Source organism: Bactrocera neohumeralis, unplaced genomic scaffold (genome assembly GCF_024586455.1).
Source record: "Bactrocera neohumeralis isolate Rockhampton unplaced genomic scaffold, APGP_CSIRO_Bneo_wtdbg2-racon-allhic-juicebox.fasta_v2 ctg2051, whole genome shotgun sequence".
NCBI lineage: Eukaryota > Metazoa > Arthropoda > Insecta > Diptera > Tephritidae > Bactrocera > Bactrocera neohumeralis.
In genome coordinates, this window is record NW_026089950.1 from 1 (window position 1) to 62,179 (window position 62,179).

General features: G+C 53.2%; 5 protein-coding genes across 5 annotated transcripts; all 5 read left to right on the plus strand.

Moving 5' to 3' along the window:
- Positions 1-6,902: 6,902 nt before the first annotated feature.
- On the plus strand, positions 6,903-7,538 carry LOC126766665 (puromycin-sensitive aminopeptidase-like protein). The gene has a single exon (XM_050484408.1). The coding sequence runs from the start codon at positions 6,903-6,905 to the stop codon at positions 7,536-7,538; it is 636 nt and encodes a 211-aa protein (XP_050340365.1).
- Positions 7,539-12,021: 4,483 nt separating this feature from the next.
- Positions 12,022-13,968, plus strand: LOC126766666 (uncharacterized). Its single transcript, XM_050484409.1, has 2 exons — positions 12,022-12,452; positions 12,984-13,968. The coding sequence occupies exons 1-2, from the start codon at positions 12,022-12,024 to the stop codon at positions 13,966-13,968; spliced, it is 1,416 nt and encodes a 471-aa protein (XP_050340366.1).
- A 19,752-nt stretch (positions 13,969-33,720) lies between these two features.
- LOC126766667 (uncharacterized) lies at positions 33,721-34,161 on the plus strand. Its single transcript, XM_050484410.1, has one exon. It carries the CDS (start codon positions 33,721-33,723, stop codon positions 34,159-34,161), a length of 441 nt encoding a protein of 146 aa, XP_050340367.1.
- A 1,390-nt stretch (positions 34,162-35,551) lies between these two features.
- Positions 35,552-36,322, plus strand: LOC126766669 (serine/threonine-protein kinase RIO2-like). Its single transcript, XM_050484411.1, has one exon. It carries the CDS (start codon positions 35,552-35,554, stop codon positions 36,320-36,322), a length of 771 nt encoding a protein of 256 aa, XP_050340368.1.
- Positions 36,323-60,614: 24,292 nt separating this feature from the next.
- Positions 60,615-61,598, plus strand: LOC126766670 (succinate-acetate/proton symporter SatP-like; the record flags this gene model as incomplete). Its single annotated transcript, XM_050484412.1, has 1 exon — positions 60,615-61,598. A coding segment is annotated over exon 1 (984 nt), but the record flags the coding sequence as incomplete, so codon positions are not given.
- Positions 61,599-62,179: the final 581 nt, after the last annotated feature.

A 62,179-nucleotide genomic window follows, 5' to 3' on the forward strand; every position in this document is an offset into this window, starting at 1 on the left:
GTTGTCTTTTTCTTTGTTGTTGTTTGTCGGTTTTCCATAGGACGTTGAAGATGCTGCGACGGAGTTTTTTGTTGCTTTGCAGCCGCCCGCCTGGTCGAATATGCTTCTTGACGGATGTAGAAGGCGACATGCAATACTTCCAGCGCTTCGTCGCCATGTCAGCGTGTCTGCAATGGGTACGGGCCGAGAAAGACAGCATAAATCGCGATGGAGGCGTAGCGGATGTCGTGGAGATGGGGGATGCCCTCCTTGGACCGGAAAACGGTGACAATGCGGAGGATTTATTAGCCAGTACGACATCGAAACGGGTGGTGTTCATCTGGACTTCAAGGACGATTACACGCACTTTGTATATGGCGGTGACGCCTTTGACCACGGCGCGGATCTGTCCTTCGGGTCTGCCCTCCTCGACTTCAAGCGCCGTTTCCCTGACCGCGTTCACTTTATTCTGGGCAACCGTGACATTAACAAAATGGTGATGGTCCCTGCGATGCAGGAGGTCGAGGCGCTGGCTCCGGCAGAGGCGGAACGGCTCATTTTTCCACACCACCGCGAGGCCAGTAGTTTGTGCCCTGCGCAGCTGCACTATGCGGAGTTCTTGGAAAAGGAAGGGCTCCCCCGCGATGTGAAGTCCACGCGGGTGACCTTCTTGAAGTGGGCCCTGACGAGTAAAATGGGTAGCCCGAATGCATTTGAGAATCGACGGAGAGAACTCAGCTTCCTCCTTCGACAACGCCAGAGCAAGGACGAGGAGGAGAGGAAGACGAAAAGGGCGATAGCCAAGGCTGAGAGTGGTGGGCAACTCGGCGAAGAGCAACGCACACGAACGAAGAGTGAGGCGGTGCCTGATATGACCGACGAGGAAGTGGCGGAGAGCTTCTTCGACGCCGCACGGCCGGGCGGTGTGTACTACGAGTACATTCGCCAGGGCGTGCTGGCCCTGCCGCTAGGCGGAATCCTTTTTGTCCACGGCGGCGTCAACGCAAGCAACGTCGGCTTCGTTCCAGACGGGACCGTTCTCGACTTTGCAGAGCAGGAGACAAAAGGTCGACGCTTTTTAGACGAAGGGAGAGACGCTCTGTCGTGGGATCAAGGCGCTGAACGAGTTTAAAGAAGCCAGTTTCCAAGAGTGGATCGCGGGTACGGGGAATCGAGGCGAGGTGGTGCGTCGCTACGTATTCCCCGCGACATTGTGCCGTACTCCGCCACCGTTGGCTCCTTTGTCAACGTCACCGGGCCACAGTGTGTACCCCTGGCCGTGACGGGGTATCTGCTGGAGAGTGGGCTCCACACGATCTGCGCGGGCCATCAACCAACCGGCGACTCCCCTACCATTGTGAGACAACCTGGTGGTTTCCTCATGATTGACGCCGATAACAGTTACTGCGGGAGGGGAAATGAGTTCTGCACTCCCCACAACCAGCGCGGCCTCGCCGTCCAGGAGCTGACCTTTCGCGTGGACGGTGGCGGGAACGCCAAAGACAAGGAAGTCACTGGTTCACCTGCGCCGCCGGACGAAGTGGTGCAGACCTGGGATGTCGGCTCCGTTGTGCTTTGCGGCCTGCAGGCCGATGGCCGGCCCTTTCATTTCAACCTCGACGAACACCCCCTCGTTGGTCGCTGCATCGGCGACGACTGGTGGGTGAAGCTGCCCCTCTACCGCTCGACCACCATCGTCGACGCCGAGGCCCCAGCAGGCGAGGCCGCGCGCTCGTGCCGGTGCAACCAGACGAAGGCACAGGGCAGGAAGCACCGTTTTATGAGTTGCACCGCACGCGGAACGGCTACCGGGGCGAAGAGGTAAAAGACGGTCACCACAGAAAAGCTCAAGCAGCTGCTGAGGAGTACCAGGCGCACCACCACATACCGCTGCCCGGGGACTTAAGGCAGCGTTTCACGAAGGAGGAGCTTGCGGAGGTGCACGTGCATCGAATCAAGACAAAAGTCCCTGCGGCTCCCGAAAGCTGCCGCGGACGACACACCATGATCACTGACCAATGACTGCAATCCCTCTCTTTATTTTTTTTTGCTTTGTCTCCTCATCTTTTAGTGCTTCCTGTTCTCATGTGACTCCTGCTTTCGGCTCAGCGGGTTCAATCACTCGTTTTCATGTGCGCACTTTGTTTTTTGTGTGTGTGTGTGTGTCTGTTTGCATCTTTCCACACTTTCCCTTTCTTCAGCAAGGGTGAAAGAACAAAAGAGAGAGAGAACAGAGACGACCGATGCTTTTGAAAACCGCGCCGTCCCGAAGAACTCGCGCGCTTTTTTCTCCACTTCGAGGAACATCGTGCAAACTCTCACTCGCGGTCTACCGAGGACTTGCGTTGGCCTCGTGACGTTCACGCTCAGAGTGTTCGTTGCCCCATTGCGTTTTTTTTTTTGCCTTTTTTTATTTTGCTTTTGTGATCATCGCTTCATCCTACCTACCCTCGTCAAACTCGTCCTCTTCCTTTCTGTCATTCTCCCCTCTATATACAAACGCTTTTCGTTTTTGTTGTCGTTGTGACTGTTTGGTTGTGAATGACCTAAAAGTGATTGGACTCAAAGGGAACAAAAAAGCCTGAACTGGCTACTCTGGTTTCTGTTTCGCTGACATGCCTCGCAATGTTGGCTCCGGCTCCTCGTGGCTGGAGGCCTTGCGAGTATTCTCAACATTTCGAAGGCAATTGCAGAACCCGCTGTCTGTCAGCGCCGCTTCCTCGGTAGCCGCGCCTTCCGTCGTTACCCTTACCCAGATGGCAAGAACCGCATGCAACTGTACGAGCTTGTTGCGCAGGCGCAGCTTTCGGCTCGCCTGGCTTCCGCGTGGGTGCGGAGAATCTGCGGGTCTTGCGGGCGGCGCGCTGGGAGTTAATGCAGATTGGTTCTCCCCCAGAACAAGTCGATTCTGTTGGAACGCATTCTGCAGCTGTACACGGAGGCCGCCAAGCTCTTTTTTACGATCCGGTGCCGTCGCAGGCGGAGCGGCAGTCACTCCTGCTAGAGCAGATGCAGTGTCTGGTGGAGGCGAGGGTTGCGGGAGTGCCGTTGACGGTGCGACACTACCGACACCCTTTGCAGGCTCCGCAGTTATCGGAGGTTGGCGGTGACCTCCCTCTTGTTCTTCTTCAAGAAGTTGAAAACGCTGAGCGGGCGAAGAAACAGCGGACGACGCCACGTGAGGCAAGCGGCAAGGGTCTTGCCCCTTCTGAGGAGCGCGAACTAGTCGCCGCTCGGCTGGATTGTGCGGTGGGTTTGGCCAGTTCCGGCTACGTGGACGCCGCCTTGCGTCTCTGCACGGCCGAAGGGTTTCCGTATGTTATTCGGCAAGTGGCGCAGATGAGGCGCGGTGGCTGGAAGCAGGCATGGGCGCTCGCCGACGCCGTCCCGCTTGCTCTCTCACCTCCAGTCGACGGAGTGAGGCGGCACGAAAGGACAGCAAGGTGGGTGAGGCAGCGACACACCGAAGGGGCGAAGACAACGGCGGACGCGATGCACAGGAAGAACCCCCTGTCGAAAGCGCCGGCTGGTTGAACGGCACACTGGATGCGGCGGTTCGGCGCTACAAGGCTTCCAACGACCCTGCTGTGCATGATTGGGTCTGCTCCTTTATGCGAGTGTGGTCGGAAGGAAAGATGCAGGAAAGAAACAAGGAACTCGGCGAGCTCTTCGTTGCGGCCCCTCTGCCACTTCGCGTGATGGAGACGTATCTTGCGGTCTGTCCTGCTTCCGCATGGCGGAGGCGGTGGAATCGTGGGGTGTTACAACTCCACTGGCTTTCCTTTTCCAACGCCCGAGCACATCGCACCTCCCGGCGTGAAGCGAGGCGGCGGTGGCGCAGTCGTCGCCGAACGAGGCGCAGACGGCGGTAGTGGGTTTAGCAAGGTGGGCATCGGTCGGTTGATGGCGTTGTTGAACGTCGCCGAGCAGCCGCAGAGATTCTGAAGCTGTTTTACGGCAGCACTTCCAGTGTTGACGCACTGGCTAAGTGGAGCGAGGAGGAGGAAGTGAACCGCAGCTTTCGCGAGAAGGCAAACAAGGAGATGGAACAGCGCACTCTGCCGCCGAGGAAGGGGCAGAGGCCCTTTGGTGTGCTAGCGACGAGTTTTGTCTCCCACTGACATGCAATACCCCGCCACCTACAACCACGCGATGTTGGCGATGGCGAAACTTGGCTACTGGCGCGTGGCCATGGCATTTTACAAAAGCCTGCCGATGTCGCTGACAAACCGGTACACTCACTGGACGGCGGTGCGCATGTTCATTCACCCGTTTCCCTCCACCGGGAGCCCTTCCTCCGCTTCAGCTCTGTCGGCGGCGGCGACGAGTGAGGGCCCCGAGGTCCCGCCGGAGTTCATGCGTGAGAGCGGTGTCTACGAGTGTTGCGTTGAATGCGTACGACATGCGTGTGTGTGAACGAAGCCACACACACGGAAACGACCGACGCGCCGAGCAATGCACCGACCACGACCTCCTCTCTGGCGAACCTCTCGTTCCCCGATGTGGAGCCGGTGTTTGAGGGTCTTGCCCTGTGGGCGGTGGCGCGCGGGGACTGGCCCACGGCTGCGTGGCTGTCAAACCTTGCTCCACCCGGCTGCCGGTACATTAAACTGATCGCGCTGGCCGCACTATTGGGAAGCTATAAACCCCACGAGACCCTATCCACGGCTGCCGCAGCAGGCGAGCCGTCCCCTATCCCCTCCCAGATCCTTCAGCGCTTTCCTTCCTTCCGGCTCCGTCGGCGTTCACTGCTGAAGCAGCAGCAGCAGCAGCGTCCCCAAAGGGAGAACAGCGTCAGTGGCATCATCGACACGGCCAGCGCCGAGAGCCAGCAGCGACGGGACGACACCAGAGCGGTGGAGGTGGCGCGCCAACTGGACGCGCTCCTGTCAGCACACGACGCCTCCGTGAAGCAGGTGTGCCTGCTTCTCGCCTTTGTGGCGAACTCTGCCGCCGCTGTCCGGCTCCTTGCGTCGTGCCAGGCACTGGCGAGAATCCGAGAAATGAGTCGGAGACGTACGACGTGCTGCGTCCTGAGGTCGTCAATGGCTTTGTAAAGGTCCTTGGGCGTCATGTGAACGGATCCCAGGACGGTCTCGACCGTGCCATTGCCATTTTCATGGACGACTTTTTCAGCCTGCGTCAACGACAAGAGAGGGCAAAAGAATGGGAAGAACAGCGGGAAGATCTGCCGCCAGCACGCACGACGCCGAAGGTGAAGCGCTCTGTAGGGCCAGTACGCCGGGCGCCCACATCGTCTACCCTTCCTTGAAGCGGTCCAAGGTGCTGGCCGAGGTGCTACGTCTGGCTGAGAGCATTGAGGACAATGAAGGAGGGTTGGCGGGTGGCTTTACAGGTGCTGAGCAGTCTCGGCAACCACCAAGGCCTCTCCATCGCGCGGGCGGCGCCAGCAATGGTGTCTGCCGGCAAGGAAAGCAGAGATCGCCATCAAGTTTTTGGATTCTTGAGCTTTTTTCTATCCAAAAAGGGGAAAAAAAATGAAGACGTCACACTTTGTGAAAAGGGTGATACCAACGGCAAAACAAACAAAGCAGAGCTTTCGGCCGGTGAAATGAGAAGAGGGGCCTCATGGCTACTTGCACCTTCAAATCTTTTGCGGGAGGAGACCCTTTCTACTCACAGTTATACTTGCTTTTTTTGTTAAAGAATCGTTAAATACAAAACACATCTGCGATCGAGCGTGAACTTCCTCTCCTTCTCTCTCAGGAAGGAAACAACATCAGCTGCAGCACAGACAGAAAAAGAAAGTAGGTAAAACAAAAGAGCGTCAGGAAGGTGTCAGCCCAGTCAACCCCTTCACCTGCGCAATCAACAACGAAGAAGAGGAACACAAAACGGCATTGAAATCCACCTTCACGAGTGTTTCAACAGTTTGCATTGCGTGAGTGCGCGTTTGCGAAAGGCAGTTTGACATCCCTTCCCTTCTCCCTCCTTTCTCCACCTCTCCTTCATTTTTTTCTGGGGTTCGTGTTCTGTTCTTTCTTCGCTCACCATCTTCCAAACCTGCTTCCCTCGCGGTGTCCTCAGTTTTTCAACGCGACTGTTTTCTTTTTCTTTCTTTTTCCATTTTTTCTTTACTTTTAAGTTTGCATGCGTAAGCACTATTACCCCAACAGCTTTATACTTGCGTTCATCTTTGGACTCCTGCTTTGCCTTTTCCGATTTACTCCAGGCCGCTATTCCTTCCCTTTTGCGGTTACCACCACCAACCAACAACCGTTCTTCCCTTGAAGCGTTCTCCAGCATGGCCAGCACTGCAACCGCCGCTGCTCCCCGCCGCCGCAACATCTTGCCGACGTGCGTGACGCCGTCCGACTATCACTTGCACATTACACCAAACTTTCACAGATTTCAGCTTTGCCGGCTCTGTGCGCGTTGAGCTGAGGACCAGTGCGTGCAAAGGCTGAGGACCAGGATGCCCACAAGGATGTGTGCGCCTCCGCGGAGGAAATCAAGGCGATCAAGCTCAATTACAAGGATATGTTCCAAGGTCACCGTCAAGAACCTGTCCACGAAGCGACGAGGAGGTTGCCCCCAGCGCCGTGGTCTACGATGAAAAGAACATGACTGCCACGTTGCCCCTCGTGACGCCGCTGAAGCCTGAACAGCAGGTGGAGCTGGACATCAGTACACGGGCAGCATGAACGACAAGCTTGTGGGCTTCTACCGGAGCAAGTACAAGAACGCCAAGGGGAGGAGATCTACATGGGCACGACACAGTTCGAGTCCGTCGACGCCCGTCGCGCCTTTCCCTGCTGGGACGAGCCTTCTGTGAAGGCCGTATTTCACACCAAGATCACCGCGCCTGCACACATGACCGCGTTGTCGAACTCCAAAGTGGTTCACCAGGAGGCCGCTGCGGACAAGCAAACCATCACTTACACGTACGCCCGACGCCGAAGATGTCAACGTATCTTGTCGCGTGGGTGATTGGCGAGCTGGAGTCTATTCAGAAGACGGTGCGCCTGCCCTACTCGCCGGACCGCGAGACCGTTGTGTCTCTGTATGCTGCCCCCGGCCAGGCGTCCAAGGGGCAGTTCTCCCTTGACCTCGCCGTGCGCGTGCTCCCTCTTTACGAGAAGTTCTTTGAGTGCGGCTACATTGGTGATAAGATGGACCTCGTGGCCATCCCCGACTTTGCTGCCGGCGCGATGGAGAACGTCGCGTGCGTGACTTTCCGCGAGTCCGCCATTCTCATTGACGAGTCAACTACCACGATGGAGAAAAAGTACGTGGCACTCGTCGTTGCGCATGAGCTGGCACACATGTGGTTTGGCGATGCGGTCACGATGGTGTGGTGGAACGCACTCTTCCTGAACGAGGCCTTTGCCACGTACATGGAGTACTACGCCGTTGACAAGCTGATCCCGGAGTGGAACGTCTTCACAGAGATGCTGCAGCGGGAAGGAGGAGCGCTATGCAGCTTGACGCGATGGACAGCTCTCACCCTGTCGAGGTCGATGTTTGCAACGCACAGGAGATCGATGACATCTTCGACGCCATCAGTTACTCCAAAGGCTCCTGTCTCATCCGTATGATTGTCGAGTACATTGGCGAGGAGGCATTCCAAAAGGGCATGTCGCGGTACATTGCCAAGTTCATGTACGGCAACGCCGACGTGGAGACCTGTGGCACTACCTGGGGGAGGCTGCTGGCCAGGATGTTGCCGCGATTATGGCTGACTGGACGGGAAAGCAAGGATACCCCTACCTTGTCGTGGCACCCTCGACCGATGGCACTGGCCTTGCAGTGTCGCAGCACCATCTTCCTTGCGACCAAGCCGCAGGCGGTACGGAAGCCACGCACTGGAGCATTCCATTGCTCATCGGCACGCAAGGCGGCAAGGAGGCGGCGGTCGTGGTGAAAGGGGGTGACCACCAGGTGATCCCCGCGGTGAACCCCGCGAAGGAGGCCTGGAGTGAAAGTGAACAGCCGCCAGTGCGGCTTCTGCCATGTCATGTACAACGATGAAATGCTATCAAAGCTCAAGGTCGCGCTGCACAAGAAGGAGCTCAGCGAGCCTTGACCGCCTCGGCGTGATCAGCGACTACGCTGCCTTCGCCAGGGCGGCTACGCGTCAGTGTTGTGCTGCTGGAGCTCCTGCAGGCCCTGGCGGAGAATGAGGACAACCTCTCTGTCTGGACCGCTGCCATCGAAGCCGAGGACAGCATTCGACGCATTGTGGCGACCAAGGGCAGTGCCGCCGAGGAAAAGTTTAACGCCTTTTGTCAGAAGGTCTACCGGGCCGCCATGGACCGGCTGGGCTACGCCCCCAAGGCGGGTGAGTCCGAGAACGAGGATCAGCTGCAGCCTTTGCCGTTGGCCGACTCGTGGCCGCCAAGGACCCCGCGACGCTGGAGGCTGCCCGGGCTCTCTACGCCAATACGTCCCTGCCGATCCCACGGAAACTTATCCTCGGGCGGTCTTCTCTGTGCGGTGCGCGAAGGCGGGGCGGAGGCGCTGGCGGAGGCGAGGAGGCTTGCGGCGACCGTCAAGCAACTGAGCGACCCGCCACAAGTATCTCGCCTCCATTACCGCCCGCTTGCCCCGCCACTCCATCGGCGAAGTCTTCGACTACTGCTTCTCTGACAAAGGTGCGTCCGGGTGAAGTGATGTACATCCTCGTCGGTCTTGTGAGCAAGGCGGAGCTGCTGATGCCGTTCATGAAGGAAATGGAGAACCGCTGGAAACGGATTAACGAGGTGATGCCGCCGATGCTGGCGGGTCGCGTGCAAGCTTCTGGAGCAACGGCATGCCGACGCCGCCGTCGTGAAGGAGATGAAACGTTTTTACGGGACGCTCAGCGAGCAGGAGAAGATGGCAATGGGCCGCAGTTACCTGCAGGGCGTGGAGGCGCTCGAGACAAACGTCGGCTGGGCTGCTCGCGATGCGGACGCTATCGTCAACTGGCTTTAACGCGGACAGACACACACACACACACACACACATATGCAGCAAAGCGAAAAAAAAAACGGAAGAGAGAGAAAGAGAGTGCGGACAACAACGCAAAAAAAAAAAAAAGGAGGTGAGGAACTCTTCCCGTTTCTGCTCTCTCTCTCTCTCTCTCTCTCTTCTATTTTGTTTTCTTTATGTGTGTGCGTGTGTTTTCTCCTTTTTCTTTTTTGTATCGCTGACAAAGCCAAAAAAAAAAAAAAGAGTCGCATGTCGGCTGATTGGTTAGCGAAATAAGAGCTCTTGTCTCTTTCTTGGAGGGTGGTGCCTAGAAAGACGAAAAAAGGTTTCCTTTTGCCTGTTCATTTTTTCTTTTTTTTTTCACTGTTTTCTGATTCTTCATTTTTATATTTATTCTCAACTGCCCTTTTTTTTCTTTTTTTTTCTAATACTTGTGTGTTTCTTCTTTTTTTTTTTCTTTTTACCCCCCTCTCTTCTCTATCGCTCGTACTTTTCGCGCACCGGGCGCATGGCTGGCAGCAAGCTGGCTTGGATGCTATCATGCCTTTTCTTTCTCATGCGTATATATGTGTGTGTGTACGTGTTTTTCTCTTCTCGACTGGACAAACAAACAAACAAACAAAAAGAAAGAAAGCGCGTTTGCCGCTGTTGTGTTCGCGAGCATGGGGGGGACCGCTGCTGATTCTCTCGCAGACGGTACTTTTCCATCTTCTCTCAAATCGATAAAACAAACTCATTTGTCTTTTAGTTTGTTTTTTTGCTGTTTGTGACGGAATTGTCTGTCACGTCGGTCAAAGGACAAAAAACAAAAGAAAAAAATGCACACACACACAAAAAAAAAGAAAAAAGAAACAATCTACAACCTGCATGTGCTCCTTCTTTTTTTCCTGTTTCATCTTTTTTTTTTAAGCAACACACACACACACACACACAAAAAGGAGAAAGGAACGGATAGTTGTTAGAGACATCTACACACACACACACACACTCACAGAGAGAGAGAGAGAGAGACAGACACACGTAACCGATGCGCCGTAGTGTTGTTCGGTCTCGAAAGGAGTTTCTCGAGCGACGGCAGATGAACGCGTCCCGAGGCGATTGCCATTCGCAAAGAACAGTTCCGTGATGCGATTCGCACGGCCACGCCGCTGCCGGGCCATCTCCGAAAGGACTCTCTCGCCCTCAAGGCCCTCTGAACTCGACGATGACCAGACGAAAAGGCCGACCACCACTGTCGACGACGAATACGCCAAAGGCCGGTGTTGAGGATCCACGCGTTCTGGTGACAACCTCTCGCGGTGCTTCGCAGAAGTTGCTCGAGTTCGCGAAGGAGGTTCGGCTAATCATTCCCAACGCTGTCCGTCTCAATCGCGGTAACTTGAGCGTGCACCAGCTCATGGACGCCGCGCGGAAGGAAACTTTTCGGACGTGGTGGTGCTCCAGAGACACGCGGCGTGCCAGACAGCATGACCGGTCTCGCACCTCCCTCTAGGCCCCACCGTGGTGTTCACCATTCACAATCTCGTTGCGCGGCACGACATCGACGGAGTTGGGACCATGTCTGAGCAGTACCCCACTTGATCTTTGAGAACTTCTCGACCCGACTTGGTCGGCACATCCGCGACGTGTTGAAGTACCTCTTCCCTGTGCCGAAGGAAGAGGCCACCCGTGTCATGACCTTTGACAACGGGAACGACTTCATTAGTGTGCGCCATCACACATTTAAGGTGGAAGAAGCAAAAGCGGGTGGAGCTGACGGAGGTGGGGCCGCGGTTTGAGCTGACACCGTACCGGGTGACGCTGGGAACACTATGGAGATGGCCGACGCGGAGACTGAATGGGTGCTGCAGCCATACACATGAACACAGCAAAGAAGCGTCGGCTTCTGTAGTTCTCTCTATCTCGTTTTTCTTTCTTTTCTCTCTTTTTTTTTTTTTGAAGAGGAGCCTCTGAAGGAAGAAAAACTTGGTGACGAAGAAAAAACAACCACCACCACCACAACAAAAAAGCAGACGACGGATGCGTGTTCATTTCATGACGTTTTCGCCATCGGTTTTTTCTTTGCTTAATCGCTGTTCTGCATTTGTCTTTTTTTTTGCCTTTTCGCTTTTTGTAATTGCTTTGTGTTCTTTTCTGTTTTCTTCTGAAAAGACACAGAGAGCTTTAATTCCGTATAAGACACACACACACAGACACACACACACAGTATTACAGAAAAGCGAGAGGTGGAAACGAAAAATGTGCGATGCAGACATGCGCGCGAGCGGGAGCAGACATTCTGCGAGAGCTTGAAAGGAGACGGATGGTCGTCGTTTCAGATTGTGAAAGGAAAACTGCCCTCTGCGAGCAGGCTCTTCATTCTTCATTTTTCTCTTTTTTTTAATTATTATGATGATCTGGGGATCTCTCTGTCTTTCTCTCTCCTTTTGCGTGAGCAAACGACTTGATGCGTCACTGCGATTATCTTCCTTGCCTTCACTTTTGGCTGTCGTCCCTCTCTTTCCTCGTTTCTTTTTTCCCTTTCCCTTTAAAAGCGACCTGCCCTAGCAAAATCTCGCTTTTGCTTTGTGTTCTTTTTCTTTCTTCAGATTCACCCACTTAAACCATTTACGTTTGCCAATTGTACGCATACAAAGGGAAAAGACGACCTTATTGTTTTCTTCGGTGTCTTTGTTTTCTTCTCTTTCTTCCGTTTCTCCCATTCTCTCTTCACATTACTGGTAGCCAAACACTACATCATAGATTTTTCCTACCACCATCTTTACAGAATTCCTTTTTTTTCAGAAAAGAAAAAGCGAAACATGAAAAACAACAACAACAACGTCAACAGACCAATCACAATGTCCACGGATGTAGTTTCTTCAGAGAAAAGATGACGCGCTCAAGTTCACTGAACGAGTTTACCGCACTCCTCTCTTCGATTCCAGCAGACCTTCTCTTTCCTCCTCCAGCGCTGCATGCGAAGTGTGTGGAAGAAAACGGCGTGGTGGAGGCCGGCGCTTCAGAAAGAAGAGACGCGGCGGACAAAGGTGAAGCAGCGAAGGAGGAGCTTTCACCGGCATCACGGCGGTTCCGCAGCGCGGGCTGTGTACCTTGAACGCTTTCGGAATGCAGTCATTGTGGACCGCGGCTCCCGCGAAGCCAGCGGCCCCAGGAGCAACATGGACAGCCTCATCTCACGAAAAGCGGCAACGTCAATCGGTCTGCTCTAGCAAGGAGGAGGAAACAAATGCACGGATCCGTGGTTGTTTTTTGCAAGTGGTCAAGGAGACGGCGTTGTGCTTCCTGGTCCTTCAAGGGCAAGAAGAAACTCGCGAGAGAGTAGCCGCCGCCGCCGGCAGCGGCGGCAGCAGCAGCAGTGCCGATGGCACGGGTGTAACAGTAAGAAGTCAGCAAGAACTAGTGAAAGGAAAAGGCGTGCTGTCCTCCAGCACCGCAGCGGCATCGCTGACGGCGCGCCTGTTGCGCCAGGAGGCGGTTGTGTCATACACACAAGAGGTGCTGTCGGCGGCGTTGCGTCGGAACACACATTATGCGGGGTGCGATTTGCGCGCTCCGAGACGACGTCGCACTCACTTCCTCCGTCCTCGTTTGTGCCTTCTCACAGTTCCTCCCTTGCAGGCCCAGGCACTCAAGCTGTCTCATCGGCGGCGGTGATTGTGCAGATCCCCTCGATATCCTTTCACGCGTGGACGGGATGGCGACACCACTACGGCGGCTTTTTGACGGCCAGTGACAGCGTCGAGGCTTCTTCGCGCGGAGAGCAGCAGCTCCCGCCTGTCGCTATCGTTATGCTGCCTCGACCGGCTCTGCGACGACCGATCGCGGTCTCAAGTTTTTTCAACAGCCAGAGGATCTTGTGCAAGAGATGCGTAACTACTGGAAACTGCACGAGGAGGCCGCCGCCGCGCGCGACTCCGCGCGTTGCGATTCAAGGACGCGGACGCGTTGCAGAACACGTGAGCACTTTGAAGATCTCGGCCTTGCTGGGGATTATGGAGAAAACACATGACTTTATGATACGGATTGGCCAAAGGCTGAAGCGCAAGGCCGAGGACATCACGAAACAGGGAATGTGCGGGAGGACGGGGGCGGCGGCGTGGCACGTACCTGCTATTGCCGCCGGAAACGAATCGTTTTCACCTTTGGGAAGAGAGAGTTGACGTTGGACGTGAACCACGAGAAGGTGTGGCTGACATTCAGTCCAGCACGGAGTACCAGCGCTTCAAGGCCTACGTAGCCTCTGCCAAAGATGATTTCCGCCTCGTACACCAGGTCGATGTGTTTGTCGAACGCCAACCCACAGGGCTGCATGCGACGCTGCTGCCACACCAACTGGATGGCCTCCGCTTTCTCGTGTCCCTCCATGCCAACGGCATCAACGGCATCCTTGCGGACGAGATGGGTGTAGGCAAGACCATTCAGACGCTAGCGTTTCTCTTGTTTTTAAAGGAACGACGCATGGAGATGCCCTTGGCCTTTGCCGCGGCCACAGAAGCCACCGGCCTCACCTTGTCCTCGCTCCCTTGTCCGTGGTGCGGGAGTGGCGAAGCATGCGCGCAGTTTGTGCCGGACAGCCTGCGCGTCACGACGTACGACGAGCTTGAAGACCCCGTAGAGGACGCATCGCTCTACGATATCGTGCTCATGCCCATTCATTCGGTGCGCTCGCCGTCCGTGCTTGACACGGCCCCGCACATCTCCTGGGGATACCTTGTGGTGGATGAGGCGCACAAGGCGGTTTCTAATCTGCGCACTCTTACTGCGCAGGCAATCCTGCAACTCCCCTATGAACGCCGCCTTGTCTTGACTGGCACGCCGCTGAACAGCGACCTACAAGAGCTGTGGTCGCTGCTGTATTTTTTGAACTCGGAGGTGTTCACAGATGGCGACTCATTCGACGAGATCTTTCGCCGTCCGTTCGCCACCTATGAGGCCGCGGAAATGGAGCTGTCCTCGGAGGAGCGTGGCTTACTCGTTTTACGCCTCCACCAGATCCTGCGTCCGTTTATGTTAAGGCGCACCAAAAGGACGTGGACGCCAACTTGCGCATGACCTTCCACACCGTGCGCTGCCCCCGCTGTCAGCGGTTCAGGCTCGACTGCTGGACCTACTGCGAAACGACAAGCGGACGCCGACGACCATTGGCGAGGTCTCGAGCAGTGAAAGCGACGACGCTGATGACGAGACGGAGCAGGACGCGAGTGATTCAAACGTGCTCAGCCGCGCCGCGAGATGAGCACGCACGCCGGCTGACGGCCGCCGACGTTTTCTGAGTCGACGGCGCAGCTGTTGTGCAACCACGGGTTCTCCCTCCCGTTCTTTTCCCGTGTGCTTGCGCAACACCAGCTCCGTGAAACGACGCCCAGCTGCGAGCCAAATGGTGCCGCTGATGCCGTTCTCGCAAGCAGCGGCAAGTTCGCCACGCTGCATCTTCTTTCCTGTCGCGTCTGTCTTGCCATGCAAGGCGGTGGTGTTCCACCACTGGCTGGACTGTGTCGATCATACGAGCGAGTACATGGTGGAGCCGCGGATGGAAGGGCCACTGGGGTCGCAAATGGGGCGACAAGCGAAAGAAGACGCAAGCGAAACGTCAAGCGCTTTCGCGAAGACGAAAATTGTCTCTTCTTTGTCTTATCGATCAGGCAGGCGGTTGCGGCATCAACTTCTCCAATCAGCCGTTATAGCTATGGCAGTCGGGACTACACAACAACTAACGAAGATCAGGCCCTGCTGCGCGCGGGTATCGTATCGGGCAAGTGCACACCGTTCGTGCGGTGTATTTCTCGACCGATGACCCCGCAGAGTCGCATGCTTGGCGACGGGCAGCGCGGGAAACAGCCTCGGCAGGCGGTGGTGAAGCCCAGACTACCAGGTGGGGGGCGACAGGGACGAGAAGCAAAGTCGCGGCTTCCTGCTCGAGGACTCCGACAGCAGCAGTGGCGACGCGCCGACGCCGACGAATTCAGCCGCGGAGAAAAGGAGTCTGACCTGAGCAACACGGCAGATGGTTTGCAGATGCGGCCAAATGGCGTCCTTGTGGAACGCACTGCTCCGGCGTGCCGATGACTGCAAGGGGGAATCCGGGGGCCGCCCTAATGCATGAACCGTGCGCAATTCTTCGCTCTCTCGTTGCTTCATTTGATCAGTTGGTCCTAACGGGATCGGATGGCCCGGACAGCGAGGTGCGTGCACTTCTCTCCGCCAACCTCCCTGAGACACCACAACGGCGGCAAGGTGCGGATGTACCTGACAACGCAGAGGAGCTCCTCGAGGACGCGCAGCAGAATCACGCACGGAGCAGGTGCAGGATCACTTCATTGCAAGACCCAAAGAGGCCCGCGTCTCCTCAGAGGCACTCTCTGCTGCCATTGAGAACAGCGCAAACTGCGATCCAGAGGAGCAGCGCAAGAGACGTGAGCGTCGCGCACGCAGGCAAGCGCAGTCCTTCCAGCAACTCGTCGGGAACCCACCACCCAACTCATGGTTTATATCATGCGCTGGGAACAAGGCGTGAAGGGACTGGCAGGGAGATTCATGCAACTCTATGAGGCCATGAGCGACACGACGCAGAAACGGAAAAAAAAAGCGCGCAAAGGAGGCGTGACGCGAAGCGAGCCGAGAAACTCTGGCTCTGGAGAAGGAAAAAAAGATCGCATTTAAAGATGTCAAACAGGCGAAGAAGGATAAGGCCACCACACGAAAGCGAAGCCGCAGACCCGACAAACAAGTAACCGCAAGGTGAAACAGCCTTTGCCGGTGTGCAGCGAAAAAGCGAGGCAGGTGGCAGAAGATGAGATGAAGTCTACCGTCGCTGAGCCTCCACCACCATCGCAGGCCATCACAGAGCCTGTTCCAGAGGAGGATTCGAGTGCTTCCCCCGCCTCACAAGCGCCGCCGCTTCCATGTAACGCCTTCTTGCCTGCACCACGTTGACAGCACAGTCCACAAGCACGACGAAGTGGGCATCCTCACAAAAAGACCACGTGGTCGACCAAGAAAAGACAAGAAACAAGGCGAGGAGGGCAGTCTCATCGAAGGCGGCGGGAAGCGGCAAGCGATGGCTGTGTCGCCCCCGCCACGGTTGCGAACTGCCCAACTCCACCTCTGGTGAAACGAGCCGTGGACGACCTCGCCAATGCAATTATTGCTCCGATGCGTCCGCAACACCGACAGCAGCGGCGGGGGCTTGACGACAGCACGTCACCACTCTCGTGGGAAGAACATCCATGGGAGCACGTTGCCCCAACGGGCTGGCCGGCTACGGCGGCTTGCCAAAGAAAGCGCCGAGTTCGAGGACGCCGTCACGGGAAGTGGACCTGGGGGTGGCAGCCGTTCCAAGGCGTGGACGGGGACGTGCAGCCACGATGTCGCTGTCTGCCTGCTCCTGCGTCTGCTGCAACATCATCGGCGGGGATAAGAAGCGGAAAGCACTGCTCCATAAGGAAGGCGGGTGGTGACGGCACGCTGCACGCGCGAGGCACGTCACCAAAGAAGAAGAACGGAGCGCGGCAAGGTCATGGACACCAGAGAGACCGTCGGCGCGGCGGGCGACGGTGGAGAAGGTGGCTGCCGCACCTGCCGGAACGTTGCCTCTGGGTCCCCTGCGATTGAGGAGGAATGCGCACGAGCTGTTTTTGGCCACGTTCACCCAGCACGCACGCCCACAAGGGCACCCTGTTTTTCTCTTCTTTTTTTTTTTGCTTCTTGGTCCTGTTCCTAGGCCGCTGTTGATCTCAAAAGTGGCTTGATCGTGCAAGTACGCGTTCTGATTACCTCTTCATCATCTTCTCTGTTTGGTTTCGTGTGTTTCAGACATATTTCATCGAACAAACAAATGAAACACACACACACAAAAAAAAAAACGTGAGCGAAACAGTACTTTGTTTTTTTTTATCTCTGTCGGTGGAACGACGAGATTTGATGGTGTGATTCATCTGACATGCGCGATCGACCCACGCGCAACTGGCTATTTTTCTTTTCCTCTCTTGTCGGTGTTTTGTCGCCGTCTCCATCCATGCATGTTTTACCGCCGCTTTCTCTATTTTTCTCTTTCTAACACATCGTACGCCAGGACGTTTTGGCAGGCTTTGCTGTGATACTTCACACTGCACAGACACAACCGAAAGGTCAACCGCGCCCTCTCTCCACCCATGAAGAGTACGTGGAAGAAAGCCTTTGCGCGCAAGAATTGAATCTGTCCAGTGGCGAGCACGAGAAATAGAAAACTCTCCTCTATTCAAAAAAAAAAAAGAAGAAAACAAAAGACGCATTGTTGAGACACAAAAACAAATCATTGCTGACAACAAGCACAAATAATAATAATAATAAGAAAAAACAAAACAAAAGAGACACGCAATCATACAAATGGATGAAACACAAAAGCTGCCCGCTGATGATCTGTTTTTAGACGACAGCGGCGAGAGTCAAAAGGACCGCACGAGAGCAAGAACGAAGCGTCGACGCGAAGCACCCCTTCCCAACGCGTTTCTTGACATCTTAGGGGAAGATGACGAGGGAGACGAAACGAGCGTTGTCGGCGTAGTCTCGGAGAAGAACACCCCGAAAAAGATGCCCAGGATGGACCGCAAGACACTGACCTCGATTGTTGCGGGACAACCCCGCACGCTACGCCTGGACGGTGGTGGTGGCCTTGATGAGGAGTTGGAGGAGGGCAAAGACACAGAGGGAGACGGCAAAAGAGGACAGCAGTAGTGGCCAACCGCTCTTAGGGTTGGACAGCGAGAGTGGGAGAGTGGTGCCGTCAAGACAAGCGCGAACCTAAGGAAAATGAGAGTCGACGGCGAACAGAGGAGCTTTGATAGTCAACAAGAAAACGGCGGGCAGCGGCGTGTTCGGTCTCTCCACAGACCCTCACGACAACTTCCTCAACTCTGGGCAACCGAAACACAGCTTCGTCAGTGTCTGCAGCAAAAGGACAAAAGCTTGGCAAGCGGCTCGGTGCGCTAGCGGTGCCCGCGAAGGTGACGCAAGCGCCTTTGCCCGTTTCCTCGGCCAGCAAAGAAGGTGCAGCCACCGTTGGCGGCGGCTGGGCAGAAGCACTACGCGGCCGTCTCAGCACGAACCGTCGCAGGACCGACAACGCAAAACGGAGGGGTTCCCTCGCTTTCTCGTCGAACCGCGCCTCGGAGATGTCACGAGCAGACACTGGAACGAGCGTGGGTAAACGGGGAAAGACGCTTGTTCCCATGAGACCACAGAAATCTTCCTCGAAACGTTGCCGCAGATCGACGAAGAGTGCCCCTCCCCCGCACTCCGCAGAAAAGGCCTTTTGCGACCGTTAGCCCCTATAGACCATTCGCTAGACTCGCCCGTTCTGATACCACAGTCACGTCAACCGGTGGGCGTCAGCCCGGTACTCGTCACCGGCGTGGCGGGTTCGTTAACGGCGGCACGTCCTCACAGGGGTGAAGACGGTGGTGCTTCCGCTGAATCGCCCACCACGGGTCAGCAGCCCTTGGTTGGTGCCTCGCCGTTGTGCCCGCCGGACCCCACGGAGGAGCCCCTCTTCAGCGTTGAGCCGGTGAGAGGAAGCTCGCCGCTGACGTTTGAGGACGTGGCGCAAACCTTGGCCATCTATGATCTCTCATTGCGACCTAACAATAACAATGACGAGGAAGAGGAAAAGAGGGAGAAGAGGAAGAGGCTCTGCGCGACGCGAACGATGATAACCGCCGGCGCAACAGTCAAGACCAACGTGCGGCGTTCGGTGAGAGCAAAAGGGTGAACAAATCGACGGCGTTGGCGTCGTTCAAGCGGAGCGCTTCCCGAAACCCTTGACGACGGTTGCCACAAAGGAGCTGGAATCGGTGAGACAGAGGACGCGGAGGAGGAAGAGAGGCTCCCGAAGGCAACGTCCATGCCTCCTCCAAGGAAGATGGAGCGACGCCAGCGAATCAACCGGGAGTTTTGAACAGGCAGGGAAGCGGTACCCAACAGCATCGTGGAGGATGAAGAGACGCCGCTCTTTGCCCCAGAGCCGCCTCGATCTTCGCGTCAACCAGAGAAGGAACGCAACACCTCTGTTGGAAACCGCCGTGGCGAAGACGAAGACGACCTGCTGGGAAAGAAGTCGACGAAGAGGAAATGAACGTCAAAAACCCAAGATCCGACAGCACCCCTACGCCGGCGACGCGGCCACAGCAAAAGAGCAGAAAGAAAAACGAGCGTCTTCCACGACTCCCATGTGCAAGCGGCAACAGAACGGACAACTCTTCACGGTAGGCATGCGCGTTGAGGGGCGATGGGGTGGTCTCTGGTGCGACGCCGTTGTGGCGGAGGACGAAAAACACGGATACGTGCAGATTTGCTGGCAGGAGGATGGCTCCCTGATGCACTTAAAGGTCCGCGAAGTACGCCTGCCAAAGAATGCTGCTGCTGCTCCTCTCCTTTCCGCGGTGAAAGGAGGAGGAAACAAAAGTGCAAGACTCCCGAACCAGGGGAGAAAAGTAGCGAACTGCCAGTGACGCGCGGTGGACGACGCCCTGGCGAGAAAACGAGCAAAAAGGAAGAGAAGGGTCAGTAACGATCGCGAGGACAAACACGAGGGCAGGAGGCGATCAATGCACGGAGGGAGAAGAGACGATGGAAGATGACGTGCTCATGGCAGAACCGTGGCGTGTCGCGGCCATTGCGAAATCGGCAGCGCTGCAAAATGCACTGATGAACTCAGCAAAGCGCGGACTCTCAGTGGGGTCGGTGATTGGCGGTCCCGTGTTGGTGGAGCGAGCGGCGATAGAAGAGGAGGCCGAGGCATCGCTCGACACTTCACCATCACGTGCTGACCCAAAGGAAAACAAGGTGGAGGCAAAACAGACAGTCTTTGCTCCCGACAAGAAGAACCACGGAAAGGAGGATCCGTGGCTGCGTGTGTCCGGCAGCGGTGACGCTCATAACCACCGGCGGGAGGGCGAGAAAGGCCCAACAGACAGCCAAAAGCCTCTCTTTCAAGGCATGTCCCCCGAAAAGCAGCAGCTGTTTGTCGCGACCCAGAACCTCTTTGACAACAACCTTGACGAGGACGAGGACTTTGTCCGGCGCCCCATGTTTCTCTTTCCGTGGACGAAGGACACCGCTCCACCGTGGCAGAAGCAAGCAACAGCGATCCCTATAAGACCAACACAAGCTCCCCTGTCGCGGCGCACGTTTCGCCGTCGACTGGCGCAGTACGCCACCCCTTCCAAAACCCGTGCGGCGCCCCTCTCCTTTCAACGACCCCTCTACGCGCGGTCCCAAGCAGGTGAATGGTAGACGAGGAAGCCACCTCATTCCCGCAAACCATGTTCAAGGGCAGCCACAACAACCCGTGCCACTGTTGCTCAACTTTCCCCCCGTCTCTGAAGGCGAGGACTATTACTTTCGGCTCCCAGTCGACCCACGCTTGGCGCGACACCGCCCACCGGTGTCACCAGTGCTGCTTCTCGGTCGCGTGATGACGGTCGACGAAGACAGCGTGGCAGCCGCAAGCGGCGCCGCTAAGGGGTCACCTCCACCACGACGTCAGGTGCCGCATGTTACTTTGCAAGTCTATGAGGTCAGACATGTTACCATGCGGCAGAACCCCCGCACGGGGGCGGTGGAGCAGCAGACCACCGTCTTTTTAGGACCCCAGCAGGCGGTGGTGCCCGTGAGCGCCTTTGCTGTTTGATACTCCCGTATTTGTGCTTGGTGCGGCTGCGATGAAACATGTGTACTTGCTAGAGGATGACGAGGAGGGAGGCGCACGCGGACGAGAGGCCGCTTGTCGCTCGGGCGACGGCACGCGCCACCACACCCTGCGCAGCTGCTGCTGCTGCTGCTGGTGGGAGGAGGAGGAGGACGAAGGACGAGCTAGAAACGCCAGAGCTCGTCTCACCGGTGCACTCACTCACGCAAAACGATCATGTTAGCCGCCCCCTCTTCTTTTCCCATCGCGCGGACAGCCCCGCGCCGCGTCGTGCTTCACAAGATCTGCTGGAAGACAACAATGCGGGTGGGTGGGGGAACACCGAGGACAATCGCGACACGGAGAGCCCACGCGGCAGCCCCCAACGTCGCACTGCACTTCCGCCGCCGGTAGCCCAGTCCGCTCTCACATCCCTTTGCAGAAGCAGCAGATGATTTGCGATTCACCTTTTCCCTTTTAGCCCCACCCTGCTCCGCATGCGTCGGGGCCTCCCGCAGCCACACCTCTCTGCCACCCGCCCCGCATTCGGGTAGCGTGCTGGAGGAGATCGTTCTTGACGGCAACCGACGAGTACGCGAAGGGATGACTGTGACGTTTCGCCATCCTTACGCCTTTCACGCTGGCGTCGTGCTTGCTCGCTCGACTGTCTCCCGCCACCCCTCCTTCCTCCCCCAACCCTCTCAGCAACGGCAACCACAAACGGACAAAGACAACCGCCCAGGCGGCCACCGGAGCCTGGACGTGGGTGGGATGGAGGAAGGCCAGCATGCTGGCAACATCGCCGTGGACCGCAGCCGAATTGGCTCTTTAAGAAATCACGGTCATAGTGTCCACCGTGACAGCAGCGTCCACACAGAGGCGGGCGTGCTATGGGGCAAGGTGCAGATGCTTCGACGGGTGCACGAGAGCGCCGTGCTGGTCGTGCACTCCATGGCACATAACAGCGTCTTGGCAGCTCGAAAATGTACGTCATTACACCAGACATGGTTCTCGACGTCTTTTAGGCCGACGCCTTTTTTTTTCACTTTTTTTACTCTTTGTCTTTTAACGACCGATCTACACGCGCAGTGGACCTTTTTTTTTTCGTAGAAACGGACCACTGCGAGTTTTTCTTCCGTAAGGAAGGATGGAGAGAGAGAGGAGAGAGAGAGAGAGAAGGTGATGGCACGAGCAGCGGACGCAATGCACGGGCGTGATTCATGATCTCGAATGACCGGTGTGACATGCTTTTTTAAACATTTTTCCATTTTCTCAACGCTCGCGAACAAGAACAAAACACAACGAGCACACACACACAAAAAAAAAAAAACACCGACACATCTGCACAGCAACGTCACTCAGAGAGGAGAGAAAAAAGTGAAGGTTGTCTTACTAACTCGCTGGCTAAGGTGCGCACGCACAGACGTTCATTTTGCTCCGTCCTTCGCATTTGATTCCACAAGCTTTCTTCTCCCGCCTCTCAACCGCAACTCCCGCACACCGTAGGGGTGAACACCTTTTTTTCTACAAGAGTTCCATTTTGCAAACAAAGCTCGTTCTTTTTTTTTTTTTTTTTCCAGATCTTTTTTTTACTTTTTCATTTCATTTTTTTTTTTTTGTGTGTGTGTTTTTGCTCCCACTGATTGCATCCTTTAGAGAATCGCAGCAACGATTTCTGATTTTGCGCGCGCTCGTGAAGGAAAAAAGAAGCCGGCGAAAAAAAAAAGCAAAACGACTGTCCGGCTTCGACAGACACCACTAATCCTGCTTAACACCCCTTTACTTGTTCCTTTTTAAAGTATATATATATATATCTTGCACCAGCACCCCTCCAAACTCAACCGAATGTCGGAAAGGGGTATGCAGTTGGTGAAGGACCTGGCGCAGCGCCGCTCCGTCTACAACATCGGCCCTAACCTTCCGATCTCACAGGCGGAGTGCACAAGCTCATCTGTGATGCGGTGCGGCAGTGTCCCTCTGGCTTCAACGCGGAAGGCGCACGCGTCTGATCCTCTATGGAGAGGAACACAAGCGGCTGTGGGAGCTGCTGCGTGCTGCCTTTGCCAAGGTCGACATGCCGCCCGAGGCTCACGCGAAGAGCATCCATAAGCTAGAGCACAGTTTTTTGGCGGGCGCGGGCACGGTGGTTTTTTTTCAGGACGCTGACGTTGTCGCCGACTTGCAGAAGAGGCTCCCGCTCTACAAAGATGCATTTCCCAGGTTTGCGATGCACGAACACGGAATTGCTGTATACGCCGTCTGGTGCGTGCTGGCGGCCGCTGGCGTCGGCGCCAACCTCCAACACTACACCGAACTGATCGACGAGGCCGTGCACAAGGCCTTTAACGTTCGAAGAACTGGCGCATGATGGCGCAGATGCCATTTGGCGAAGTGGTGACCCCTGAAAAGGGGGAGGTGAAACGTCGCCCAGACAGCGAACTGTTCCGCGTGCTTGGGAAGCTTTGAAATGGGGAAAGACAGGGACATCGGAAAGAAGACAAAAGACTCCACACAGACAACCCACATTTCACAAAATGGACGTCTCTCTTTCTCTCTTTCTTCGTGGAATGGCTCCATAAGTGCTATTATGATTATTTTTTGTTGTTGTTTTGTTGCAATCATTTTCTCATTTTTCTCTCCATCTTATTTTTTTTTTTTCTGCTGTTCACAATTTTCCTTTGCTTTACCGTTTTGTTCAGGATCCGTTTTTGCACGCACGCCACACACCCACGGTCACGCATGCGTTCACACAGTGGAGACGCTGTTTCACGGCTCGTTACCTCCCTCCCCTTCCCTTATCGCTTTGTGTGCACTCTTCTTCTTCTTCTTTTTTTTTTTCTCCTTTTTCCTCTTTTCTCAACGATGAACACAGCTTAAGAAAACCGGTTACGTCTCACATTATATTGTTTTTTTCTAACAAACTTTTTTCGTTCTTTCTTTTTTTTTTTCTTCCTCACCTTTTTGAAAGGCAAGATCTTTTTTGTTTACGGGGCCACACAGGTCTTCTCACAGGAAAAATCTTATCGCGTGGGGCATTCTTTACTCGTTGATTGCCAGAAACACAACAAAGAAGAAGAGAAGAGGAAAAAAACAGGAAGAAAAAATATGGCTAGGGAAGAGATGAAGAGAGAGAGGAAAAAGGGAAACAAAAGCGATGCGAATTGTTTTTGCTGTCTGTCACTTCGCGAGAGAATCTCTCTTTTTGTTGCGGTTCATAATGAATGAGCTATTGCCTTTGCTCTTCAAACTTTTTTTCCCATTCTTCAGGCTACTGGCGAATCAACAGCAACGTCTGTTCTTTCTTTCTCTTTCGGAGTTTTTTCTTACCAATTCTTTTTTTTTTTAATATTTGTTTTGTGGCGTCTTTGCATTCTCAGCCGCACTACAGCAAGCCCCTATCTTCTTCTTCTTACCTAAAATAAAAGGAAAAGCTTCTTTTCTTTTCTTCTGTAGCTTGCCTCTTTTTCCCATTTCCGCCTCTCGCAATGTCTATGGAAAAAGGGAAAGGGCGGTGGCGATGCTTACCCAGCGTCGCTCTGCAAAGTGTTGGGTAGACGTCTACCGATCTCTGGTGCCGTGACGTACCACCGTCTGCTCGCCACGGTTCGAGGAGGCGGTCAAGTTTCTCCTACCTCCTTTCATTGCGAGGACACGCGCGTGCTGATGCTATTGGGCCGTGACCACGAGCGGTACTGGCGCCTTGTGCTTGCCCACCCGCAGACCACCGCGGAGGAGGCGGCCCGCATCGAGCAAGGTCTTTTGCCGGCGATGGGCACGCTGCTTTTTTTAGTGACAACGATGTTCTGACCGGATTTGTGTCGCCGACATCCAAGCATCGCGGTGGACTTTCCCGATTACGCTGCTCAGGGCGTCGCCATGGCGGTTCTCGCCGCGTGGACCGCGATCTCCTTCCTCGACCCGTCACTTGGTGCAATCGCAGGCGACTACGGCGACCCGTTGCCGCTTGCGAAGGAGGCAGAGGAGCAGAAGCAGAAGCAGCACCAGCACCAGGGGTTTCCGGCGGACATGAACGTCCCAGCGAACTGGCGGCTGCAATCGGAACTGGTTTTTGGCTCCGTGGAGAAGGAGGTGGCGACGGCGGCAGAGGTGAAGGACAGCCATCGCTTTTTGGTGTTTTCTGATTCGTACGTTAGTGTCCCGTTCCTCCGGCCTCTCGCGGGGGGCAAAGTCACACCCATCCCGCCGCCGCGTGAAAGAGAGAGAAGAAAAAAGCAAAGGAAAAAGGAGAAGCAAAGGCGTCTGTTCCTCCTTTTTCCAGACGGGGAGAGCGTAGTGCTCAAACTGCCTTTGGTGGCATCGCCTCTTGTTCATCACGTTGGTAATGTACTGTCACTCCACACGTACGGGGGTTCTATCAGGAACAGCTCACTGCGCATATCCTTTTTTTCTGATTCCATTTTTTTTTTTTTTTTACTTTTGCTTTCCTCCATCTTCTCTCTGCCCGAATCCTCGCACGGCGAAGCAGCGCTTTCTCGTTTCTTCTCCTGCAAAGAAGGAGCAGGGGAAGCGACTCATACAATTCTTTTTTTTTTTTTTTTGGAAACCGAATCTACCGCAACCCCGTTGAGAGGACGTACACCCATACACGCGCAGGCAGTGCCACCTCTACCCCCCCGCGCGAGGGACATAACAAATGGAACATTTTTCCTTTCCCCAACGTGCTGTTGCCTTCATTTTGTTTTTGTTTTCAATTTGTTCTTTTCCTCTTCTTATTTCTCTTTGAACTGAGTGTGTATTACAATTTCTACTCCTGTGTATCGCCCTCTCTTGTGTGGCACTGCAACAGCAAAAAAAGAGAGAGGGTATACACGTGTTTTGTTTCTCTTTCAGATTCCTGCCGGTCTATTGCTTTTTTTTTTTTTTAAGCGTCAGTGTGGGTCTGTGAGCAGAACAACTGTGACGATAAACTTAGTGCGTCTGATGTAGATGAGCGTCCCGTAGCATAAAGATGAGCGTGCTTTCCTGCAAGGTGTTCCTTCAGCAGTTCTTCCTTCCTCATGTTCTCCTCTTACCTTCTTCCTTTCCTATTCACTTCCTTTTTTTTATCCCTCTTTAGATTTGCGTTTACACAAAGAGGCCTGCATTGTTTGGCTTTCTCTTTTTCTTCTTTTTGCGCCCTCCGTCACAACTCTTCTCTCTCATCTTTTGTCTTTTTTTTTTAGCACACGCACACACACCAGCGGTCGACGTCAGAAGAGTTGTTGGCAGCGACGATGCAAGCGACTCCACTTCCTGCCAACACGGAACAATTTCTCGACATACTGAGAGATCGTCGCTCCATCTACGCGTTGAACAAAGATGTTCGCGTGCCAGAGGATGAACTCATTCAGCTGATCAAGGCAGCCGTGAAGACCGCCTCGTTCACCGATGAGGTCCCGACCACGCGCGTCGCCATTCTTTTTGGCACACACCACAACGCGTTTTGGAATCTGACAAAAGACGCCATCCGCGCCGTTGCCTCCTTCTCCTGAGCGCGCCGCCGCCGGCGTTCGCCGAATTGAGAGCTGCTTCCAGTCTGGCAGCGGCACTGTGCTCTTCTTTGAGGACGAGCGCGCGACGGAGCGTGTGAAAGAGGCGTGCGAACTGGAAAAGCGGGTGCCGGTCCCGCGACGATGTGGACTATCGGCGTCTGAGTCAGAAAAACAACGCGGCGGCGCAGCTGGCGGTGTGGATTGCACTTTCGCAGTGCGGCATCGGCGCCTCTCTGCAGCACTACCAGCGCCTTGTGCACGATCCGGTGCAGCGGGCGTTCCCCGTCCCGCCGTGGTGGCGATTGGAGGCGATGATGCCGTTTGGTGGAGTCGAGCAGCCGGCCGCGGAGAAGCGTTTTGCGGTCATCGAATCGAGGTTCATGCTAAAGGACGAGGATGGCCTGAGCAGCGACGGCAGCGGCAACCTCTCGCGGGAGAGCGGGAGCACCCAAAGGCATACTTGAAGAAAATGATGGATATGCAAAGAGTGTAATGAATGCACAAGTTCTCTTCCTACTCTTTTTTTCTTTTATGTTTCGGTGAGAGTCTTCTTTTTTTTTTTTGCAGTTACGTTTTCTTTTCTGTTTTTTGTTTGCTTGGCTTGCTTTTTTTTTATTGATTGTAACCCAGGGGAGAAAGGAATAGAGACGGAAACACATGTATCGGTGCCGCATTTAGCCACCCTTGCTTTCCTCTGTTTTCTTTGGGTATTGCGTCTTGTTGAGTTCACATCATCACTCGCTGTGACGCTTTTCGCTTATCCCCATCTCTTGTGAATACCTTTTTTTTTCTCTATATACTCTCCGCCTTAATCGATTGCCGTTCTCCTGTCTCCCTCTCTCTCATCTTTCTCTGCACCCCTTTTTTTTTTGTTGCTCTCTCGTTTTCTCTGCTTTTACTTACACTATGGAACCTACTTTTTTTTTCAACCGTCCACTTCCTCAGTGGTTTCTCTTTATCTTTTCTCTCACTGATATTGTGTCTCTTATTGCGTTAAATTGCCCTATTCCCAATTGTTCCCCCCTCCTTTTTTCCATTGCCTCATCCATGTTTTTAATTCTTCCTCTCTTTCCCCATTCCACTGCGATTTATGGGAAAGTGGGGAAAAACGCTACGAACGACAAAGTTGGTGTGTTTCCCTTCTGCTAGCGAGCGCTGAAGCGCACTGAATGCTGAGGAAGAATCTGCTGTAGCACTTTTGTTTTTCACCTCTCACACAGGCACTTTTTTGTCAACTTCGCACTACGTACGCAAATAGACGGACTACGTACACAACAACAACAAAAATACGCTACCTTTCACGGGAAACATCGACAATCTTGCGTATTTCTACTAATCACATACACACACACACACACACACACACATAACACACATCGGCGGCAGCGGCGACGAAGACCGAAGCAAACAGGAGCCGTTGAGGGTGCCAGAAGGGAACAATCATGGAAAAAGAAGGAGCGAAACGCACTACCTCTGATCTCTGTTAATCATGTCAGCTTCCAGTACCCCACCGCCGCCCGCCCGGCACTGGAGGACATCAACTTGACTCTTTATGCCGGCGATCGCGTCCTGGTCATTGGCCACAACGGCAGCGGCAAGTCGACGCTCCTTTCCTTGCTGGGTGGACGCCGCAAACCACAGACGGTGAGCAAGTTCGCCGCGCGAAGAGACCGCGCGCTTGGCGTTGCTGAACAGGAAGTGAAGGAGGAAGCGACACCGGGGGAAGGAACCATCCGTGTAATGGGGGCTGACCCCTTCGACGACACCTCCATGGGCAAACACATTGCCCTCATCGGCGCCCCGTGGCCAGCAGAGGCATACTTTGGCAACACCGTTGACCGCGTGGCGTCACCGGCGCCGATTCCAGCGCGTAAGTCGGCATTTGCCGCCGCACTGCACCTGGAGCTCTCTCGCAGCGTGGATCAGATGAGCGCGCGGGGAAAAACGCCGGGTGCAAATCCTGCACGGCATGCTTTCCCCGCCGACAATCATTCTTCTTGACGAGTGCAGCACCGACATTGACGTCGCGGAGCGCCGGACAGTCCTGTCACTTGTCAAGAAAGAGTGTGAAGAACGCGGCGGCTGCTGCCTTTACGCAACGCACATTCTGGACCGGATTCAGGACTGGGCAACGCACGTCCTGCTGATGAAGGACGGCCGTATCGTGCGTTACCTGTCCGTTGCCGAGCTCCGCACGAGCACCGAACCGCAAGAAGAGACGGCAGCCAACCCGTCACTGGAACAATTCGCGCTACAGTTCATGGCAAGTGGCCTGGCTAACACGGACGTCGCCGAGGGCGAAGAAGACAGGAACAGAGAGACAGTAGAGATGCGTTCTCGGTCACGACCGCTCCCCCACACTTCCAGGTGCGGAGCTTCCTCGACCGCGGCCTCGCATCTTCCTCACAGGGCGGCGGCGGCGGCGCTGTCTCCACGCCTGAGGCGGTGTCTTACTTTACAGCAGCCGGGAACGCTCCGCAGTGCGCCGACGGCGGCAACGCAGAGGTTGTCATCGACTGCAACCACTTGACCTTTCGCGATGTGTTCAAGGACGCCTCCTTCAAGGTGTTCCGTGGCGAGCGCGTGCTACTTTGCGGGTGCAACGGCGCTGGCAAATCCACGCTTCTGAACATGCTCGGAGGCAAACAGTTTTTTGCAAACGCAAATGGCGCGCTCACCATTCTTGGGAAAGCTTGCTACGAGACATGACGTTGAATGCGCAGGTGGCCTACGGTGGTGACTGGTGGACGACGGTGCCGGGGGGCGAAGTGCACGTTCGGGAGATGTTGTCGATTGACTCCCCACGCGCCGAGCGGCTGCGCGCGCTGCTGGACGTCAACCTGGACTGGGACGTGCGACACATATCGAGCGGCGAACAAAACGAGTTCAAATCCTGTTTTATCTTTTACAGGACAAGCCGATCGTGCTGCTGGATGAGGCCACTGCGGACCTTGATGTGGACCAGCGCCACGCCCTGCTCAGTTTTCTCTACGCCGAGAGCGTGTGCCGCGGTGTCACGGTGGTGTACTCCACCCATATCTTTGGCGGGCTGGAGGGATGGGCAGACACGGTGGTGCTGCTTGATCGCACCGTCCGCGGCGTCCACGCGGTGTGGCGAAGTCGGAATGGAGATTCAGTTAGCCTGGACCGCGTCACAGACGCACTGATGCTCCTTAAGGAACGTGAACAAGTCTAAACGCTGCTGGCCTTCTTTTTTTTTTTTTGCTGTTTCACTTGTTATTGCGGTTGTTATTGTTTCTCCTTTGAATCATTGGAGTATTGCCAAAAAACACGCACTTGTCCTGTCGAGATCACAAAAGCTCATCACGATACAATGGCGCGTTGGAAAAGGTGTCTATAAGTCTTGCAGGACCTGCCCTCTCTTTTTTTTTTTTGCTCTTCGAGAGGCGTGTGTCGCAACGAAGGGAGTGTTACTTGTGTTTGCCACTGTAAACGCTTTCTTCTCCCATTCTTTCTCTCTCCCTCTCTCTTCCATTTCACTCTCTTTCTTTTTCTTTTTGTGCCAGTTAAGAGAAATAGCGAAAAGGACCACTATTCTTTCCGTAGGCAAACGCCAATGTCCTTCTACGACGGTAAACCACAGCGCCACGCGCACGTCAGCCGCTTGCACAGCAGCAGCATCAGCCGGTGAAGTCAGCCAGAGGCGGATACCTGCGCTGCCCGTTTGACATTAGTGCGAGCTTTGCGGACCTTGCTGCAAAGCACGTAGCGGCTGGGCAGAATGCACGGGCGCGCGCGAGCCCTCTTGGGCTTGGCAGCGGCAGCAACAACTACATGGACAAGGACGGCCTTGAAACGGATGCGAAGGCCGGCCGTGCGTGGACACGCGCGGGCGTTGGTGCGCAAACTTTATCCGCGAAAGAGAAGCGAGCGCAGCAGGAACTGGCAGAGCTGATCTACAATAACAATCGCGAAGACGTCGACGACGAGGCGTTTCACGCGGAGGAAGAGGAAGAGGATGTGGAAGAAGCCGAAGTTGTGGGTAAGCAAGGGGACAGCCAGAGCGAGAAGGCTGACACCACGTCGAGCCTCTGCACACCGGCTAGAAAAAGCGTTTCGCCCACCACGATGCGGAGGACGAAAAGGCCGAGTATGCCGAACCAGCTTTGGAAGAGGCCGTTGATGCAAGCGAAGAATTGGAAGGTCAGAACCGCCATCATGACGGTCCTGCGGAAGAAGGCGCCGCTGCAACGGAGAACGCCAACGACAACGAGGAGGAAAAAGCCACAAGCAAACGGCCGCGAAGAAGAGGAAGAAGACGAGGAGGACAGCGGTGTGAATAACATTATCGCCAAGACTAAGATATCCAAGAATGGTTCTCATAAACCGGTTGACCGGGTGCAACGAGATCAGTTTGGTCTCGACGTGCGCGAGCAGCAAGCGCTTAAGAAGGCGATGCCGCGCTTTCTCCGCCGCGGCGGCGAGCAACGGGGTGCGGTGGTTCCGGGAGAACTTGGTCAGATGGACAGAGCCACCGGCCGGCAACATGGATTCAAGTCGGATGTGGTGGAAGAGGAAGACGATGATGAGGCCATTCTCTCTAAAACAAAACGACCCCATGTCTCTGATCGCATAGTTCAGCACAACGATAACGGCAACAGCCACCACCACCAGCACCGGCAAGGGTTTCAGGCTGCAAACAACGGCGGCGGCAGTGGGCAGTCCCAACGCGCCAAAAAAAAAAGGCCCTTAAGCGACAACGTGAGGCCGAAAACACTCCCCTTCCACACCCGCACAATCAAAGCGACCATCAACCTCATCCCCACGCGAAAAGCAGCAGCCACGTCGGAGCAGAAAGGGACGATGGAACGTCCTCCACTGGCTCGCGCGCCGCTCCCCAAGGACCTCCGCCACCGTCGCCATCGCTGCCAACGCCATCTCAAATCTTGGAGCAGCAGCAGCCGTTGACAGATGCGCCGCCGGTGGTATTAAACCGCATGCAACGACTTGAGGAGGCACGCGTGGCAGCCCTCTTCGGCAAGAATAAGAAAAAGAGGCGCTGAAAATGAGTTTGACTGGCGTTTACCTGGTCTCACTATCTTTTTTTTTTTTTAAGGTACGCGTGTACCCCCCCCCTTCTGCTGCACAAATGCGATACCTCTTCGTTTAACAATCAACTGCACACTCACATACGCACACACACACACACAGACACGGACAAGATTTGAGACGCAACGAGAGGTCGACTTCTCACGTAGATTGATGCACCGAACGATCAACGGTGAGACGAAGTTTGCCCTTTTTTTTTTGTCTTCTTTCACATTGTTGACCTGCTTTCTGAATCCACAGGTTATAAGTCCAGAACGGATTGCGACCACCATTGGATGTGTGAACACGTGAGTCTCTCTTTTTTTTTTTTCCTCTTTTTCGCCTTTGTTGTTCCCACCATAAAACCACACACACGTGCACACAAAAAGGCTTTTTATCGTTTTCCCCGTATCCACACAGAAGCGGCTGGAAGTGAAACGATTCTTTTTCTCTCTCATTCTTCTTAGAAGCGACACCTTTTTTTTTTTGTTTTTTTTTCTTCTTTTGCTTGTTTCTGTCAATCACTTATTTTTTGCTTTTTTTGTTTTGCTTTGTGTTGCTCACGGGAATACAGAGACGCGAGAGACCACATCGGCATTGCTCAGAGTTGGCAAGGTGTAATTGCAACGAGGTTGGACAGTTCATAAAGCCCGGTAGCACCGGTTTCACTGCATCTTTTATTTTATTTTTATTTTTGTTTTTTTGCTGCATGTTTCAACGATTGCTAGACCAACTCTTTGCTCCTACTACGGGAACAGGCACTTCGGGGTCACCCGGCGACACTGGGAGCGAGACCGGCAGCCATCATCATGGCGGCGGCGCGCAGAAGCGAGATTACCGCCCGTATCACCATAGCAGCAGCGCACTCTCCACTGGCCAACCGCACGATTCATTGCCCCAGGGCGGCGATCTTGGCGTGGCAAAACCGCTGCGGGACGGAGCGCAGCTTCGCCGACAGCCGCGACAGCTGCCACGATCGAATTCGGTCACGGAACTGGGCGGTGCTGCCAACGCCTCCGGCACCGGCGGCGGTGTGCTTGAGAACGGGAGAAAAGAGAACGGTGAGGGTGCCCTAAGGGCATGAGACGTGCTTCTTCTTCGATGGACGTTGTCCACAACGCATCTCTCAACCCGTCTGTGACTGGCACGCAACGAGGAGGGCACGCGACTCGGCAGGTGCACGCATCCTCGGACGTCGGAGCCTCGCCTGCGCCAGGTCTTCACGGAGCCGCGACGACTCTCTCTGCCCCGTTCTTTTCTGGCTCAACCGGCGGCCGGATACAGCCCACCCGAAGGCTTCCTTCACCACTGTGATGGAGGTCGATCCCGTGGACATGCGGCGTCTACGGGAGCGGAGCTGGCATGGATGCCCAGTGCGGCTGCGATTCGATGTGTGGTGTCTTCTGACTGGCTGGCACCCGCAGTACGGTCAGCGAGCGGCTATTCTGGCCCGCAAACGGCAAGAGTACATGACGCACGTGGAGCGCACCTACAGCCGGATCGACTGGGATGCAGTCTTGCGCCTGCATGATAGTGGTGCCGCTGACACCGCTGCACTGCGGTGGCACGTCGAAGACGCGCAGCAGCAGCAACAATCAGGTCGCCCCGCGTTGGGATCGGCAGGGCTTATCAAAGGACGTGTGCGTTTTCCGCCTCATCGCCGAATTTGCTTTTATATCGCAGCATTCGTTGCAAGGATCCACCACCGTTACGGAGAAGGACGACCTTGTTGAGGACAGGGCAAATGCTGGCCAGTTGAGCACGACAGCAAACGTCGCTCTCCTCAACGTCAATAGTAACGTTAACGCCGGCAACAGTCTACCTCGTCTGGCGGATCGTCGACACGCGAGTGCCATGCAAGGCGGCGGCGCCGCTGCCTCCCCGCATCAGTCCGGGCGCCTATGGCCTCCTCCAGCGAGGTACAGATCATCAAGCAAATCCGCAAGGACATTCCACGCATGTCGGGGGGCGTCGCGTGGCTGCAGCACCCTCGCGTCCGCGCGTCTGTCGAACGTGTTCTTTTTATCTGGTCTCTCCGCCACCCTGCGTGTGGCTACGTCCAGGGCATGAATGACTTTGTGGTTCCCTTCTTTTGCCGTGACCCTCGCACATCGCTACTGCCCCACGAAGTCCGTGTCCGAACTGTACTCCTATGATGAGGGAATGGTCTGCGAAAAGTTTGGCGCAGAGAACCCGACGGCCACTGAGCAAAAGAATGACGGCGACGAAGGAGAGAAGAAGAAACAGAGGACATGAAGAGAGAAATGCATCAGAGCCTTTCTTGTTAAGCGCGACGCTGTGGAGATAGTGATCAATAACGAGGGAAAGCGAGACGATGCCATGATGGGCACCGCACAAACACCCATTGTCGAAAGTGTTGAAGCCCACCCGTCATGGCGACGACCCCGGCGGTTGTTCGTTCAGTCACACAACTTCTCCTCCTCCCCCTCTCGCGACAGACGACACCTACATTCAAAAACGCGCCGTTGATGACGATGCCGTGTGGCTGGGAGAGTTGGAGGCGGACACCTTCTGGCTAACTTCCTACGTGCTGAGCGTCATGCAGGACAATTATACACGCCAGCAAGAGGCATCACGGTGATGGTGAAGCGTCTGGAGGCGGTGCTGGCCGCCGCGGACGCCGTGCTCTACAAGCATCTCACACAGGTGCTGAACGTCGAAATACCACTTTTTGCTTTCCGCTGGGTGAATTGCTTGCTGCTTCGCGAACTGACCATCACACAGTCGCTGCGGCTCTTCGACACCTACCTCTCCGATGAAAGCCGGGACTGGAGCTCCTCACATGTGTTTGTCTGCTGCGCGTTGCTCTTGCGAATGTCCAGCCTGCTTATGAATCTCACCGACTTTGCGGTCGCCTTGCACACTCTGCAAAACCCGCCTACGGAGCGGTTGTCGGCGAAGGACATGAATGAGATCATTTCGGGAGGCCTACATCTTGCAGTGCCTGTACGCAAACGTGCCAGCAGCGGCGAAAGCAGAGGCAGTGGCGGCGGGCAGCGGTCAAGATGGTTTGCGGGCTGAAAGTGGGTGAATGCAGGCGCATAAAGTGGTGGTGGTGGTGGTGCATAGTCCCCCGCCGGTTCGCGTGGCACCAGGCACCTATCAGTCAGCTCTGCTTTCTTCTCGCCAGAGCGTAGGCAGAAACGGCTATCTCTCCCTCTCTTTTTTCACTCTTCACCTATCAGTGAGCTCCGCTTTCTTCTCGCTAGAGCAACAGACGGCCATCTCTCTCTCTCTCTCTCTCCTCTTCCCCATAATTCAAGGACTACGTTCTCTGGTGGGGTGTGAGGTGCTGTCAACTCGAGGTGCAAAAGAATCTCCTGCCTTAAAAAAAACGAAAAAAGGGGAGCTTTTTGCGATTGAGCGGATTGGACAACGGCGCCAGCGTTCTCAACGACATCACCATCACAGTTTGCTTTTGTGGGCACATTTGCCTTTTCACTTCGGTCGTGTTTTCACCCGGGAAGACAGCTACACACAACACACACACACACACACACATGCATGTTCCGACACACCTACAAAAAAGGAAAGAAAACGCACGACCTAACGAGTCAATGACGATCTGTCTCGACAGACGAAGTCATTGTGATGGATTGCCATTCTTCGCGAATCCTATCTTTCCCGCTGTTTACAGTTCTTTTTTTTTTTTTTTTGTGCTTTCAAAAAAAGTACAGCAGGGAGAAAAAAAAAAAAGAGAAAACGGAGCCTCACTTTTACTGACACCATCTTCTTTCTCACTTTCATCGTCTCTCATTTTAAAGTGCACCAAACCCGTTTTTTCCTACACCCTTCTTTTTCTGCTCACCCAGTAAAAGGACGAACAAAAAACGGTGTCCGTAGTCAATGGTCAAGCTTGACGTTTCTTTCTGCGCTTCATGGAGGCGGAGGACTTCCGAGTGCTCACGGCACTCGAGATGGCGATGCGCAACCACGATGTAGCTCCCACGGCCCTGGTTGAGCGAATTGCCCAGTTGCCTCATGGAGGCTGTCGAAAGCGGCTCAACGCCCTCTTGAAACACAAGATGATTCATCATGAGAACACCATGTACGACGGCTACGCGATGAAGTACGGCGCCTACGACTATCTCGCTTTGCGCACGTTGAGCAAGCGAGGCTCCTGCGTGGGCGTTGGGCACCGCATCGGCTGCGGTAAGGAGTCTGACATCATTCTTGTGCAGGACGAGCACGCGCACGACTGTGTGTTGAAACTGCAGCGATTGGGCCGCTGCTCTTTCCGCACCGTCACGCGCAACAGAGATTACAAAGGCAACGGCCGCACTCGTCACGGCGAGCTGGTTCTACCTCTCGCGCCTCGCGTCGCAGAAGGAGTATGCATTTATGAAGATGCTGTACGACGAGGGCTTTCCCTGTGCCAAAGCCCATTGACCAAAACCGTCATGCGCTTGTTATGGAACTAGTGGACGGCACGCTGCTTAATAGCATCACCGTGCTCGGCGACCCGGAGAAGGTGTACCGTCGTTGTCTAGATCTGATGATCAAGCTCGCGGAGCAGGGCCTTATCCACGGCGACTTCAACGAGTTCAACCTGATGATCACCGAAGACCAGCGCGTCATCATGATTGACTTCCCGCAGATGGTCTCAACAAACCACAAAAACGCGGACGAACTTTTCGACCGCGACGTGCAGAACCTCGCCAACTTTTTCCAGCGTCGCTTCCAGCTGTCGACGCTGTGGTACCCCACGCTGGAGAAGGATGTGGTGAGGAAGGGCAATCTGGACAAGCAGGTCTACGCCAGCGGCCATTACACACAGCGCCACGAACAGGACCTGAAGGCGCTCATGGAGGTGGAGTTTGCCCGGCACCACAAGGACGGCAAGAACCTTAGCGACTCTGAGGAAGACGATGAGGGCAATCAAAAAGGAGAAGGGAGAGCCGCGTCCGCTTCTGGGTCGGGTGATGAGTGGGGCGAGGAAGGCGAAGAGGAGGAGGAGAACGGCGAAGGTGAGATTGACCGCGTGGACTGCGGTGTCATCGCGATCCCTCGCGCGTCTCCCGCAGACGGCGAGGATGAGGAGGAGGCCGATGAAGACAGGAACGACGATGGCGACGGCGAGCAGAGCGATGTAGAGTCGCTGGAAGAGGCGGTGGCTGCTGCCCGCAGGCAACGCGGCACTGGCCGGGGGAAAACCGAAACTACCTCCCGGATGGGGATGTGAACAAGGAGCACATCAAGCACCAGGTTCGAAAGGGAATTGTGCGAAAGGATAATCGAGAGTTCTACGGCCGGCTCCACCGCAACTCCCAAAAGGGTCGCCACAAACAGAAAGTGGACCGCGAGCTGAAGAACGCAAAGAAGGACGGGTTCTGGTGACCTTTTTTTCTGTTTGGAGGGAAAAAGAGAAAGAGAGAGAGAGGTGTCCTTGTCCGATTTTGTTGGTCTTTTTTTTTTTGTCTGTGTTTTGCCCTTTTCTGCCGTTTCCATATCCCACAGTACTTTTGCTTTTATGTGTGGGCGTAGCAGTGCGTTCTCTTCGGCAGCGCTCCCCCTCCTGTCGTTTGCGTCTTTTTTTTTTTTTTTTCCCCCTTTTTCGTTTAATACCATTTTAATTTCTTTCTCACGGCATAACAAGCTTTAAAAAAAAGGAATGAAAAGAAGAAGTGAAGACTATCGCCAAACGAGCGATACGTCACAAAGGCTTGGTACAGGAAAGGAGAACAGCCATCTACGCGAGAAGAGAAGAAGTGAGGAAAGCTTGCAGAAATATCAATAAAAACAATGATAATAGTAAAAGAAGAGTCACTCACAGTAGACTGGGAGAAGAACTCAGCTCTTCTGCCTTAACTCTCATTTCCCCACGTTTACAACCCCTCTCTTTCTTCTCCTTATCCAGCGAGTTGCCTCTCCACCTCCCGCTTTCTACCTTTCGCACTATCTGCTTCTTTTCTTCCTCCTCCTCTTTCCTCTTTTTCTTTGCAGCTACTTGTAGAAAGATCCTTCCGTAGAGAGAAAAATAATAAAAAAGCATACACACAAAAGAAAGGATCTGCCCCTTAAAAAAGAAAAAATCACTTTCTCCCTTTTTTGTTTCTCTTTCTTTTCTCTGTCACCTTTTTTTAAACACTGTTTTGCTTTCCTTCTGTGAAGCTCTTCATCGAAAGGCCTTTACGGAACGGTCCGCAGACGCGTCCATTTCTCCTTTTTTTCTTCAACTAATACTAGCACTATTTCTAGAGTGGAGAACTTTGTGCTAGGCGTCCACCCTCTTAGGCATCTCTTTCTTCTCTCTCCTGTTTTTCCTCTCTTTCATATACACACACACACACATCAGAGAGCGAAAACAGTTTAGACGGAGAGAGGAGTGCCTACGCAAAGTTTTTTGTTTTTTTTTGTTTTTCTAGTTTTGACCTTTACATTTCTTCCTTTTCCCCCCTCTTCTTTTTTTGTTTTTGAGCTCATAAATTCAGCATTTTTTTCTTGTTTCCCTCCTTTTTTTTCCCGTCGGAATTGCTATCCTGTCGCTGACCTACCGGTGACCTCCTCGAAACCTTATAGACGCCCTTTTACAACGAAAGAAAAAAAAAAAAAGAACTCCCTTCCCTTCTGCACTTCTTTTTCGCTCCCTTTGGTGGTACTTCAATCTCCGTGCGACTCATTCATCTCCATTCAAAGAAGGAAACCGAACAGTCTTTTTTAGATTGCCCAACCCAGAACCTTTGTGTCGCCCGCACACACAAAAAAGAGAGAATAAAAGGGTGAACGGACGCCATCCGTTGGAATAGAAGCTTTTTCTCAAACTCTAATCAAAAGCACACAGCCCTCTCTTTCTTCCTCTTTTCTATCCCCTATCTTTCCTGTGGACCCCGCAGCCATGTCTGACCTCTCCGCCGCGAACTCGACGCTTCCCGTGACTTATCACCCAAACACTTCCGCATTCACAACAACCGAGTACGCCTTGGCTGCGTCTGGCCGTTCCGCCGGTGGTACAGCGGGGTCCCCTCCTCCTCCTCTTCCTCCTCGAAGCTGTACTCTGACGCCGCTTTCTTACGTGACCTAACCAATCGATACCGTCGTGCCAACAAGGAGAACATCCCCCCCCTTTGGCTCTTGCACCTGCGACGCACAAGGCCATGTCTTCAGACGATGGGAGCACAAGCGCAACGCCGAACCGACCGACGAAGCCGCCTGGAACGGGAGCCATTTGCACCGAGGAGAAGCGCTCCTCGACAACCACCCTGGCCAAGACGCCAGGACATCAACTGGAGCCGCAGAATGTGAATGTGAACAACTCGAAGGATTGTCTGACACTACCAAAAGAACGCGCCCTCTTCTCCACCCCAACTGCCATCCGTCAGCAGCCGGCACAGCTGCGAGCGCTGCTGGCCGCTGCGGCGCGCCTCCGCGACAGTCCTCTCGAAACCAATCGGGAACCGCTGGGGTGAACTCCACCACTTCCACACCGTCTTCCAACCGGGACAAAAGGCAGACCGCGCCGCTACCGCCCCACGGCGGGGGACACACCCGTCTCACTGATCTTTCCGTTCAAAGCAGCGATCTGTGCGGCACCGCAGAAGGCGGAGACGGCAGCGTTGGAGAGATTGACGCCGATAGCGAGCCGCTCTTTAACGGTGACCTCGTCAGCGCCGCCATTGCGGCCGCCCTCAACGCCAGCACCGACTCGCAGATGGACACGCCCTCCAAAGACAGCAATCACAGGAACGGCACTACTACCTTTGGCACCTTACAGTTCTCGCTGAACGAGGTGCAGCGCAGCTGTGGGGTCTCCGCTCTCGACGGTGACGAGGACAGCACAAACGTCAGCAACCCCCATCCTGACAAGATCCAGTCGCCGTTGAGTGCCAGCTCACTGGAGCGGCTGCAGCTGCAACAGCGTCTCTCCTTTCCGGGCGGGCACCGGAAAAGGGGAAGCCTTCTCCCCGACGCCACTGCCACCACCACTGCCGCGGCGCAGACCCAAGCCCCTTCTGGAGCCTTTGCGGAGAGCGACGAGGACGAGTCGAACGACTTCATCGACGGCGGCGCCGCGGCACCGGTCGCCGGGATGCCGGAGGACGACTTCGCAGGCGCCAATAATCTTGCCGAGTTGTGGGCAACGCTGGCCGCCGCCGGCATCGACCTGAGCGACAGCCCACCAGCCCACCGCAGCCGCGACGCGGAGGCGCCGGGAGAGGCTTCCTCTTGCCACCAGTTCTCGCCTCTTCCTCCTTTCTCTGTGAGTGCAGGCACGGAGAGCTACGTGGACCCCAACGCGCCGTACACGACGGAGCAGCCGCCTGTCATGGATGGGTACGTGGAGTCGTGCATTGGTCAGCGCCCTCCTGTGTATGGCAGCCCGAGTCTCGCTTCCGCCGGCGAACTGCCTTTGCCGCCGCCCTACCCGTCGACTGACGGCCCTGTCGCCTCAACAGCTGCGACGGTGACCGATGTAAATGCATTGATTGAAGAGGCGGTTCGTGTGGCTCACGGAGACTGCCACGGCTACTCCTACGAGGGCGGCAACGGGTCCAGTACGACACGTTCACCGTTGCCGTATGACAACCGCTGCGGGATGCCGGAGGACGCCACCTTTGCCCGCAGCCGTGAACCGCCGCAGAACACCGCGCCGTCTGCCACCAATGGAGCCGCACCACCCACCAACGTCCCCCTGCCCAGGCGCAGCCATTTCATGAACAACATCCGTGCCACGGCTGGGTCGTTGATCGCGGTGGGCGGCCGCCGCGTGCCGGTGACCAAGCTCCACCTCCTGCGGACGAAAACGGATCTGCAGGACAAGGAGCCTCGTCCCGTCGTCGCGTCGCATGCCGACAGGTGGCGTTCACACCACTGTCATGGACGCCTGCGGTACCACCACCACCACCACCACCTCCTCTCGGGCCGGCAGCACGGGTCGCGCGAGCGAGCCTCCGGGGTCGACGCCAATCGCGCGTTGTGAGAGCCGCCAGGGCTCGCCGGTCGTGTCCGGGACGTGCGCTGTGGGCAGCGCCGCCGGCGGCTTGAAAGGGCGCCGTGAGCTGAGCCCGCAGAACGGTGTTTATGTTTCCTCAATCGCTGGAGAGGAGGGGCGCGAGGACGGTCTAGCCAGCGACGCCTTCCTGCGCCCTCACACTCTCCGCGAGCCGACCGGCCGCTGCGGCTCTCCAGTGCCGCCACACGCACTGTCTCCGCCCCCTCACAACCGCAGCAGCAGCAGCAGAGCGAACCAAGCTGCAATGCCTTCGTCGCGTCGCCTGCCGACGCACCATGTGCACACCACGATCCGCTTTCCCGCGTCGTCGCAACGCCTTGCCGTCCAGGCTCCTGGCGAGACCAGCCATCACCACCACCACCACGGCGGCGGCGGCAGCAGCAACGGCCCTTTAACCGCCGCTGCGCAAGACGCGTGCGTGGCCACGTGGAGGAGAACTGCATCGTAACACTCAAATTCAGCAAAGGGCAGCTGCTGCGTTTCTACTGCAACGCCAAGGTGGGCGAGCAGCTTCTCTACGAGGAACAAGCCAAGGCGACAGAGCCACTCCCCATCAACCTCGCGCCGACCATCCTCGGTGGAGCGGCTGAAGTTGCACCCTCCTTGCAGCCACATCGCTACGGGGGCGGCGGCAACAGCAGCAGCAGCCCGCGCTGTCCGAGTCGAGCTCAGCTGGGGCGATGGACCACCCCGGCACGGCCACGCTGCCTCCCGTGCGCGTCAAGGTGGGACAGTTTTATCTGGCCCGCATTTTCAGCAGCCGCAGCCCATACGACGGCGTCGGCTACCTCGATGTCGGCGTCTGCGTCCATGTCGTGTCCTTCCCGGTGGATGCCACCACCACCACCACCACCACCATCACCACCAGCAGCAGCAGCAGCGGAGGAGGAAAAGTGAACAAAGGAAATGGAGAAACATCCACGGAGGATTGCGAGCCCATCAGCTGCGGCTGTGGCGCTGCCCACTCCTAAACGCCTTGTCGACGGCGTTCTTCTCCGCGCCTACGACATTTATGGCAATGCAGCGGATCGCGTGCAGCACCAGCAGTGGCGCGATGCCCACCACCGCGCCTTCACCGTGTGCGAACAGCAGTTCCGCTTTCTCAACTTGCCTTTCCAACTGGACAGCGTGCACTTCACGGGATCGGAGCGTCTGCGTTGTGTACTACTTCATCGCCACCGCGGAGGACACGAGCGGGACACCCGAATGTGTCGCGCCTCCTGCGGGACTTGCAGCACCAACTGCACTGTAAGGTCTGCCTCAAGGACCCTCTCCTCCGTAAGGCGGCCCAAACAGAAAGAAAAGGAAGCCGTCGAGCTCAGAAAGATAAACAGCCAAGCATCCCCACGCACACACTTTATTTTTATTTTTTTCGTTCTCTTTTTTGTTTTTTTTTTTTTTGGGGGGGCTCTCTCTTTCTCCTCTCTCCCGGAGGCGAGTTTCACCGCTGCAGTGGGACTACAACTCACTTCCTTCAATGGAGCGAGAAAGGGAGGGGAGGAGAGGGAGCGGAAAGCATCTGCCGTTCCATCTTTTTGTACCCCTGCTCTGTCTTTTTTTTTTTTTTTTTTTTTTTTGTTCTTCTCATTAGTCCTTTTGCCGTTGTTGCCGCTTTTCGAGCAAGGCTGTGTGTCGAGTGATGAAGTTCGCCGTACACACACACGCCAGCAACAGCGGCAGCAGCAGCTCTAGCAGTAGCTGTGGCACTAGCGGCCCCTCCCTTTCCCGTCTCCCCTCGCTCTCTCTCTCTCGCTTTTTTTTTTTTTACAATAGATCGTCCTGAAAAAAGAAAAAAGAAAACAATAAATTGACCGCTACAGCAGTGAGTACACATCTCTCCCAAGACACGAAAAGTAACAGAGTAAAACAGAAACAAAGACACATACACGCACAAAAAAAATAAAAAGCACGCAATAACACAAAAAAAGGATTTTTAAAGTATCACACACACACACTAAAGATGCACTTTTTTGTTTTCAAAAAGCATTCGCTTGTTTTGTTTGAACGAACAGAAGGGGAATGATAAGAAAAGAAAGGTTCCTATCTGTTTTTTTCAAAGAGACCGGACACAACACACACACACACAAAAAAAAAAAAAGCTTTTCTCCTTTTTTTTTTCTTTTTTTCCTTTTCCTTTTTTTTCATAGAAGCACACCTTTCCACTTTTTTTTTTGTTGTTGTTTTAGTACTACATCTAGATCCACCTTCTTTTCTTCTTCATCTTTTTTCTTTAACCTAGATTCTTCTCTCTTTTTTCTTCTTTTCGTTTGTACCGCTTTTTTTCTTTTTTTCTTTTTTTCTCCAGTTGCAACCGCTCTGAATCTTTTTTTTTTTTTTTGCAAGTGCTGTTTTTTTGTTCTTAATCCTTCTGTGCGTTCTTGAATCTTCCTTCACTCCTTTTTTTTTTTTCCCCTTTTCTCTTTTTTCTGGATGTAGACTTTCGCGAAGGATGACAGATGTCGCGCTATTCGGCACAGTTTCTTCAGAACACGAGAGAAGGGAGGGATCACTGTAACGCAGCCTTTTCGTCGTTCTTTTTTTCTCTCTATTCTTCTCTCTTTTTTTCTTTTTTCGTTCTTTTTTCTTTTTTTTTCTTTTGCCTTTTTTTTTTTTGTTGTTTCATCTTTTTTGGCTCTTTTTTTACACACCCTACTTATATATCAAGAAAAACAGACAGACACACACACACATCAAGAAGAGAGATCTTTCTTCTTTTTTTTCTTCTCTTTTTTTTTCTTTTCATCTTTCCTCCCCTTTCCCTTTTCTTTTTTTTTTTTTCTTTTTTTGTACTCTTTTTTGTTGCGACTTCTCCTCTCACGCGCGCACATCGAGGCGAAGAAGAAAAGAAACCAAAAACGGGAGAAGAGAAAAAAAGAAAGTTTCCGTTTTCTTCTTTGGCAAAAATTTTTTTTTTTTTTTTCTCTTTTCTTTCCTTAGCTTTTACTCTCTTTGTTTCACTGAATTTTTTTTATTTGTTGTTCTGAGATCGATTTTTCTTTCTCTTTTTTTTTTTTCTCTCTCCATACTTTTTTTCTTTAATGGTAAAAAGAAGAGAGACGAGAGAAAAACACAGGGAGAAAAAAAAAGAATGGACTGAAGAAAAAGTTGAAAAGAGAGCTTTTTTGGCATCCTCTCCACTCATTGCCTTCTCCTTTTTTTTTTCTTTTTTTTTCTCTCGGACTTCGTACTTTTTTTTTCAGAACCCTTTTTCTCTTTTCTCTTTTTTTTTTCGTTTTCGAGAGAACTTTTCAAAAGAGGGTTGTCCAATAGCTGTCACACCCCTCTCTTCCTCCTGTCTCTCTCTTCTTCTCCTTCTCCTCTCTTTTTTTTTTTTCTCTTTTCATCGGTCAAACTTTTTTTTCTTCTCTCTCTCTCTCTCCTTATTTTTTTTTCTCTTTTTTTTTCTTTTGCTGTTTTTTTAGACCTTTTTTGTCTCTCTCTCGCTTTTGTTTTCTCACTCTTCAGCAGACACTTCCCTTTTTTTCCTTTTTTTTTTTGTGTTTTTCTTTTCTTCCTCTCTCTTTCTTGTTTTCCTTTTCCTTTTCGCATCAACCACAGAATAAAAAAAGGAGAATTGTGTGAAAACTATGTGAGTGTGTCTTGATTTTTTTTTCTTTTCTTTTTTTTCTTTTTCTTTGTTCTTGCGTGATTCTCGCAGCATATTTTTTTTTATTCTCTTTCCTCTCTCTTTTCTCTCTTTTTTTTTTCTCTTTTTTTTCCTCTTCCACTTTTTCCTTTTTGCGGATACTTCCTTTTTTTGAGGGTGTTGGCATTGAACACACCCCCTGTTCTCTTTCTTTTTTTTCTTTTTCTCTCTCTTTTTCGTTTTCTCTCTTTTGTCTTTTCTTTTTCGCTCTCCCGTCGTGTTCTCTCACACACACTCTCTCTCACTCTTCTCTCCTTCTCTCGCACAGGGCTGCATTTTCTGTGTTTTTCTTTTCTCCTCTTTTTCTTCCTTTTTGCATGAGAGAGAAGTTAGTTTTCGTGCGGAGGGCCGTCCCCCCTCTTCGCCTCACACACTTTTTTCTTGCCCTTTTGTGAGCTTGCTTTTTCTTCTCTTTTTTTCGCGACACGCACACACACACAATGGACATGTTCTCCTTACCCTATTTCTTTTTCTTTCTCTTCCTCTTTTTTTTTTTTCTTCCTGTTTTCTCTTTTTTTTTGCTTTACGATTAACTAAGGAGCGCGCATCCTCTTTTTTTCTTTTTTTTCTCTCTCTTCCTTTTGTCTCTTTTTGGTCAACAAAACAAAAAACAAAAAAAATCGCAACTTGTACAACACAAAAAAAGAAACAAAAAGCTTCTGTTCTGCGAAGACTGGCGCGAGTTTTTTTTTTTCTTTTCTTTCTCTTTTCGCTCATTTCTTTTTTTCTCTCGCGTGTGTTTTCTCTCTTTTTTTTTTCACCTCTTTTATTTCTGTGCGATCCAAAAAAAAAAATGCGAATGGCTTCAACCAGTTTCTTTTGTTTTTCCTCCTCTCGTTTTAAAAAAAAGAAAAGTAAATGGAATCCTTCTGGTGGAGATGGCGGTAAAAAAAAATGCAGTTCGTGCTTTTTTTTTCCTTCTATTTTTTCAAGCGATTAAGCTCAGCTCTCTCTGACGCCAGTTCTTCTTTCTGGTAAACTCTCTCTTCTCGCCTTTTTTCTTTGGAGACAGAAAAAAAAAAAAAAAAAAGCCCTCTCCTCGCAAAAAAAGAAGAGAGAGAGACACGGAAACACGCAGAATCCATGCAAAACTTTCCACATCGGCGGCCACAGCACACATTGTCACGGTTTCTCACACTTCTGTTTTTTTTTTTTTTTTTTGCACAGAAGACTGTTCTCTCTGTCGGCATCGTGTGTGTGTGAAAAAAAAAGGAACGAAGACAGAAAACAAAATAATAATAATAAAAAGAATAAAAGAGATCTCCGCGCTCTTCCCTCTCATTCTTTCTTTTTTTTTTTTTTTTTTCTCTCTTTCTCTCTTTTTTTTTTCTCCTCTCTTGAACGCTCTTTCGCACACGAGATTTTTTCGGACGGACGCGGCTGTTTTTTTTTTTCTTTTCTCTTTTCTCCTCTCTTTTTCCTTTTTCCCCTCTTTTTCTCTCTCTTTTTTTTGTGTGTGTGTGTGGTCCTCTCAGAAAGAGGTTCCCTATCTTCTCTCTCATCTGTGTCTGAACACACACACACACACTTTTAAAAGAGAAGGGAGAGAACCACGAAAAAAAAAAATACAAACGGAGACAAGATTCCCTCTTTTTCTTTTCTTTCACACACTTCTTTTTTGTGTTTCTTTTTTTTTTCTCTCTCTCTTCTCTCTCTTTCTTTTTTTTTCATTGTCTCTCTTTGTGTTTTTTTCTTGGAAAAAACAGAAAAAAAAGAAAAAACAAAAAGAGAAAAAAAAAATTTTTTTTCCTGTCGGAAAAAAAGGAAAACTTTCTCTTCCTTTTTTTTTTCTTTTTTTTCATTTTTTCTCTTTCAGAAAAAAAAAAAAAAAGCTTGAAGACAGTTTTCTCTTCCGCACTTTGGAAAGAAAAAACAAAATCTTTTTTCTTTTTTTTCTCGCTTTTTTTTCTTTTTCTCTTTTCCCTTCTTTTTTTTCTTCTGGAAAAAACACACACACACACACAGAATTTTTCGTTTGAGAGTTTTTTCTCTCTCTTTTGTGTGTGTGTTTTTTTTTTTTTTTTTGTTCTCTCTTCTCTCTTCTCGTTCTTTGAGTCTGTGTGTGTGAGAGAGAAGTTTTTGTTTTTCTCCCTTCTCTTTCTTTTAGCGCTTTTTTTTCCCTTTTTTTGTTTTCCCCCTTCTTTTTTTTTTCTTTTGTTAATTGTTCTTCACCTTCTTTCACCTTCTCTCTCTCTCTTCTTTTTTTTCTTGCAAAAAACTCTCTTTTTTTTTTCTCTCTTCTCTCTCAAAAACTCTTGTTTTTTTGTCTTTTTTTTTTTCTCTTTTTTTTTGAGGGAGACACACACACACACAAAGAGAAAACACGCGTTGGGCTGTGTGTTTTCGTCTTTGTTTTTTTTTTTTTGCGGTTTCTCTTTCCTCTTCTTTCTTTTTTCAACACTTTTTTCTATTCTCTCCCTCTCTCTCTCTCTCTCTCTCTCTTTTTTTTTTTCTCTCTTTTTTCTTTTTTTTTGTCCTGCCGCTGTGTGTTTATCTTTAAGCGCTTTTCTTTTTCTCTCTCTCTCTCTCTCTCTCTTCTTTTTTGTATTGTTTTTTCAATGAAAAAAAAAAGTGAAAGAAGTTTCTCTTTCTTTCTTTTTTTTAAAGCAAAAATAGAGGGACTTGAAAAAAAAAAAAACAAAAAAAAAGAGAACTTTTCTTGTTTTCCCGTAGCAAACTCTGTTTTTTAAACTGTTTTTTTTTTTTTTCTGTTTGTGTGTTTCTCTCCTTCTTCGACAGCAACTTTCTCTTTTTTTTTTTCTTGAAAAAAAAGGAAAAAAAAAAACGTTCGACACACAGGCTGTTCTTTTCACGACACACACTTTTTTTTTCTTTTTTTCGAATGTTCCCGTCCATCTTCTCTCTCTCTCTTTTTCTTTTCTCTTCCATTTTTCCCTTTTTTGCACGCACACCGTCAACGAACGAAACTGTCTCTCTTCTCATTCTCTCTCAACCTCTTTTTTTTCTCTCTCTCTCTCTCTGTTTTTTTTCTTCTCTCTCATTCATTTGTGTTTCTTTATTTGTTTTTTGTTTTTTCCTTCCTTCTCTCTTTTCTTTTCTCTCTCTTTTTTTTTTTTTTAGTACTGCACATCTTGAGCTGATTTATTTCTTTTCTGTACATAACATACACACACTTTTTTTTCAAAAAAAAAAACATTTCTCTCTTTTTTGTGTTTGTGTGTGTGTGTGTGTGTGCAAAAGACACACGAAAAAAAAAGAACTTGTTTCTCACTGCAAAAAAGTTTTTTTCTCTTTTTTTTTCTCTTTGGAAAGTTATTGTTCGAAGAAAGAAAAAGCTGAGAAAACTATTTTTTTTTCGAACGAAAGTGCCTCTCTCTCTTGCTCTTCGCCTTTTTTTCGCTTTCGTCTGACTTCCTTTTTTTTTTTTTTTTGTGTGTGTGTGTGGTTTCTTCTTTCGATACAGCAACAGAGGAAAAGAGAAACAACAACAAGAGATCGAAAAAAGAGGAAACAGGAGAGAGAGAGAGAAAAAAAAAGAATTTGTGTTTGTCTCTTTGTGTTTAAAAAAACTTGCGTCACCCATTGTTCTTTTTTTTTTTTTTTTTTCTCTTTTTTTTGATGATTTTTTTTTTTTTTTTTGCACTTTCATTAATTTCTCTCTCTCTCTAAAAAAGCAACTCTCTTTTTGTTTGTTTTCCTTCTTTTTCTTTTTTAGGAGATCTTTTTCACTTTTTCTCTTTCTTCTTCTCCTTCTCTCTTTTTTTTCTTTTTTTTCTCTTTCTCTCTTTTGTCACACGTGCCAACTTTGTGTTCTTCCAAAAAAAAAACCACGTGCTGTCGTTCATTTGCATTCTTTTTTTTTTATTCTTTTCTTTTTTGGATGGACCAAAGAGAAAAAAGGGGGCCACACAAATGGAACAAACAAAGGAAAAAAGAAACGGTCGCTTTCTCCCTTTTCCCTCTTTTTTTTTCTTTTCTTTTTGTCCTCGCACAAAACACACACACGAGCAGTAGAGTGTGTGTGTGAACGTGTGTGTGTCTTTCCCCTCTTTCTTTTTTCTTTGAAATTTTTTTTTCTTTTTCTCTTTTCTTTTCAGATGCGGCCTGACCTCGTTTCCTCCTCTCTCCTCCTTCCGTCTCTCTCTTTTCGTCTCCTCTCTCTCTTTCTCTCCTCAGCGCCGTCCAGGCGGAAAAAACAAAAAAGAGATTAAACAAAAAAAAAAAGCAGGTGCCGAGAGATCAAAGGAAAACGAAGCATTCGTTGCGTCGACCACAGAGCGGCAGTCACACAAGCAAACTGGTCTCCGGGCACAGCGACGTGTGTGTGTGTCCTCCCGATGAAAAGACAATCGAAACAACGGATGCAATTCCTTGCAGCAGCACTACCAAACAAAACGCCCGCCGGCGCTTCTTCTTCTTTTTCTTTTTTTTCTTCTTCTTCCATCGGCGAAGGAAGTGGCCACGAAAGACTCGTCGTCCTCGCGGCCACTGGTGGAACACTTTCTTCGCCCTTCAATGAAAAAGAGGAACTCGCCGTGTGGGACGTCTTTTTTGTCCCGCTTTTTTTTTTTCTGTGGCGAGCGCGCAGTGGTAGTCTCAGCGTTCTCCACAACGGCGCGGCCCTCTCTCTGGCGGGCTGCTTTTTGGGGATGGAAAAAGGACAAAAAGAAAAGAAGAACGGAAAGGGGAATCGTTTTGTTGTGCCGCTGCCCATTGTGCCACGGCCACCGTTTCTTTTCTCCTCTCACGCGGGCTTTTCAATCGACAATCTCAACTTCCTTTTCACAAGCCAACGGTTTCTTCAACCTTCTTCGAGCATCGAAAGAGCCCCAAACGTTTTTCACACGCCACCACCACCGTTCCCATTTCTGTTGACTGCAGAGGAAATTGCGGAGCTGACGGGTTTACCCCAATGCTTCGTCACCACAAAGCCTCCGCGAGTGCGCCATGAAACAGCAAGATCGCGCGCGCGGAAGAGCGCAGTCCTCGCCCCTCTTGTGGCAGTGGAGGCCGAGAACTCGTTCTGGCACCGTTGTGCTCAACAACAAGAACAACAACAACAACAACAGCAACAACAACGAAACAGCCGGATGCAGCAGCAGCAGCGTGTGAGTCGGAGGAGATGGAGCAGACTTTCATCGGCGGCGTCTCTCGTCCGCGTTTTCTTTGTGCGTGAAGGGGAAGCACGGGCCTACGCCACGTCCCTCCCCCGTGCCCGCGCTCCCGTGAAGCTCGCGAGGTACACCGCTACGGCGTGGAAGACGAAGAAGAAGAAATGGTGTGCATGCCCTGTGTGATGTCTACCACTGCGGCGACGTCCACGTGCACGTCTGCGTCTGTCTTACAGCGGCTTCGTGAACGTTCGCAGGCGATGCAGAGGCAACCGCCACAGCGGAGGGCGGCACTGCACGCCACAGAAGGGGGCAGCAGCAGCAGCAGTGGCGGCGGCGCGGCAAAACGAGCGCTGCCCGCCTCGCTACTGCCGCTGCGTGCGGCCGCCAGCAACAACGGAAGGAGGAAGCAGTGGAGGAGGGCGCGGCTGCTTCTTTGCTCGCGCAGTCCAAATCAGCAAAACCATCCAGCGACGGCGGTTGCGGTGTCCTTCTCCGTTGCCACCGACACACACACACTGTGCGATCACGAGGTCACATCGAAGAAGGAGAGGAGACGAGCGCAGCAGCAAAGACAATGAAGACACGACGGCGTTCGCATGGCCGCCGCGGAGGAACTCGAGGGTGAGCTTGACCGTCGACGCAGCCCTTCCAGGCGGAGCGCTGCCTCCGTCTCCACCTCCCTCTCTTTGGAATCGAGCGGCAACTGCGAGGACGAGGATGAATTTGACAGCGTCCTCCTGGGCCTCGACGGTGAGCGGCGCAGCACCGCGAACGATTCCTCGAATGACGGTGCGGGCGGTCTGGACCTTCCAGTCTTCGTGGACGGCGAAGGCAATCGCTATCAACGAGCGCTCACCGCCGTGTCGAGTCGGCCGTCATGGACGCGAAGAACGGCTACGACCGCGTGCAAAAGGCGTCGATGGACATGGTCGCGCTCATGGAGTCCTGGAACACGTTGGCCGGCGACCACTTCGCCCTCGTTCGCCATCGAGGCCTTCCAACGGATGATAAAGGAACACCCCGACTACCGCGGCGACCTTTTCAGCATAACGTCCACGACGCAGGAGCAGGCAATCACGACGTTTGGCATGATTGGCAAGATTGTCTACGCCTACACGCAGACGACCGACTTGCTGGCCTTGCTGACCGAGTGGGCGCGCGACACTGCCTCTACGGCGTGGAGCTTGAGCACTTCCTCGCGATTCGGGACGCCTTTTTTTGTACCTTTCCTCGTTACGTAGACACGCAGACGTACACCCGGTCGATCCGGCCGTGGAAGGTTTTCTGGCGCGTGATGATTGAGCTGCTCATGCACGGCAAGACGGGACGCCGTGCGCTCTACTACGTGCTGGGATCCGCAAGCAACGGTGGAAGCTCGAGCTCCAGGCCTTCTTCGCCGTCCTGAAAGAACGTCAACGCGCCACCCGTGCCGACGCGCCTCGTCGTCATTTGTTTTTTGTACGTTGATCGGCGACGCCATTGAGAAGGATCCGTCGATTGCAGCGCTGGGACGGGTCCGCGAGCCCTTGTCTGCGGACCGGGCCTTTGAGGCGATGGTCCGCTTACTCGTCGACAACCTCGACGACGAAGAGATGGTGCAGGAATACGTGACACAGCTTGGCATCCGCCACTACGCGTATCAGCTGACGCCACGCATTATGACCAGTGTCCGCGGCCTCTTCCTCGCCGCCTGTGAGTTTTACATGCACGATCACGACCTCTGGCGCTGCGTGCCGACGATGCGCCGCACCCTCGTGATGTGGGAAATCATCTCGGACACGTGGGCGACGAACTGGTCAGCGTCTGCGCGGTCTGGCAGCGTGGACCGCGACAGCTGCGAGCTCTCTCGGTCCTTGAGGAGAGTGTGCCTTTGGCGGCCGGGCAGCCCGACGCCCCTGAGCCCTCCCTCGACTGCTGCTCGAGCGCGGGAGGCACAAATTCCTCGGTGGAGGGCGGACGGCCAGCGGTCAAGCAACGGGCGCACCGCGGCGCGAGGCGGCCTGCGTGCCCATCACCGCCTCCGCTTTGCACCGGGCGTCGATGTCGGGCGTCGACGAGAGCAGCCAGAGCCACCAGAGTCGATGGACCAAGTACGACTCGAACGTCTCCTCGAGGACGACCATCTCACAGACCTCCTCCTCTGTGCCACGACACCAAAAGGGGCAGGCCGCACACGCGCTGCAGACGGGCGAATCCGGCTGCATTTCTTCACCGACATCGAGGCCTCCACAAACCTCTGGGAGGCGAACCCGACCGCGATGCAAGCTGGCGGTGCGCGAGCACAACTTGGCCATTTGCGTCTCATGTTCAGACTACGGCGGCTACGAGGTGAAGACCGTCGGGGACTCCTTCATGGTCGCCACGCGCGACGCCCACATCGCCCTCCAAATCGCGCTTGGCATTCAGCTGGAGATGATGCGGAAGCCGATCGCGACGGGCTTTCACATGTCCGCCGCTGTGCCGAACCCTCATGGCGGAGACCCACGTTGCTGGCGCGACGACAGCATTCGAGTGCGCGTTGGCATTCACTTTTGTGATGAGGCCTCCGCCATCTACGATGGTGTCCACCGCCGCTTCGACTACTATGGCCCGAGTGTGAACTGCGCAGCGCGTGTGGAGGCGGCTGCGTGTGGTGGGCAAATCTTGATGACAAAGGAGGCGGTCGACGCATTGAAAGAAACACTGTTCTACACCGTCGAGAGTAGCACGTGTTGTGTTAAAAAGCACTAAACACTAGAACAATCATCTTGCCTCGCCATGCGAAGAAAAGCCGATAGAATCCCGCGAAGTATCGGCTTCATCATCCTGGTACTCTGACGCGCTGTCGAAAGTGTTGCTCTGTCGTACGCCTGTACTTCTGGCCCTCTTTCTGTTGTCCTCACCATCTAGTTCAGTTGAGTCGACTTTGGCACTTTTCGCTGCGCTCGTAAACAGAGAAAAAGAAGAAAAAACGGTAAGCACAGGAGTCTTTGCTTTAGAGACTCCGCGGTATTGGTCATCTTTGGAGTCCTCTTCTTCACACTTGAGGGAGTCCGGCCATGCTAGATGAAAGAGATCGCAGAGCATTCTGGCAAGGCGTCCGCTGAAGAGCAGATATCTTCTTCTCGTGGGGCGGAACAGTTGTTGCGCACTGTCGACACCATTTTCGTGTCGCAATGCAGCTAATCCTCGGCAAGCGAGTAAATGCAAAGGAGTTGCTTCGTGACAGAGTCGGAGCGCTCGTATTGCAGGCGGCTCGGTCCGGGCTCCATGAACGCGTTCCTTGTGGCGTTGTAGTCTGGAGGCTGCTATAAAAGCGCGTCCGCGTCTTGGTTCGGTGCATCGATGCTGTGGTACGAGAATCATCTTGGGCGACTGCCCTTGCCTAATCTCCATGTAACGATCCAACTTGACACAGGCACGATTGAGGTGGTAGCGGACTCCTTGTCGATTGACGTATGTCCTCGTGCAGGCTGGGCATTGAAAGGGCCGAGGCTTGGCAGCAGGGGCCGTGGGCGGCTCCTGCCGAGGCGGTGTGCAAACGCTTACTGGAGCGTACCGCTTTTGATGACCCGCGAGAGTGCTACCTCCTGTGCGCACGTTGGACAGGTCCAACGTTCAGGTTCCTTGCGTTTCCTCGGACGAGTCGACGGAGACTGTTGGTTGGCCAAGTCTCTCAGTGCCCGCTCCTGCATGTTCGTCTGTGGTGTGAGGGCGTGCCGCCTCCGACGAGTAACCGGGGACCTGTCATCCCTGGCCTGCGAGAGTGCAGGATGCTGTTGATTCAGGTGGCGGTCCATCTGTGTTGACCAGATTTGCTTGTTACAGTGAGGGCATGGCATTCTGTGCGCGCCTTGTGCGCTGCGTGGGCGGGGAAGGGGGTCGGGGGCCGTTACGTCGGTCGGAGGGGGCGGGAGGGATGGGTCTTGGCGCCCTTGGCCCATGAACTGTGGGGCACTTTGATGGAGGCAGTGGTGAGGTTGCCGTTGGTGTGTGAGCGCGAGATGTCGGCGAGGAGTCTTCCATTGTGGGTAAAGGGTCTGGCGAGGGAAGAGGAAGCGCACCTAGAGTGGAGTCGTGGACGATGGGCTGGGCTGGGTGACGGGAGCGAGTCCAGGAGACGGTGCCCGCCCTCTTTTCCGCGTTCGGGCTTCCTCTTTCTTCTGCATCTTTCGGAGACAGGCTGCCCTGTGCCTATTTATGTGGCGACTGGTGAATTCCTTGTGACAAATGGGGCGGAGGGATTTCTCCAGTCTGACGGCCTTGCATGGCCGGGGAGAAGCACCGGTAGGCGCCGAAGGAGGGTCGGGGGGACTGGAGCAGAGACCACCCCTCGCATTCGACAACTAGGGCGCGGCTGGAAAGATGGCATGTGCGTGCGAATGTGATCCTGGAATGCGGTCAGGGTAGTCGTGGTGAAGGGGCAATCCGCACATCGATATGCTTCGCAGCCGTCTATCACTCTGTAGGCTCGCTTGCATATCTGGAGTGCCTCTTTGTGCGTTTTTCCATGACGGGTCGGTCACAAGATGCTTCTGGCCAGTTGTGCAGTTTGCAAGCTTTGAGGCGCAGCAAGGGCAAAGTAGGGCGTCTTGCGTGCGATGTGCGCGTGCAATAGGCGTGGGCGGAGGTTCCGCGGGAGGACGGGTGGAGTGTTCTTTGTCAGAAGAGGAAAATGCATGGCAGAACCGACAGCCAGTGGCGGTGCTTCCCTCGATGAGAGCTTCCATGTAACCGAAGTACTGACTTGTGCCGGAACAGAACTGAGTCATCATGGTCTCGATCTCTCTTGGGAGACCTTGGTTCTTGGGCGTGGCAGGGTTGCATGTGAAAAGATCTTGACGGATTGTGTGGTCTGCCACCACCCTGTTGCGCTTCTAGTCCGCCCGACGGACTATAGTGGTGACTGCACCGGTACTCCAGGCGGTGCCATCCTCTTTGACGGTCTTCCGCGCTTTCTCTGCTAGCGGGTCGACGGGTTCGTTTCCCTCAACTTCGCAGTGCCCAAAGACAAATTGCAGGGAGAGGCGGACCTGGAGATGAATGAGTTGAGGAATCTGCCCCCAAGTGCGTCGTAGGATGCCGTCTTCTATGGTGGTGGACCCTGTTTCTAGTACCATGGGAAGCGACAGAGAGTCAGTGAAGACAGCAACCGTGTACTGCTTTGCAATGGAATGAACGGTTCTACTGTGTCGGGAAATAGATGGGCAGGGGCGTCTTCGTGCTTTGACCAGCTGCCGTTCTGTTTGTTTTGACTGCCGCTCTTGGAGGATTTGAGCGAGAACAAGCTCAAGCTCTAGGTGTATTGCCACACACTCCGTTTGGTAGCTACATGCAAGTGTGCCGCAACCTGCCATTTTGGTACTGATCTGTATGTTTTTCTTGAATAGGATGGCTGCGGCTCCTGAGCCTTCGTCAGTCATGACGGATCCATCGGTCCACGGGGTGAGGTCGGCAGCCGCCATGCGTTTCACTCGCTTCTGGCAAGCGGCAAACTTCAGTTCTTTCTCGGCCCCCCTTGTCAGCCCGTCTGGGAGGGTAGTGTTGAAATGTATGCGAGGGGAAAACCGGAGGGTGGAGGCGGGGAGGGGATGGTGAAAGTCGTCGATGACCTCGTATTCCTGTTTTATTCTCGCTGTATAGTCGTGTCTTCGATGACTCTCTGGGTACGTGTCTGTCGCCAAGCTCTTCATGAAGCTGCTACGGACAGAGTTGCCGAGAGAAGATTAAATATTTCGAATGAGCACGACGGTGCTTAGCGGGAGCAAGTTGGCTTCTTTGAGTGCATCGTGCCTTGCCGCGCCGGTGGGGATACCTGCGATTACGTGGGCGGCGCTGACCTGCATCTTTTCCAGTTTGCCTCTGTCGGATTGAGGCGCGTGATTCCACCAGTCGGTGGCCCCATACAGAAGCTTAGGCCGAATGAGCGCGAGGCATAAGGGCGGAGAATGTCTTTGGATGGCCCCCACGTCTTTGTCAAGACAACCTTCAGTTTAGCTACCGTGCGTATGCAGCGGTGAGGATTGCATTGGCATGGGAGCCAAAGCCTCCGCAGGGCTGCAGAACAAGTCCTAGGATGCAGAGAGTGCGATCCTCTGTTAGCCGTGCCCCGTTAATGACGAGATCCAGCTGGTTGCTTTCCCGAGCGCCAAAAGGCGTGCAATGCGTCTTGGGGACGTTGAGTTCCATGAAGTGCGAGCGCGTCCATGTAGAGATCACGTCCAACGCCCTCTGGAGCGTGTGCCGTATCTGATTCTTGTCCTTTCCTTTAACCACAATAGTCAGGTCATCCGCGAAGAACAGGTGGCCCAGTTCAGAGACTTCTGCAAGTGCGACGCTTAGTGAGCTCATGGTGATGATGAACAGTAAGGGGCCGATCGCTGCGCCCTGGGAAACACCGCAAGTGAATGGGACGGGGTCGGAAAGCTTGTCCCTCACCCTCGCTTGCGAAGAGCGTCCCTGCAGGAAGGCCCCTACCCATCGTACGATGTGTGTGTCTGCTTGCAGTTGGACTAGCGCATTAATAATGCAGCCGTGGTCCACGGAGTCAAAGGCGAAGGAGTAGTCAATGAGGACCGCCCCTACCTCTTTTCCTTTCTGTCTGTCTACCAAGTAGTCTGTGATACGCTGTGAAGGGTCAACCGTGGACCGGTTCGTTTGAAAGCCAGCCTGTGCCGGATGAGTCTTCTGTTCCACTTGATCACGTATGCGCCTACACGCCATCCTCTCTAGTAGCTTGCAAAGGTAGCAGGCGAGCGTGACCGGGCAAAAACTGATCTTGTCAGTGGCCGGTTTCCTGGCTTCAGGAGTGGTATGATGATGCTGGTCTTCCATTTGTTGGGAACCAATCCCTTGTCCAGGCTGGGGGAGAAGAGGACGTCAAAAAGGTATGACTTCATTGGGTGAGGAAGGTGTTTTATGCTCTCAACGTAGATGGTATCTGGGCCTGGGGCCGACCCCGCACGCATCTCCTTGAACACTGTTTCATATTCTCCCAAAGAGAATTTATCGGAAGGAGTGGCGGGAATCGGCGGTAGGACGCGGTCGGGTGCCTGCGGGGAGCTTCGTGAGTTCCGGGGTCCAGTATGGAGGAAACTTGGCAGATCGATAGGGGACACTGCGTGTGGTGGCCATTCGGATCATGGATTCAAGTTGTGCTAGTTTCTTGTTTAAACTAATGTGCTTCAGTCTTGAGCTTTTTGTTGTGTGAGCTACTATAGGGATTGATTTTCTTTCCTTCACCGTGATGTGTGCAGGGGCCGTGGTATCAGGTCCATGGGGGACCTCGGTGCGGAAGCGGCGGCGAGGCGGTGTAAAGAGCTCGTCATCGCTGTCAGCGGCGGGTGGGGGGCAGTTACGGAAGGAACTTCTTCCCTTGTTTGCTCGAGGGGAGCGTTGGGGTCCTCAGGGCTTGCATGCTGCTTCGATGGGCGTTGCGCAGGTTGAGCATGCGAGACCTCCTCTCTCATTGTGAGAACATGAGGGTTTAGCGACAATGGCCAATTCTTCACGGGTCCTGTAGCGATATTCCTGTCTAAACTCCCTGAATTGCGCCTGCAGGAGGTAGTGATATTGAAACCATCTTGCTTTGTTGAAAGAGTACAGGCGCTTGGAGTGTGACTGGTTTAGATATACGTCGTCTGTGGGGCCAGTGGTGATTTCGAACATGATCACGCTGTGGTCACCGTCCGCTGAAGTTAACGTATTCCAGTCCACACATGCGCAGTCTTTAACGAGGGTGACGTCCGGCGAAGACTTAGCAGAGAGAGATTTGGCTTTGTCCAGGTGTGTTTCGTGGCGTCATTCACGATGGTGAAACCTTCGTCGTTGCTCCATTGTACGATTTGTTCGCCTTGTTTGTCAGGGGGGCGAGTGAGTCCCAAGTTTGATGGTGTGAGTTTGCATCAATGCCGCATATCGTGGGGGTGTCGTCGATAGGGGAGAGCAATTCCAGGTTCGGATGGGTGACATTTTTCCTTTTGGCGAAGTATCCTGAAGTGAACCTGACAATTGCGTTGTCGGGGAACTGTACTTTAAGTGTGTAGGCTTCTAGGCCGTCTCCAACAATTTCGTGGGGGTCTATAGTGGGCAAGGTCTTGTGAACCAATACCGCTGTACCTCCTCCGAAGGCATTCCTGGCTGTTCCGTAAAAAGTGTAATGATTGAATGAGCGAAAGTGTTGCTCCCCTTCATAGAGGTGAGTCTCTTGAAGGAGGCAGATGGTGACATGGCGCTCATGGAGCATCTGCTCGATAGGAATCATTTTCCCGGACGTAAGTCCGCGGACGTTCCACTGAATACATCGCACCTTCGGACCAGGATTCTTCCTCGACATCCCCGCACAGCTGCAGGAGATTGATTCTAATTTGTTTCCAAATTAACACAGCACGTCGACACGTGCTGCTTATCGGCGGAGTCGAGTGTATTGCGAGTGCCGCAGGCTCCCCCATCAGTACCAAAATGGCCGGTTGCGGCACACTTGCATGCAGCTACCGAACGGAGTGTGTGGCACTGCACATTGGGCTTGGGCTTGTTCTCGCTCATATCCTCCAAGAGCGGCGGGCAGAACAAACAGAAAGTCAGCTGGTCAAAGCGCAAGAACGCCCGCGCCCATCCATTACCCGACACAGTAGGACCGTTCATCCCATTGCAAAGCAGTACACGGTTGCTGTGTTCACGGACTCTCTATCGCTGCTCATGGCGCTGGAAACAGGCCCCACCACTGTGGAAGACGGCATCCTACGATGAATTTGGGAGCAGATCCTCCAACTCATTCACCTTCAGGTCCGCCTATCCCTGCAATTCGTCTTTGGGCACTGCGGTGTTGAGAAAAACGAACTTGTTGACCAGCTAGCAGAACAAGCGCGGAAGACCGTTAAAGATGATGGCACCGCCTGGATTACAGATGCAGTCACCACTATAGTTCGTCGGGCGGATCTAAAGCGCAACAAGGTGGTGGCAGATCACACGATCCGTCAAGATCTTTTCACATGTAACCCTGCCACGCCCAAGAATCAAGGTCTCCCAAGAGAGATCGAGACCATGATGGCCCAATTCCGTACTGGCACCAGTCAGTACTTTTGGCTACATGAAAGCCCTCATCGAAGGAAGCACTGCCACTGACTGTCGGTTCTGTCATGCATCTCCCTCCTCCGACAAAGAGCACACCACCCGTCCCCCTGCGGAACCTCCGCCCACGCCCATTGCACGCGCACACTGCACGCAAGACGCCCTACTTTGCCCTTACTGCGCCTCTACATTTGCAAACCGCACAACTGGCCAGAAGCATCTTGTGAGCCGTCACGGGAAATCGCAGAAAGAGGCACTACAGATATGTAAGCGAGCCTATAGAGTGATAGCCGGCTGCGAAGCATATCGATGTGCGGATTGCCCCTACACCACGACTACCCTGCCCGCATTCCAGGATCACATCCGCACACACATGCCATCTCCCCAGATGCCCCTTACCCGTCGAAAGCGAGAGGATGACTTTGTTCCCACCCACACCGACCCTCCTTCGGCGCCTCACGGCGCCTCTAACCGGCCATGTAAGGTTAGCAGACTGGAGAGATCCATCTGCCCTATGTGTCACGAGGAATTCACCAGTTGCCACATGAACAGGCACAAGAGGCCTGTCTCCGAAGGATGCAGAAGAAAGAGGAAGCCCGAACACGGAAAAGAGGGCGGGCACCATCTCCTGGACTCTCTCCCGTCAACAAACCCATCGACCATGGCTCCACTTTTGGTGCGCTTCCTCTTCCCCCGTCAGCCCCTTCACCCACAATGGAGAACTCCTCGCCGACACCCTGCGCTCGCACAACCACGGCAGCCACACCACCTCCCCCTCCCCGCCCACGCAGTGCACAAGGTGCGCACAGAATGCCATGCCCTCAATGCAACAAGCAAATCTGGTCGACACAAGTGGACCGTCACCTGACTCAGAAACATCCCGCACTCTCACAGGACAGGGATGACAGGTCCCCGACTACCCCTTGGAGGCAGCGAGTCCGCAAGCCACAGATGAACACGCAGGAGCGAGCACTGAGAGACTGGGCCAGCCAACGGTCTTCGTCGACTCGTTCGCGAAAACGCAATAAACCCGAACGTTGGACCTATCCAACGTGCGCACAGGAGGTGGCACTCTCAAGGGTCGCCAGTCATCAAAAGCAGCACGCACCAGTAAGCGCTCGCACACCGCCTCGGGCGGAGCCGCCCACGGCCCCTGCGGCCAAGCCTCGGCCCTTTCAATGCCCAGCTTGCAAGAGACATACGTCAACAGACAAGGGGTTCTTTACCACCTCGACCATGCCTGCGTCAACTTGGACCATTACGTGGAGATTAGGCAAGGGCAGTCGCCCAAGAAGATTCTCGTACCACAGCATCGATGCACTGAACCAGGATGCGGACGAGCGTTTGCAGCAGCCTCCAGACTACAACGCCATGAAGAACGCTTTCATGGAGCCCTGACCGAACCGCCTGCAATACGAGCGCGCCGGCTCTCTCATGAAGAAACTCCTTTGCATCTCCTCACTTGCCCAGGATTAGCTGCATTGCGATGCAAATATGGTGTAGACAGTGTGCAACAACTGTCCCGCCCCACGAGAAAAAGGGATTTGCTCTTCAGCAGCCGCCTTGCCAGAATGCTCTGCAATCTGTTTCATCTAGCGTGGCCGGACTCCCTCAAGTAGTGTGAAGAAGAGGACCCCGACGACGACCTAGACCGTTCAGCCTCCGAAATGAGGTCCCCTGTGCTTCCCGATTTTTCCTCTTCTTTTTCACTGAGTGCAACGAAAAGTGCCAAAAACGACTCTACTGAACTAGAAGGTGAAAACAACAGAAAGAGGGCCAGAGGTACAGGCGTATCACAAAGCAACCTGCTCGACAACGAGTCTGAGTACCAGGATGATAATGACATGAATACTTCGCGGGATTCTATCGACTTTTCTTCGCGCGGCGTGGTCAGGAGATTGATCTAATTTTTAGTACTTTTTTAACACAGCACGTGCTACTCTCGAATAGACATTGGTGAAAAAAAAACCTCATTGTCTTCATTCTCTCTCTCCTCCCTCCTCTTTCTTCACTCTGCTTTCTTTGCGCACACACACACACACACACACACACATACATATATACATACACGTAGCGTAGGAGAGAAAAAGGAAGAAACACAAAGGAAAAGGGGGACGCAACTTTCTTAATTCAACGGAAACGAACAAAAACAGCGGCGCGAAGAAGAAGAAGAAAAAGAAAAAAATAACAAGCAAACAACGTCACACACACAAAAAAAAAAGAAAGTATGTTGCCAGCCATCGACCTCTCGCGGCGGCCGCGGAGGATCCTCTATTACTTTGATGACGGAACGATTGAAGAGTACGTCGTGCAGACGACAAAGCGCGTTCTTCAGCCGGGCAGCGCGCCGCTCACTGCCGCCGTTTCTATCGGGTCGCTGCAGGACCTTTCAGAAGGCACCGCGGAGAGAAATGCAGACGTCCTCGTCGAGAAACGAACGTCGGGGCGGCAGCAACAGCAGTCACAGCACAATTTCACAAACAACGCGCCGGAGGCCGCCGCAAAGGCGATGGAGAAGGAGCGAGGACTGAACGGTGGCGGTGAAGACAACCGCCACGCGGCCAACGGTGGGAAGAAGGAAAAGGAAAAAGAGGAAGAAGAAATGACACGAACTGGCGAGAGTGCTAACGTGTTGGTTACAGTCGAAGAAGATGGGGGAGAAGAAGAGGAAGAAGAGGAGGAAGGGGGAGGACTCCGTTGATGTTTTATGAACAGCAGCAGCGCAAGGACAAAGACGCGAGCGGCAAGCGGAAGGATGGACAGACATCGCCGCCGCTGCCACACTCGAGACACGCCTGGGCCTCTCCACCCGCGACGACACTCTCTCTGGAATCGCACGCAGGCCGTGGAAAAGGAGCAACCGGCCGCCGCCGCAGCAGCAGGAGGAGGGGGAGGAGGAGGAGGAGGAGGAGAAAGACGCCAGCACCACTTCCACGCTAAAAAGAAGTGGACGAACAGCCGCGTGCAAGACAAGGACGCGATGGAGGCAGCTGAAGCCGCACTGGTGGAAAGGACATCCTCAACGAACCCAACGGCAAATACGACGTCGGCAGCTGCAGCGATTGGGGGCCTCGCACTCGCGCCACCGGCGAAGATTTGCTGTTGTGAGTTGTGTCGTCCAGAGAAATGCAAAGACATCAACAACAGCACGAACCCAAGAATTGGTAGTCCGGGCCCGGTGACGCTCTTTGCCTTTGGCATGACCACGTGCTTGTACAACGTCCACATCGCACAGATTTGCCCAATGAACATGACCACGATGGGACTTATCGTCTTCTATGGCGGCCTCGCACAGTTCGTGGGCGGCTGGTTTGAGCTCATTAACATGAACGCCTTTTTCTGCACTTTGGACGTCACGTACGGTGCCTTCTGGATGGCGACGGCGATCACGAATTTGGTGCCGGAGAATACTTTTGTCACGACGAGCGATGTCTCGAACAACTACATGGGCGGCTTTTTCATGCTGTGGTTCTTCTTTTCCTCGACCATGTTCGTTTCCTCGCTCAAGATCGGCACGTTCATGCAGATGCTGTTGAACTTCTCCGTCGCGTTGAACTTTTTGTTGAACCTGCTTGGGCAGTTCACGAAGAGCAACACGCTGCAGAAGGTGGCTGGTTTTGAAGGCATCGTCGAGGGCTGTCTCGCCGTCTATATGGGGATGGCCTTCACCCTGCGGGAGGCCTACGGGCACAGCGTGTTGCCAATTCTTTTCCAAAAAAGACTTCAAGTACACGGAGTGGTGAGAGGAGGGGGGAAAAGGAACGCGTGTATACATTTAACAGTAGAAGAGAAAACGAAACGAGAAACACTTTAACAACAAAAAAAAAACAAAAACAAAAAAATGGGCGTAACCAACGCCGAAACGCTCGCTTCAATCGATTTTGTGTCTTCCTCTTCTTTCTCTCTTTCTTTTTTTTTTTTTCTTTCTCTTTGAAAGGAGTTTCTATTTTTTTTTTTGTGTGTGTGTCTTTCTTTTTACTTTTTTGCTTTCTTTTCCGGAAGACACATGTACTTTATCGCGTCCACAATATTTCTTATTCACTTCTCCTTCCTCCCTTGCTGCTTTTTGCTCCTTCTTCTTCTTCTTTTTTTTGTCTTTCTTGTCAATAAACGACACCTGTGTTTTTTCTCTTTTTTTCCCTTTTGTATTTCCTCTTTCTCTCAACGCAACCGCTGATATGTTTGTACACAGAGAAAGTGAACATGAGAAAGAGTACGAAAACAAAAAAGAGAAAAGAAAACGCAAATAAACTGTGAGGAGAAAAAAAAAGAGAGAGTGTGTGTTTTTTCTTTTTTTTTCTTTTTCTCTCTCTTTTTTTC

Excerpts from the sequence above, each read along its gene's own strand:
- LOC126766667 (XM_050484410.1), top strand. The coding sequence starts at position 33,721 with ATGGTGAAGCGTCTGGAGGCGGTGCTGGCCGCCGCGGACGCCGTGCTC.
- LOC126766669 (XM_050484411.1), top strand. The coding sequence starts at position 35,552 with ATGGAACTAGTGGACGGCACGCTGCTTAATAGCATCACCGTGCTCGGC.
- LOC126766665 (XM_050484408.1), top strand. The coding sequence starts at position 6,903 with ATGTCAACGTATCTTGTCGCGTGGGTGATTGGCGAGCTGGAGTCTATT.
- LOC126766666 (XM_050484409.1), top strand. The coding sequence starts at position 12,022 with ATGCAGTCATTGTGGACCGCGGCTCCCGCGAAGCCAGCGGCCCCAGGA. Across the intron at positions 12,453-12,983 it reads CGGAACACACATTATGCGGG|GGAATGTGCGGGAGGACGGG; the intron begins GTGCGATTTGCG and ends ATCACGAAACAG.